Raw genomic sequence first — 72,089 nt, forward strand, 5'->3', positions numbered from 1 at the left:
AGTTCGATTTTGCAAAATAAAACATTGTTTCGACTTCAAACAACTTATAACTTGCAGCTCGCCATATTTATATGAGTCGAACAAATGTCACATGCATTGCGATTTTAATGTTTATATATATATATATATTTTTTTTTTTTACTGTAAACACAACATTGGAAGTATATTTGTAAATAGTTAAATTAAACGATAAATTTGGTTTATTGCCATAGACAGAATATGTCAGTTCTGTCGACGATGTCCCGGTGAGAATTTCGTTCAAATTATTACGAATGCCCACTGCTGGAATATACGACTAGATCAACATTTTGTGATAGATTATTTATTTTAGAAATGTAAAAGTCTGTATATTATATAGCATATATTTATGAAATCATAGATATGCGAGATCCAATGTAATTTTATTGTTTCATTAACTGCAGAAAAACGATCGACCCTAATAGAGAAGTGGTTTGGTAATCGAACTTCAACGCTGATTTTCAACGCTAATCTATTTATCTTTTTCTGGGCCGATGATTTACTTTATGTTAATGTGAGGTTACTTTTAATTCAGAAATATTCTAACTCACTCTCACCTTACACCCCTCATGTTCCAATGTATATTAAGCTAAAAATTATTTAGCGCGTAAAACAATTTTCTTAGTATTACATACTTAATAAGCTCGTTTTGTTGATTTATTTGCGATTTTTATTAGCTATAATTATTAAAATTGCGTTAATCTTTTTACTTGCATAATCTTGTTGTTGATTTTATCGTTAGTATTATGAGAGTAAAAACAAGATTATGAATTATAATTTTAATTCAATTGTAATGGATTAATGTTGATATGCGAATATTTTTTATGTTAAATTTAGAGTATTAAGGCACAGTTCATACTTCAAATTGGAGTATATGTGATAAGTTTACAAATCTAGAATTTAGGTTGGACAAAAATTTTATGCTATATATATATAAATATTAAATGCAGAAATAAATATTTAAATTATTTTAACAGTTATACAAATTATCCAACAAAATCTTTTTTTTTTGTTGTTGCAACAAACATTTGTAGATTCTATGTTGCTTTTTCGATACAAGGTTAAGCTAAATTAGTGTCATACAATTAGTGAAACAAATCATGAACACAAAAAGCCCAATTAATGTGCCTGGGAAAAATTAAGTATACAAACATTTTAGTTTGTATTAATGAAAGTGCCACACTTTATAATATGCCTTACGAAAATGCTATTTGCCTTATTCTTGAAATGGAAATGAAAATAAAAAAATTATATATTACATAATTAATTTAATATGAGAAAATTTAGGTTTTTTGGTTATGCAAAATTTGGAAATGAATTTTTAGTAATTTCCTTGGAATTAAATATAAAATTAAACATAAATGAATTAAAACCTTGAAATTAATCGTCTCGATCAATAATTTTAATTTTCTAAAATAATTGGCAAAATATATTATTATTTAAATTGAGTTTGTATTTTAGATATTTGGTGTTATGAAGTTGTTAAATATAATAACTATTTCAATAAGAAAAATTGTCAAAATGTCAATGAAAGGACTTTTTATTAAAAATGACATTTTTTTATTTTTTATTATTTTTTATTATTGAAATCGATTGTTTCATTTACATAAAAATAAATATTTTTTAAATCAACATGTTTTCGTAAATCATATAAATATGCTCTAATTCGGTAAAAGAATTTTGTAATCATTAACGTTAATAAAGAATTTTCTAAATTGATCGAAACGAATAATTTTACGCATTAGAAAGTAAAATACATATTTTGAGGCTTTTGATGTTACCTAGAAAAAAAGTTTCGTATAAATGTACAATACATGGTTTTTAGTATTCTACTATAATGAGGTAATTGATAAAAATAGTGTTTGACAATAAAACGTAAGAAGCTAATCGTAGCTGATATATATATATATATATATATATATATATAAATTTTCAGTTTTTTGAAAATTCAATGACGTTAATTTTTTGTATAACTAGTTGTAGTGACAAGCCAATGTCGATTAACAATTACTCAGTATCACAATTATCTTTAAGACTTGTATTGACATGTTAGAATTAATTTTAAAAGAAAGCGTGAATAAATTAGAAACGAGAATGTAAAGAGTCACTGTCCTCATAGTTTGTGTCAATTCCGCGGTGTTATTTGTATCTATGCCGCGACCTTCACAATGTATGCCCTTCAAATAATTCTATATTCGAATTTTTTGGAGTCGAGTAGTTCACTGTAAAAAGTCGTAATAGACTGCAGCGTCTATTTGATTCAGTATTTTTCTTGTTATAATGTATGGTATATTATGTACAAATATAAATTACCTTGATTTAAAAGTAATCACTGTAATTTAATTTAAGAAGTTTATAGCCTTTTTTCCCTATATATAATGTAATTTACTCCTTATGAACATTTATTAGATTTTCTGTTGTTACTCAAAAATTGTTTATACGTATTTCATTTTTTTTTCAAGATTTTTTCTGTACAAAAATCAAATAATTGATATTTTTTAAATTAGTATTCCTTTACATTTGCAATTTAATAAAAAATTATTAATGATTTTAAAAGATATTTCAAATTGATATTTTGTGCTTTTAAGATTTTGTTGATTTAAAAGTTTATTATTTAATTGAGAAATTTAAAAACTAGTTTATATTAAGTTTTGAATATATAAGATTATTGGAAATAATTCCATAATATATTAAAAATAATTATTAGAGAATGTAGATTTTTTGTCATAGACATGAGAGTTATAGACAGGAAGCCATTTTGCATTATTTGATTAAAAGGTTTGACATATTTGGCTCGACATGCTAAATACGTCAATCTCATATTAAAAAGGATAGATAGATTTTAAATAATATATATCGAGGTTTATTCTATAAAAGGCTATGATTTTTTACAATACACTTGATCTTAATATAATCATTTAAAGACAGCATGGGCCAACAATGATAATAAATATGACGTATAAAATTAATGGCTTTGTTAAAGTCACTAGCATATTATATATTGAAAATAGTAATGCATGCACATTGGCATAGCATAATAAAAGGCATAACTACATGGTTTTTAATGCTGACTTTAATAAATACTTATTTTATTTATACCTCGAATATGACAATATCATAGTACACTACGTTTATTGCACTAACATATGCTTTATACTGCATTATTAAAAAGTGAGGTGCACTTATTTTGAATACATTTTCAAATTCATTATTATTTCAAAACGGTCCTACGAATACCTTATTAATTCAATTCAACATTAAAGTTAATTTTTAAAACTTATAGTACTATTTTTTACAATTAAAAAAAAAAAAAATAAAAAAAAATTAAAAATTCGAGTTAAAAATCAAATTGGTTGTTTAACGCTTATTTAGATCTTGGATCGAAATAAATTAAAAATCAAAGACTTTTTTCATTTAACATGATATTTTTTTTGATTAATTGAAAAAAATATAAGAAAAATAAACATCAGTAAGTCTGATGACACATGTACGAAGAAATAAATTGAATGTCCGACTTGTTTTTACAATGAAAATTATCATACATGTTTGGCCATTGTTTCGATAGTCAAAATTTTTCATAGCAATAATAACTATGATAATTGATAAGTACTAATCACAATGGATTTAAAAATAATAATAGCTGTAGTGATTTTCAGCTAGTATTCGTAAAAATTTGCACTTCTCATTTCCATTCAACTCAATAATTTACTAATTTTACATTACACGCTATCATTAATATGCGACCAATTTCGTATAATCAGTCACTTCTCTTTTCTTGTTTAGGTTATTCGAGTAATTTATAATATTCGCATCTTTTCTATATAATTTATATACGCCTTACTGATATGTTAATACATCAGTTCAACGGCGGCAATCGAATTACCGCCGGTTGATTGCATAATCTAGTAACACTTTTGGAACGAAGATTTTACTAATAAATTTTTTGATATCAAATAATGCTCGATGTCGGTGCAAATCAGTATTATCAATAGAGCCTTTAAATGCATTTTAAATAAATATTTCTCTGTAAAGTACATCGCATTTGAATAGAAATAGGCTGATGTCTGAAAGATTCTAAATTCCATTAAGCGACTTTTTACTTCAATTAATTTTTTTCAATTTTAATTATAATAAAAAATGAATGTCCTTTGCGATATAATATTATAATATATAATTATATATAATATATAATAATATAAAATTATATTGTAACATTGAAAATGATCTCATTAGTTTATTTACAATGGTAAACATTTGTATTTTCACAATTTTTTCGTTTTATTAATATGTAATTTTGTGATAACATAAATTATTGCATGTTGCTCTACATAAGGATTAGAAAATTGAACTTTTTACAGAAAATAACGCCATTTAATAAACAATAAAATATCGTTATTTTGAAATATTGACTAGATAGATTACAATTTAATTTCTAGTTTCTACAGATGAAAAATTACTAAGTCATTTTGGTATTGAAAAGCAAAATACAATTATAAACGAAATATTTTAAAATACATTGTCTAATTGATGCCATATGTTAATAATGAATATTTTATTAAATCAGCATTGGAAAATATCTCTGTCAATTATTATTAAAATAAATCCACCTATAATATTCATTAATATACTAAATTTAATATTTTAAAAACAATCTTATTTGATTTTAATTCAATGTAATTTTTTAATATTGGTATTTTATTTTCTATTTAATACTTATACTAAAAGTGTCAACGTAAAAATCAGATATAATCATTATAAAAGGAGATACAATAAATTGTTAGAATGACCAACGAAAAATATTATCTTAACAATATTCAGAAATTATTACTATGCATTCTATCAATGGCACATAGTATAATTTTTGCAGTGATATGTTTGATTTTATAACTATGTAATTAAGAATGATGCCAATCAATGGAATTTTATTTCTTTAGTAATAATGTTTATTATTAATGTTTATTGGTAATGTTTTAAGCATGTCCGAAACAAAAATTAGAATTTAAGTAAAACGAATATTTGCTGATTTATCTGCTTAAATTATTTATTACTAAAATTTAACTGTATAAAAGTACATAAAAATCTTTTTTAACGAAAATCATATAAAATTATATCATAATTTTGCAATTTATTAAATTTAAACCATTATCAAATATTTTCAAATTTTATTTATTTTTTATAATTGATTTTAATAAGATACAAATATATTTTTAAATAGATACATAATCATTTTTCCTCCAAATGATTTGATATTTTATGGAATGATAAAAGAATAATAATTGTTTTGAAAAAGATTTCGTTAATTTTAATCTACTGAAATTTTGTATACGACACTTTGTATAGACAGGTAATTATTTTTATATGTCGATAAAAATAGACTGATTCTCCTTATATTAAATTATCGATTTCATTTTAATTTTTAACGAAAGATAAAAATTTCAAGAACCATATTAATTATTCTATCTATTTGCATAAAATTTCATAGATCTTTAAGTATAAATAAATAAATAAATAACTATATATATATATATATATATATATATATATATATATATATATGTATATCAATTATTTACTGCTTTTATGTTTTCGTACGACTAAATGTAATACGTATTTATGTATTTCAATTATACATACATATATATTTTGCCTGTATTATTTTGTGTACAATATTTTAATCTTATCTTTTAAAAAATTTTTTAGACACTGATTATATAATTATACAAAAATTAGATTATATAAAATACAATAGTTTCAAAATTTTTTAACAGAATCAGTTAAAAAATAAATTTTTTTAGGTATTATATATTATAGTATTTACAAGGCGCATTTATTTGTACAATTTCATTAGTGTTATTAAAATTAATTTGCATTAATTAAATCCTATATTTCGCTTACATGTTATAGATAATAATCTTAAAAGCTATAAAATTGCAAGAAATAGAATCCTGCTTATTTATATTTTTGTTAAACTTTTAATAAATGTGCTATGAACATAAATTCAATGAATATTATTTCTGATTAAAATGAAGTACTTATTCCGAAAGTTAACAGCAAATTGAATTCGCCAATCAGTAAAATATGTATCCGACATTTTCTTACATTCGTAATTTTAACAACATATACAATTTATTCGATTTTCTTTAGAATTAAAGGACGTATATTAATCAAGGGAAGAAGGATCTCGACGATTACATGAGTATATATATATATATTTGTTGTTTTCTTTTTTTAATATATTTATATATATTTAATGTATTTCTTAAAGAAAAGTAAAAATTCTGTTTGTATTTGTACCACCTCGTGAATACAGTCACTGCATAAGAAAATTTGTTTCGCTAATTATTTTAAATAGTTTTTGTATTATACATTTAATGTTTTCATCAATTGCGAAACTTTATAAATTAACATGTTACTTTCTATTCGCGTATTCAGCATGCAATTTCTAATAATATTTCCAAAATAATTACTTGAATTTTACATTGAATGGGTTTCAATATTTCATTTCTAAATACTAATATAATACTTCATTGGAAAACTGGATTAATTTTGATTTATTTAATGTTTATAATTAAAAGGAAGAGCTTGCAAACTTTTATACTTAGATATTAAAATAAATGTATATATATTAAACGATTTTAAGCACACACTGTCGAAAGTTATATCGTAATTTAAGTGTAAAATGAAAAACCTTGTCCAGTTCATTAATATTTATTAGCATAATAAATGTAAAGCTTTCTTCCGAATACAGCATTTGCAAAAATTTTCCTTCAAATGAAGTTGATTCAATCACAGCAATTAGATCATCTGTGAATGAATTATAATAAGGATTGTTGCTACATACTTACAAACTAATCAATTAACTGTTAAACTCATTTTCACTTTAGTGTTTCATTAAAGGAGTGAGAAAATAAAACGACGGATAAGTCTAATTTTCATCAATTCGACATTAAAATATATCGTATACAATGTTTTATACAAATAATACATCTTTTAATTGCGTTTAAATAAATTTGTTAAAATCGTTTAGTTGCGTTAGTATTTCCGAATAACGCGAACGAAATTGATAGAGGACGGCTATGTCATCCGATCCTTAACAAATCGTCAAAGGCACACATTTTATATAATATAATTTATCATTCGGAAGGATTTTCTTCTTTTCATATATTTAACGTGTAATATAGTTTTGATCCGTGCAACATTATCAATATTGACTCGCGCTCACTTGAAATTACAATATAAACATCAAAATTACTCAAAATTATCTATAACTGTACGAGCGATACTAGGATGTCGAGACGATTAAATGAAATTCTTTTTGACAAAAAATAAGTGAATATTGTTAATCAACCGCAGACATACAAGTCTGAATTCTAACTACAAATACATTATGTAAAATATATACAAATACGTTATTGATATTTACAACTTCTTTTCTTCATTATAATAATTATCGTAAAATCTTAACAGTATAGTATTAATCGCAAAAAGGTTTATTCCTTATTGTCGACGCTTAATGAGCTATAAATAGGTACATTCCAATGCTTCAAACAGCACTGTAAGTTTAACGCTTCGATTTTAAAAAATAATTGTATAAAATTGTTGTAAAAATTATTTTCGCGTGATTAACTCAATGCTCCAAGATTTTTTACTGTTTAAGCAATTATAAAAATATATATATTTCTCACCGTCAAAATTGGCATTTAAGCCTTTTGTCAAAGGAAACATTAAAAAAAATACGAGCGTCAAAAATAAAAATGCCCACAGATGTAAAAGGATCTCATTAATATAATACAGTTCATTGCATCTCAACACCTTCGATAATCAACGCATAAAAAGATGATAGTCAAAATTATTGTGCACGAAAAGCTTATTACTTACGCTACAATTACCACTTAACAAACTTTAATCACATAATTAAGCCTCTTTATTTCCTTTTATCATTCGATTTATGTAGAACACTAGACTTCGCACTGTTTTATGCCCCCTTACTTAAGGCAAATGTAATGGAAGTTTTAGAATGAAAAGCACGAGTGCTAATAACATTGATGGAAGTCCGATTTTATGGGGGGGGGGGGTTGCGCACACAAACATACGGTAGGATTTGCACTAACTGACTTAATAATTTATAAGCCAAAAGTTCTATTGTTTGAGGATTATTTCGTTGCATCTATAATTTATTATTACTGCAGTTTAAAAATATAATCGCAATACTATTTAATAAATTAGATTGGCTTAGTTTTGACAATGTTTTAATATGCAAACTTGGGGTTTTCATTTAAGATTTCAAATGTACAATGGAGCGCTGGTCAGTTTCAAGCAATCACTTACGTTTCGAACACTGATAATTATTCTGATATTTTACATTGCAAAACCTTCCAGCGTCGTTGACGATAGTGAACTTATATTGTGTTTTCAGGGCGTTTGGAAGGGCCTATCCGCTCAATTACTTAAACAAACATGTACAATTGTGCAAGCGTACCAGACGATGCTGCGGAATATTAATGCGCGAAAAATTAGTAGCGAGTTCTATGATGAAAGTACTTGAGTTAAAGAAATCTGTAAACATTGTCAAAAAGATATAGGCCACTTGGTTATTAGCGCTAAGCAATGAGAGAGCGAGTCGAGAGTATTAAAAATCGTCGGATCAATCGACGTAAGTTCTCGTGGTTATGTGGCTCGTTAAGGAAACTTTCGTGAGTTCGCGAGGAGCATTTGCATTGCTTCTTTCTTCGACCTGGGTGAATCATGCGCGAGGGTCCAGCCGCTTCATCAGGCCCTGCGGAGCTGAGGCACATGTCACGACCAGCGTGAAGTACGCGGGAGCTTGCATTCCTAGCTCAGGATCACTTTACATCAATTGCTATTCATGTCCTTGAGTTCGGTGTAGGCGAAGCGCTTCTGGTAAAACGTCGATGTCGTGTCGACACTGGGCTTGCGGATGCTGGTCATCTCCGTTGGTACCGGCACGTAGTAGTGGCGCCTCTTGTACATCACCATCCTGAAAGCGACAGAGGAACAGGGTTTGTTATTAATGACGAGGTGACGAGATTGTAAGTCTTATTTTTACACGTGTATTTGTCGATTAAATGGGCTTTTCTATTATTTATCGTTTGCATGAGTTTTCAGATCTTTTGCATAAGCATTATCGCTTCATATTTTGCATTTGTAATTCTGGAAATCATAATTATACATTACTTAGGAAAATTCGTGCTGAGATAAATTTTTACTTTGAAATTTTGAGATAATAATTTGAAGCTTTGAATTGAGAAACGGTAATTGTTTCTGTACACTCACTAACTTACCATTGAACTTTATTATACAATACTCGTAATTGCAATAAATATACATATACGTATGGTGACAATTAATAAACCTTAAAATATCACTATTTTCAGGCGTTTGTCGTTATAGTACGCACTATTACCAAGAATATTTTATAAATTTATATAAGAAACATTTAATATTTCCCTTCAATGTTTTTCAAATTTTTTTTATTAATAAAATTTTATTGTAATATTTATGCCTAAAAATACTTAGTGGTGCAGCAATTCGATTTAATTAAATTGTATTAAAAATTAAATAATATTCTTTTATTTTAATAAAATGATTAGATATTTAGAATTGTAATTATTATGCCGTAGTTTTAATATAATTTATGTTGCATTATTAATTATTAATTACACATATTTTGTTTTGAATATTACACCACTCTTAACGATAGGAGAAGAAACAATAAAATATCTCTGTTAAATTGCAAGATTACTAGCTCATGCTTTTATTTAAATAAGAGTAGATGGATTTATGTTTTATTGGTTTTCACATCACGCATATGGTTAAAGTTGAGGTAGTCGACATTAATACGTTTATACTTCCTCAGTTTATTCTAATAATAATTTTAAAGGAATAATTGCAACGAATTGTCTTAGGCATATTCAAGATTAACTTATAAAGAGTCATTGATGATTGTATGATTCTTTGCACGAAAAAGTCATAGCTTATATTATCATAAGTTTTCGTATGGCACTTAATTTGTAACAGTATTTTACTTTTAAAGTAATTTTTTTACATTGCTTTTTTACATTACAGTTAACTATTGAATGGCATTATTTGCAAAAGTCGTTTACCTATTATATACAAGAACACTTTTACTTGCTAATTACTATTTCTAATATTTAGTATAATATTTATTATTATTTGCTTTTAAGCAAGATTAATCATTAAAAGCAAAATCTGAGGTGGAATAAATTTAGTAAATGAAATTTGAGAAAACATCAATCGTTAAAATTATAAGTTAAAAAATAAAATCACGATTCTCTAGAAATTAATATCTTTTCTCTTGCTTTTATTAAATAAAGTTCTCAATTACCTAGATTTCATTTGTGTAAACGATGCCGTACTTAATAAATAAATTAACATATTTTTTTCTTATTTTTACAACAATACCATTCTTAATATACTAAGTAAGGAGATGCATAAAAAACCAGTTTTTATTACCGTTTTATTATCAAGAACATAGGATTTATGTTCAGGCAAGCTTAGAATAAAACCTTCAATTTAATCTTATGTAGAACAAAATTATTCGTAATTTTTTGTAGAGTAAGGTATCAGAGTGAATAAACAATGGCTTCTAAAATTCCACTTATTACGAAGTAATCTTTAAATTACATTGTTAGCCCCCTAGTTGAAGCTTATTAGCTTTTAGATTAAATTAAATCATAAATGACTCGGCAGCTATCATAAGTACCAATTATGGATCATCAAGAACTTATTAAGAAAATCGATTTAGGCTTCGTATTTACCGATAAATATTGAAATTAATGTTTTGTTAAGTAACGTATGAATTGAAGCGAAGCCATATGTCAGTGCAAAATCTGACAGAGAAAAAGTTCATGATTATCGCTTAGCCTCGGATTTTCGATTAAATTTGCCAGTATTGCATTACAGCATAGTATCATTGCTTCCTATGGAAAATGTCTTCCTTGTCTTTACGGGAGGGCAAACGAAACGAGCGATCGTAGTGTAAGACTCGTGGACGAATGGTTAGGAAGTGAATGCGCATACAGCCGAGGTGTGCGAAAACACAACTATTCGACTTGCAATCCCAAGTAACTGAAGTGGACGGACACGAGAATGACCTTCGAAACTTCCGCTGCTTCTCACGTGATACCTCCTCAATTCTACGTTCCCCTTAATTTTCAATACAATTTTGAGTAAGCACGCGTCCTTTTTAATTAGTTGGGCTTTCGATGCTAAAGTCCAGCCATGAAATCTACGCGATTGCCGGCTTTCACTCACGGATGACACGGTCGTCATTTCTAGAAAGCTCACATCGTCTTACGCGAAACTTAACCTCGACAATGCATCACGATGCCTTACAAAGCTCAAGCTGGACTTTAAAAACGCGTTAAAAGGTATACGTCGATTAAAGATTTGAAAGCGCCGATTAGGCGATTATGAATTAATTGATTAAAATTTACTTACAATTATGCATTAATTTAAGAAATTTGTTGTCGAAATGACGACTCATTTTCAGTCGGTAAAATAGTTAACTGTGACAATTGGAATACTTACGTCCGTCTTAATCAATTTCCCTTTTAAATTACTTAAGATACTTTTATTTAATCATTAGCAATTGATGTACTGTTTCCTTTGTCATCCACTTAATGGATGTATCATTATCGAAGGATATAATATTCTTTCTACATAGTAATACTGCAGTCTCGATGATACTAATTTGAAAAAATTTGTAGATCGGCCATAACGAAAAAGGAGGGGAAGCGCATCGAAAAATATAGATAATAAAAGTATTTTAAAAAAGTACCGAGTTTTTAAACAAATTTCTTTCATTGGATTATAAAAGATACTCATTTCGTATTATGTAGTCATAGTTTTAAGTGCTTTGACATTAATTCAAAACATGAAAAATCCTTGAAAGTAAAGTAAATATTTTTTCAAGCAAGATGCTATTTTCTTAAGATAAGTTAACATAAATTTCTTTTATGTTGTAATGGATTTTTATCTAAATGGAACATCTTATACGTAGATTAAAACTTTACGAGCGTAGGTTTTCCAATAAATGTAAATTTGTTTGTTAAGAGGTTAAAAAGACGTAAGATAATTGATTCGAGTTGAGAGAGAGAGAGAGAGAGAGAGAGAGAGAGAATTATTCAAAAGAAATGTAATGTAGAGAGATAAATAAAAGAAGATGTTAAAATTGGTGTCGCGTTAATCTTAAGATAAATATAATTTCTGTAAATACTTTTATATTCTTTCTTGAAGGAAAAATAAAAGAATACCTGTAGTTTTGTTAAACATACGAATTCACGAAATTACACGTCATCTTTGCAAAATTTAATTCAAGTTTTGTTTAAAAAGTCTGTCTTTCCATTTACTCGGTCTAATAGTTTGCAGTTTCATAGGAAATGTACACTTGTAGTAGACGAGAATCAATATACTTCGATGCGAACTTATATATCAATTAAATTAAACGAAGGTTGTATAAATAAGAGAATATAATTGGAGAATGTGAAAATGTTTGCCGAAACGTTGACACATCATCACCTTATTTAACATCGCCTTTTAAGTACCCATCTAAAACAGGAAAATAACATATGGGAATGATTTTTTACGGGAGTTAACTTTATTATTATTAATAATAATATTAATGTTTTCACTATCGCTAAACAACAGTAAAGAAAAAAGTTAAAAAAAAAAGTAGTAAACGTTCGTAATGGTTAAAGGCACACAGACACATTTTGAGTCGAGACGGTACCTATCTGTGGTAAAATAAAATACTTTCTGGCATGCTTGTCTTAATTGTTAAGCTAAATTACATCGGAGTAGCGCCTTGACCAAAGATGACAGTCACCGCTATGAGAACACTTGTGTTGTTATATGTGCTCCCGTGTGTACGTGCATCCCGAGCCTTGGATAGTGCTGAGGTATCACTGTCTCTCCACGCTTGCATGCACTTTGAAAGAAGCTGCTATGACTCTTTGTAGTGGGAAGGAGAGGGTGGGGTTATAGTGGGAGAATGGGATGTAAAGATGGGAAACCGGAAGTAAGAAAATCTGGAATACATCTTTGTAGAAATATCGCGGCAACGCGATGTTACCCTCAACTTCGCAGCGCCTTCGGACGCATATCACAACGTATATTCTGTACTCATAGTAATGAATATGTAAATCATATTTTTTCATCCTTTATATTCTATATTGTAATTTAATACACTTTGTTGATCGTTGGACACAGAAATAAATTATTATTCTATTCTGATCGTCGTTAATTTAACAACGAGATATATAGTCATATTTTACCTGCATGTTATAAAAATATAAGGTGTGCGCAACAACGGTACATTATAAATAAACTAGAATCACTGGTTTAATTTATATAACGTTATATCGTATCTATACATCGCATTTACTTATCGTTTATTAATATATAGCTAGTATTGTCAATGATTTCTTTTATTATTTTCCTTAGAGAATTACAGAGACCAACACTGTCGTATCAAATATTTGTTTAATTATTTACACCTTGCTGTTTAAGGTTCAATCATTGACTTTTTTTATACTATATCGGCGTCCGCATTCTTATCAACTCGGCACGGAAACTTAATACTTATCATTGATGTTTATTTTTTTACCAGTGTATGCAAGCCCTTTGGAATATCACAATGCATTTACTAAGAGCATCTATTCGAGCTCACAATCATCTCCTGGTCCCTAAACATTATTCTTTAATTGTTACGTAAAAAAAAAGAAGAAGAAAAAATAACGACGATAATAATAATACGAATGAAAATCCATGTTATCGGTAAATAGATCCACAAGCTGTAAAGATATTGCTGGCCTTGTGTCAATTTCTACACCTTTCGACACAACTTACAGACTAAAATTGCAAAAATGTATGTATATAAATTTAAGTTTCTATTGGATATCCTTCTATGTAATATAATTGTCTTCTGCGGTGAGTAACAATTTACTCCTACCGGTTAATCAAAAGTTCCGAGCTATACAAATAGTTTTCAAAAAACCAGATAACATGGGAAATAATACAAAATAGAAGCATATATAATGTGACGATGCAGTTTCTCACTTTTCCTCCCTCTCCAAACTCCCACTGAAGCATGGATTTGATTTTAAAAAAAACAAAAACAAAAAAAAAATCGCTCATTCGCAACTTAGTCTTACCGCCTCGAGTTCTCCTATTCTCTCGCCTCGGAGAGCGCTTCGACCAATCTTTGCTCGATCTCAGCGATGCGTTACACTTACACTAGGGATTTGGCAATTCACCGACGAGGGGGGCTAAATTAAATTAAGATAACAAAAAAAAAAAAAAAAAAAACGAAAAAACTATAATAAACAGCAACGATTCGTATCGCTCATCCATCTGACTAGATAAATCTACACATGTGATCTGTACATACTATATATATATATAACGCACAATGATGATTTTTTTATCTTTCTTTTTACACGATAAATAAATACGTGCATAAGTGTGTACATGTATTTGAATGTGTGCGCGCGCGTGTACGCGAACGTATGAGTGTATGTTTAAAAACTATGTACTTGATTATTGGTAACTTTGTATTATTGCTTATCGATCAATTCATCTCGTTTCTTTTCCGTGCCTGCGTCGCTCGGAGCATTCGCATAATAAGTAAACTCCCTTACCATAGAATTTCCTTCTTTTTCTATTTTATGATTACTCTAATAATACTACGTTACAATTGAGTTGCCATCTTGCTTCGCACGATCAGTTTCCTTCATTATTCTTTTCTAGTTTAGAAACATTACAAAAGCGTAATTAATTCGTAATATTTAGTTCGTGATTGTCACACGTATCGCTTAAAAATGATTTGTCGTACGCTCCGTTTCTTTTCTTTTCTCTTTTTTTCTTTCTCATTTTATAATAAACGTTAAGGAAATATATTGAAATATAGTAAACGTCGACCAGCGACGTTAATTAAGGCATTTCGTGTGATTTCATATTTCGTTTCAACCAAAAATACTTGAAAACTCATTGGTCCATTAAAAGTGTTCGCGACACTAAAAATACTTTGAATTTCTTCAATTTAGTCCAAACAACAATTATCTGCAACAGAAATATAAAAATAGATTCGATAAATATTTTCTAGTAGAATTAATTATGAATGTTAAAACAAAGTAGTCATAAATATAATGAAAATTTTCTCATTTAAATAAAGAAGAAAGACGGTCGATATTTCGTACATAAATCTTCATGTTATTTTGATTTCGTAAGCTATTATAAGGTTACATTGCAATTAAATCTTATTGTCTAATAATTTAGTAATATTTATAGCTTTAACATTTAATTATTTTGAATAAACTCGCGAAAGAAAATTGTTGCTATAAATTTTCATAACATTATAATTTATTAAGCAAACTTTATGAAGTCTTACTGTCTTGAAAAAAAGAATATTTTAATTTACAACTTCTTCTCCTTAAATACCACAATTATCTTTATCGATTGTAAATAATAACCTACTTATGCATAGACATTAATCGACTCTACTCCTACATTAATAAAATGTTATAAAACATTATCATTAGACAAATACAATAAATGACCGATGATCGATCTATAATAAAAATAAAAGCGCTTTGTCATTTTTCGAAAGAAATAAAACACACGCAGCACGCACGCGTGCACGCGCGCATAAACGTGTGTTCGACGTACTCACCTCACCCTATGAATCCTGCTGCTAATGATATGATAAGGGCGAGGATGCCGGTTATAACTTGACCAGATGTCGAGACGCCAGTCACTTGCGCCGCGGTATTGGGGGTTGACGTGTCCGACGGCACAAAGTGATTGTCGGCTGTTAAGCGGTCACCATACTTGTCCAGCAAGTCCAGGATAAGGCCATTGGACCAGCCAAAGCCCAGTTGCACCTCGTACTCGCCACCACCGCCGTAACCACCAGAGACCGTCGCGTCATACTGTAAACAAGTTGACAAATAGATCTCAACTTCCCTTTTTCGTCATTTCCAGTACGTATGACAATCGAATGTGTTTATGTCATTGACGTGATTATTCTAAAAGCAAATTTGCGCTTTGTGTTTATTTTATAAGGCTCGTGGGAAGAAAATTTGTCAAATTACTTAAAAGTTGAAAAACTGTTTGGGATATTGTAGGCATGTTTAATCAAACAAATATAAAAAATTCTCATGTTCGTAATTCGTTAGAATTAGAAAAATCAAGAATTCGTGATTTTAATACTGAATTCTTGTCTTATATCAGCTGGGAAACTAGTGTATATATATATATATATATATATATATATATATATATATATACAGTATATAATGTCATGTGTAATAATATTTAATGTATATGTATTAGAATGATTGATATACAAAAGCGGCAATGTGCTTTTACTAGAAATTTCAAAAATCTTGATTTAGGCAATGCTGGTGATATTTTTTTTTATTTGTTTCCAATTGCGTGGCTTAGAGATTTATGTAAATAATATTAACGTATATGGACGCATTATTTAGAATAAAGCTAAAATATTGTTTACGAGTAGCAATAATTATAGTGGATTGATGAGAGAAATGCAATATTAAGTTTTAAACGACGAAGGGACGGATGATCATTTTATAAAGTCCTTTAAATTAGAATAATAAAAATTGTTTGCTACGATTAAAATAGTGCTGATTAGTCAGTTAAAAACATAAACAAAAACAAAACAAAAAAATGTCACTAGATTACCGAAGATCGAGAAGGTAAGGCAGATGATTTTACTCATCAGTCATCGACTTAGAATTGGAGCGCACTTTACCATTCGTCGCAAGGAGTGCACATTAGCATGAACCCGGAAGAAATAAATAATCAGTATGCGACATGAATCGTTAAAAGCCTGTTTCGCGAACCTTCTCAAACATGCTGTTCGTCTCATTGAAGGCCTTGTAGTTGCTGCGCACCCATCGTTGGCTCATTTCGTAGGCCAGCCTCTGTGCCCAGGGATCATTGGTGTTGTCCAATGACATAATGACGAAGTATTGAAGGGGGGGCCAGGCGTTGGGATAGTCCCACTGCTCGCCAGAGTGCTCGAGGGTAGCCGGTATACCACCGAGGTTCATCATAATTTGGCTCTTCTCCAGGTACTTGAGAGCCTTGGAGACGTGCTCTTCGCGTCTCGTCGGCTCGTAACAACCAGTCCACAGGGGCAGGATGTTGGTTGGGTAGAAGTAGTCGCGCTTCAGGTCGTTGAGGATATCGTAGTCGAGCCAGGCGCCGACCTCGTCGTGCCACAGCACCGCCGTTACGGCTTTCTGCCACTCGCGTGCCCGGCGCTCGTAGAGCTCGGCATTGCTGATGTTACCAAAGCGCTGATTATATTGCCCCAGCAGCACCGCGTTCCGGTAGATGAGCGCGTTCAAGTCCACCGGGATTATCGAGCGCGTTTTGAGGTTGGTCAGGTTACCTGTGGGCATTCGCGAATTTTCACCTTTTTACTTTGCTTAACTTCCTCAGGCCGTTTCCCATTTCCCGTTTCCCGTTTCTCCTGGACCTAACGCTGCCTCGCCTCGGCCATCGTACCGCCTCGAGGCGCGCCATTATGCGCCCTCGGATTTTACTCGCCTACTCTTATGGATAATTGCAAATGGAGAGACCAACGACCTCTCGAATTCTCTTTAATTAGCTCGGAAGCATCGCGAAACAGAAAAATAGTCTTCCTTCGTCCGTGCAGTCTCATCCCATCGTCGTCAAAGACACTTGAACTAAAAGTTGCTTTTAAGACATGCCAATGGCAGATCTATATTGCGCCTATTAATCATAGAGAACATACGCGCTCGTTATCATTAATTCGATATTCGCAAGGGCAGTGAAATATATATTGCGAGAGGTGCGACGAATGTCTAACAATTGCAATTTAATAATTAAAGTCGAACGGACGCGCAAAACCATGCAATGATGCTTGTTTCTTTGAATATAGGGGCATTTATCAATTAATTTTACAAACCAAGTTCGTATCGGATACAAAGGATGTTTAAAAGTAAAGTAAAGTCATGGCATTCGTAACAATGCCAGGCTGTGAACATTAAAACAAAAATAAAATCATTGGTTCGTAACGCTTAGCGATTAAGAAATTGGATATTTTCAATGACCAAATTTGGCCCAATTTCCATCTGAAAAAACTTAACACTTTTTCATATGGCTGCATAGACGTAATCTTGTTAATACGCGGGAAAATTTCTCGCGCCAACATAATCGGAGAATCAAAGGAATGAGAAGGTGGAGGTGGAGATGGTAGGTGGTGGAGAAGCAACGGCAATAGCAGCCAACGGGTGTGAGAGCAAGCGCGACGAGTCGAATGACGTAGTCAAGATAGGAGGCGGTGCGGTTGGAGGGGGATAACTTTCACTTAGGAAACGAGCGATTAGGCTTAATCCTTGAGAAAAAAAGGAGCCATTTTCGCAGTGTGGTGTTTGTACAATCGTAATAATTGATCGACGTAGCAAATATAGCACTATTAAATATACATCGTGGCGGTGGCGGCGCGTGTACCTTTGTTCGTGCCGTCGAGGATGAACCAGCGACTAGAGAAGTCCCATCCCGTCTCCGCAGCAGTCTTTAGTTCCGCCCAGTAGTTGTCCCTCTCCTCGGCGGTCCGGAAGCTCTGGCTTGTCAAGTAGTCCTCCCTACGGAATATAACCCCAACGCAACACGCCAACACCATTAATTTCACCTTCACTTAGTTCTAGAATGCGCGATTTCTTCTACACATATTTACTAACGAACCTTTATCGATGCTATTCGAGAATACCTTTACAACCACGCGTCTACATTTATTTTAAAACGCCTTTGTTGATTTTAATCTTTTAATTAATATGCGCTTCTCGCATGCTTAATTATTATTCGCGTTGACTAAATAAGCGATATATTAAATCCTCACTTCAGGATCGAGTATTTACTTAAATTTACGCTTTCTGATCAAATGCTTTATACGAGCGTCTGCTTGCTTAAATTTTTACTGTAAAATTGGAGAATAAAAGTTGAATGACTATTTTGTAATTATTATTTTCCTCATACGACGGTTACGAAAAGGATCGTGTTCATTATAACGTTCGATTTCAGTTAATTAGTTCATTAATCGTATTATCATATGACCTTGAGCCTTTAAATATAACGAGAACAAAAAGTAACTTTACCATTAAATATAAAACGAAATAAAATAGCAATCAACTTTTATTTTGTTAATTAATATTTCATGTACTATTTAAAGAAATATTACCGTAACCTTTCTGTACCTTTAAAATACATTTTTAGCACAACAATATATACTCGATCGTTTAAAAAGCGCATTAAAATAGGGCATTACGATTGAATAGTTGACATTGAATTATCTAACTATCGTTATATTTTTTTTACATTTTTCAATTAAATTTACGTAGACCGTTCACTTACATAGTGATAATAAAAAAAATTTTTCTCCGTTTTTTCTTTTCTTTCTTATACGTAAGCAAAGTAAATCTACGAGAATAAATATAAAAGGTATACATTGATTTTCATAATACATTAGTAAAGCATTGACAGATGCACATATGTATGCTTTAGGTTTATCATTTTCGATATCAATGGATACGATTATTAATATGATCGATTGAATATTCATACGATCTAGTTATAAAAGGTAGATAACCAGGTAGCCGACACTCACTCACCTGTAAGATTCAGGTCGCGGCCCAGACGATTCTTCGTAGAACCTCGCTAGCGTATACGTCACACCGTCCTTCTCAACTTCCACCGTACGTTTGGTCATCCAAAATTCGAACTCCTTTTCTAGCAACCAGAGATTTTCCTCCAGCCACTCAAAATCATTAGTGTGCTTCAAATACTCATGGACCATGGGCAATAGCATTGGGGGCTGCGATCTCATGGTGTAATATATCCTCCCGCCATTCGGTATGAAACCATACCTATCCACAATGGATACAAAGTTACTGAGCATACCCCTCACTGTCGCGTACATCTCCGAATGTAGAAGCCCCTTAATTATCCAGTACGAGTCCCAGTAGTAAAATTCACGGAACCTGCCACCTGGTACAATAACTGGATTCTCGACGTAGATGATGGAGTACAGCTCGCTATTCGCTTTCACGTCGTTTTTCATTTTTCTGCCCAGCAGCTTCCATATATGATTGAGATCGTGGCCAAATTTGCGCAGATCAGGATCCTGAACATTTTTAAGGAATTTTGGATAAGGCACCCAATCTCGTGGATCGAAGTCCGTGAATTCAGAGCCAGCGGGTTCGAAAGTTTCGTTGACGAATTTCTCGATCTGTAATCGCGTGGGCGCGTTATTCGTTCTGTTCATGAAGTCACGGAAAAGCATCAATGTCTTTTCGGTTGGTTGGCGCATCTTCATGTCGACAAAAGTTTTAGAGTCCGGGTAGATCGAGGCCATCTGGATTGTATGCAGCAGTTCACCATGGCAGTACACTTCACTGCAATATCCCAAGAGCAATACAATTGTATCGTTTTCGTATTATAACTTCTTTTCATCCCGTTATATCTTTCTTTCTTTCTTTATCCTCCTATTCTTGATCGTAATCGTAACAGCAATCTTTAACTGGTTATTTCATTGGTAATTATTACGCTAACATTCTCCACATTAATATGCTCGTTTATAACTTTCTTTTAATGGCTCTAACTTTAACTTAATCTCTAATATTTATGTCAATTATCGATTGAATTGTTAATTGTATAACTATAATGATGTCGCTTAATATGATACAATATTAAATTGATGATACTAGATATTTTCTGTATGCATGATGCCAGCGACATGGACGGAATTTTATCTAAGAAATTTATGTTGGTTAGAAAAAGTTAAAATCATAGCACAAATTGATGAGATATAATCTTATGTTATTCTTAGGACGATTTAAGGGAATGCGTAATACACCGAGTTTGAGTACTCAAGGGATGATGATGAACCTGATAGGTCTAATTGAGTAAATGCGCGACTCGAATATTTGTGAGCACTGGTGTACGGCTATTTATAGCCCTCGATAAATGTAGAGCTTAATCATACTTTTGTGTGTATATTTGTATGCGATTCACACATACTCATGTTCTACCCCGTAAATTGAAAGTACTTGTAATAGCGCAGTCTCTAACAATGTCACGGTATATAACGATAGGCAGAATTGTAGTACTCTATTTACGAAGCTTCTACCTTGTATTTAAAATTGATTTATTGACATTATTCTTGAAATTTCTTCTCCTTCAAAATTTCATAACTTCTCAAGAAATTTAAATGTAAAGGCCCGTAAAGTTTAGAAGAAAAAAATGAAAAGCTTTTATGAATGTAATGAAGAATTTTACTTATTTTGACAAAAAAGGGAAAAAAACTTTGAAAAAATTAACGGATTAAATATTTAGCGGCTTTAAACTAATTTTAAAGTATTAATATTATGAGAACAATGTGATATATTTTTATAATTATGCAGTGTATTAATAACCTCAACTAAATGAGATATTTCATTGATTGGAATTAAGATAAGAATAGATGTATTATTATAAAATCATTTATTGGCAACTAAACTATCAATCTTCATTTTGACAGCTAATCTTTTCAATGCTAAAACCATCGAAATATAAAATATATCAGAATGAGATTCACTTCTTTCATTTCAATGTAATTCTATTAGCATAAAAGTGCAAATATGGGGTCTTTAATTTTTATAAAGATTTAAATCAAACTCAAAATCATATTAACTTAATTAACTATTTAAATGAGAAAAATTTTTACTACACGCGCTATTAACAACATATGTAATAAATCGTACTTGATACTACATATAAATATATAATACATATAAAACATAAATTCACGGGTAATCATCAATTGCATTTATTTATAAATAACACGTTAATAATTATGTTTATGGAACCAATAATTTTTTAATGTCTTATTTATTGCAATTAAGATTTAAAGAAATTTAAGGTGTAAATTTAATGATCGCGTTAATAGTTCATAAATATTTATAGACTGAATATGAATCGTTTAAATGGATTTTACACTTAAGGAAATTAGTGTCTTAGAAATATTACCAAATACATTTATGATTGAAACATTAAATTCTAATATAAACAATTTATTATTTTAATTTTAAGGCTATGCATTCTTACATGAATGAATAACATCTAGTTTTGTTACATCGTCATTCTCAGAAGAATGCGTATTTAACTATCATTAAATTTCTCATCGTTCTTTTCTTTTATTTCTCTCTCAGTGTTAAGGATATAATTATTATTATACTTGTGAAGCATATTAATTTAAGACTTTCATTTAAGTAATATCGTTCTCTGTTTTAGATTTACTGATAATGACACGAATTGCCTTTAATTATTATTTCGTTGCGATTTAATTTTTTTTTGAACATTAATTTTCTTTAAACTTTCCTTGTTTTAATTTATTCACGAATTTACTTACAATAACATTTAACAAGATTAAAAGAATATTAATTCAACCACGTGAAAGAGCGAATAAAACTTATATAAAAAATTATAAAGAGAGAGAGAGAGAGAGAGAGAAATGTTATAAATTAATGTAAAATATTATTATACATCCAAAATTTGTAAAATTTATGTTGAGAGTTTACAAATATCGTGAGTGGTATCAAACATTTTTGTATTCACTATTAAGTGGAAAAAGTTGTTACTGCACCGTAATGCTTTTATTTACTTAAACACATCTTTGTTAAAGTCATTTGCTTTGAATTTGAATGTTTATATGAAGATGATTGCTTAGTTATTATTTTATTTCAAATCCATTTATACTTACAACTCTCAACAGTTTGTAACAGATAGAATTTCTATTGTAAAATATAAAAAGTAGATAAAATATTATAAAAAGGCATTGATAGATCGTTATATAGATGATTATTGAATTTATAAGTAAATACGTATGATACCATTTTTCTTTCTTTCCTTATTTATTATTATTATTTCTTTAATTATTATTATAAAATCATATAATATCCAGAGCATACATCGTTTTTATAGGAGCTTTGAATTCTTTGAATCCTTTTGCGAAAATATTGCTACGTATTGCATAGCGAATCCCACTTAAAAACGTGCAATTTATTAAAGTGCGCAACCGATCACATACATTTCGCAAGAATAAGAGATGTAAAAGAAAGAAAGGTTTCGATGATATGCAAAGGTCGTTAGTGTCCAGTAGGTGAATCGTGTTGGCAAGGTCGTATAACCGCTGGCAATGCGTCCCTGTGTGTGCGCGCGCGTACGTCGCGCAACAGCTGAGTCGATGCGCAACTCAGGGTCAAGGTCGCAAATACGATAACAATGGTGAACTTAATGCAACGATTTAGATGTACGGATTTATATATAATCGATGGTGGTAAATGGATAGGGAGAAGCGGTTAGATTGATAGAAAGAGAGAGAGAGAGAGAGAGAAAAGATTATTAAGGAAAATTATTAATACATGTTTACAAATCAAATGACGATATTTCTATTTTTTTTACTATTTTTCTATTTCATAAGTTCATTGAATGATTTATTTTTATTTTTATCTTTAGTTTTTATTTTTTACTTATGTAGAAATGTGTGTATTACGATTGACTTAATGCTTATGCAGAAAACGTGATCAGCTCTTATCATCATAAAATACTGGAATGAAAATACGAAAAATCGAATAAATTTATAATAACACATTATATATCCTTCAATATACTTGCATAGGCTTTTAGTTAATTACTTTAATTTTGAATACTTTTATTAAAATTGTGTTATTGAATGCTTATTTATTTATTGTAATTAAATATTTTTAATTAATAGGTAAAATTTTTAACGATTCAAAGTAGCAAATATGAACATTAAAAGTGCCATATGTTTTAATAATTCATATGCATAAAAATATGAATATAATGGATCATAAATGTTTATATATATAATGTGTATTACAATGTTACTTATTTAGATTTTTATATTAGTAAAAATTTATTCATAATATAATACTTATATTAAAAAAAAAGAAAAAAAACCAATTTCATTACGAAAACAATGAAATTTTTGGTCTATTAAAAAAATGTTAAGATAGTAAATTATTGGATAATAGTATATATATATATATATATATATATATATATTGTAAATAATTATAAATTTTTATAAATTATTACTTTCGTTTCAATAAGATAATAAGCTTTTTAAGATAAATGTCCAAATCTTTTTTCTTATTAAAACAATATAATAAATGCAGATCTAATTAATAAAACAATATAAAAAATTTAAAAAAAGAATTAATACAAGATATATTACACAATATTGTATATCTTATACGAATGTTGATTATTTCAATTTTTTTAATTTTATTTTTAATTATAATTTTCAACTAAGTAATTAATGATAATAATGAACGTTGTTGTTTCTTTAATAAGTCAATTTTTTGACAAATACTGCAAATACTTAGTCAATAATAACTATTTGATTCGAAATCTTCGAAATGTCAGTAACGATCCAATGAAAACTGACGACAAGTTTTAGGGCAAATTTTCAAATGTAGAGCGCTTTTCCTATTCCTCGAAACAAATTTTAACAGAAGAGTAGTATCGTTTATTAAAATTATTTCTGCAATTTCTTTTTGACCTTGCCGGTCATTTTCCACCGTGTAAGAAACTCCTACGCAATGCCTGTTTCTTCTTGAATTGACCTATGCTGGTGAAGAGACAAACTAGCTGTAAAAAGACTGTCGACAACGAGGCTCAAACACATCGTAATTCAACAATCATACGAATCGGATATTCAAATCAAGTAGCCTCCACTAATAGTCTCTTAATATTATGCTTTACTTTTCTCTTTTATTTATTATTTTGCATTCTTTATCCATTATTGTAGAATTATTTTTTCAAATGTTAAATTATATTTATAAAGTTAGGGTTGACTTATAAATTAATTATTTGAAATATGATTATAAAAAATTTTCTTTACATCAAATAACAATATAAACATAAATATTAATTACTTACGTATTTGAATTCGAAAGTTCTATTTTTTTATGATATGTATTTGTATACAAACATTTGAAGTAATGTTTTCAGAAGGCAACTTTTGAAAAGAATTCCTCATACTAAATTAACTTTAAACTTAATATAATTAAGAATTTCGTATCAAGAGCTCGGATATATTTAAAAATTTTTTTCATTTCATATTATATGTACTATAATATTATATTATATTATTATGTTTCTTATCAATTAAAAAAAAAAAAAAAAAAAAAAAAAAAAAAAACAAAAATACACCAAAACTATAATTAAGGAGGTTTGAATGAAAGACCTTATGTATCTTTAATCTTTTCTCTCATTTCATCACACACGTATATTCCACTTATTTTTCATGATTTAACATGCGAAAACAACTTATTTATACATTATTAAATTCATAGCTTGCGTATTTAAGCGCCCGAGTTCGGCAGTGACTCAAGTAAATAAGAGAATATTACTTAATTAAGAAGAGAAAATAAACAAAAATAAGCTCCACTGCGGCTCATGGTTAAAATTTGTGATGATTGTTCATTGTTCACTTAGAACGTTAATCTTGAACAACTGCGTTAATAAATTCTTACAAAGAGGGGCGAAAGAGGCAAGCAAATAGATAGACAGCCACTAACTGAGAGAGAGGGAGAGAGAGAGAGAGAGAGAGAGAGAGAGTGTGTTTGAGGGAGAGGTGGCTCAGTTAGGCAGACGAAAACGCCGGCAGACCTTCGTTCGCGTTTATTAATCATCGCATCTTCGTTTTGGCGTCTCTGTCGACCAATATCTAACTTAAAGCATTTGTGACATCCCGTATTCTCGTCGACATTACTGACATTCAAATACCGAGGTAAAGGCACGTGGCTCGCGCTTTTTCCCACTTGTACGCACACAAATACTGGCCTCGTTTTTACTTTTCATTTTTTTTTCTCATTCGACTCTCCATCACCACGCCCCGCTTTTTACGTTTCTTTTATCTTTTATCCAGCGGGCAATGACTGTCGTGATTTTTATCCAAAGTCATTATAAAACGAATATTTTCATTTTAAGTGAATTATTATTCACGTATCGCTATCATTGGCTTTCGATACTAAAAAATCGAACTAGACTGTTACTAATTTCTCCCTCTTTGATAATTATATTCGGAAATAATTATAAAAAGCCAGATAAACACGTTTTCTTGCACGTCTCATTCAAGTATAAGGAATTAATCATTACATTTTTCATAACTATTTAAGATTTTGATTTTCAAGTTATTCATTTGTAATCTGTTAATGTTTTGTTTTCCGCTTAAAATACTTCTATATCGAAATTTTATTCGAATTAATGAAATTTGTGATCGTAATTTATAAATAAGAAGGGAATGCAAGACATGCAAAGTGAAAATTTCTAGTTATTAAACTTCTTAATGGTTAATAAAGAATACTTTAAGACTAAATTATAAAAGGCGACTACAAATTAAATTATTTTCTTAATATAATATAACCGTGCGATTATCAGTGAGCAGTGCATTAATGCAAAGAGTGTTTTTTTGATTTTTTTTTGTTTTGTAAATTATTAATAAATACGTAAGCTTTCAAATGTATTACATTTCTCAACAACTGCAATCTCCTAATCAACATATATGCACATCTGCATTCCTGTACAAACAATATATACAATTATATATATTATAGTTAAGAGAAATCATAAATATCCATATATTGAATGAAGGAAATTATTATTATCATATGAAGTGATGGCAAAAACAAAAACTTTGAGGTAGTATATTCATAAAGTTATTGTTAATTTACTTGCTAATCTTTACGGTTTTTCTAAAGTGTTTACTCGAAAATCAATTATATTTTTTCACTTCACGTACGTCGTTGAAAGAAAAATAGATTACCTTTTTTCACTGAAAGTATATATGCATACTTATTGCACTTTATTGATATTTTTTTATTGACATGAAGCCACCAGTAGCGTCTATCAGTATGCTTATTCTATTCTAGCTTCTGCTATTGGATAAAATAATCATTATATATGAGTATATTCAAAGTCTTATCGAAGTTACGTTTAAATTAAAGGATGTACTTTAAAAATATAGAAATAGCCGATGATAATTAAAGGGTTTTTTTTTTAGATAGGGATAGAAATTTTTTTTATAGGAATTTAATTAATACACTATTATTCATTGTCTGGAAGAGTGTCCTGAATAACAATCAGAACGTTTAAAATTTGATTAATCTTAAATAACGCTTTACGCACATTGCATTACTTCGACCTGCTTGCAAAATAAATAAATAAAAAAGCACCTTAAAGCATTCCGAATATATTGGATATTGGAAATTTCTTATTTACTTATAAACATCTTTCTTGAATTACTAAGCAGATGAATATGCTAACATAATATGCAAATAGCATAGATATTTGACGGATATAGTTCGCGTGCAAGAGAAAGAGAAAGAAGGATGGCCACAGTAAGATGGGAGAATACGTGCGTTTTGTTGAAGAAATTTATAAAACAAACGAGTAAAAAGGAATAATAAATTAATTAATCAGATAAAGTTTACATAAGATTAATTAGTCGTAATATTGCATTTATAATTCATCGTTAAATTTTTTAATGATATTATATTTAATCACTATTTTTTTTTGTTAAAAATTCTTATCGACAGGATTAATTTCTTAAATCCCTTTCGTTATTGGATTACATTCTTTAGTATCGCGTATAAATGTATGATGAATTTGAGAAACAATTTTGTTGGACGATTGTTGGATACGTCAATTAGAAATGGAGGTAGGAGTTGCTTCAATGATAAATATCTTGAAATCGACGAGTAATGGATGAAATTTTCGTACATAACTAAATCAAATAATGGATCATTTAGCATTCAAAATCTGTCAGAATAAAGATTGGATATTTTCTTTAAGATTGCTGGTATCGTGCATTTAATCACTAGCGAGTACGCGTGCGCTTAGCTGCTATCGAAAGATAATCTTAACAGCCAGGCTGAAAAAGATGAAAAAAAAAAGAAGGAGATATCGATCGATAAGGAAGGCCAAAAGAAAAGGATTGCGTCACCGCGACGTGTATAAAGGCACTTTTCAATGTCGCACTTCCGCTGGATCGTCGCGTTGGCGTAGCGTCGTGACCGTCGCAAATACTTCTATTATTTCTCGAGTTAGTTGTATCACAACCTTCGCGCCAAGCGAATCCACTCGCTTGCAATTATAAATGTGCACGCACACGCGTTCGAATACTAGGTATTACCAAGAATCCCGGTACCTACAGATCTGCTTCTTCTATTTGCCTGCTGCTCAGCATTTCTTCGATCGCGTTACTATATTGTCACCAGTTGCGGTTACGTAGCCGGGAGCCGCCGTTTTTTAGGTTCACGAAATTGAAGCGAAGAAATAATAGGCCGAAATATATTTTACTTGCATCCCACATTTTTATGATAATGTAAGGTCAATTTAGCTATGTTTGGCAATGTGTTTTTTGATTATTAATTATTATTTGGCGGAATAGTTCGGTGGTACGAAACGAACACGTGCGAATAATAATTATTCAAATAATTTGTAATAATTTGTAAATGAATATTACATAGTATAATGTTTAATTACTTTCGGCAAAAGCAGTACTTTTAATTTCTTCTTCAAGAGGGTTTTGAACCTTGTTGTTTATTAATGGAAATATATCCCTAATGGTACAAAATACAATTGCTTTATCATTAACTCGTTATGTACACTCATTTTATTGCAATTTTGAACAATAGCAGTGATTAGATTACTAGATTGAAGAATCGAAGTTATTTTAAAGCCTGCTTTGATAATGTGTTGTATCATTTCAAATTGAATTCAATTACTTATGCTACATTTCGTACCCTTTGGTCCATTATAATTATAGGAATATACTTGTAATTTAGACTTCGTAATGAATAACACACGAGATTTTTAAACATTCATGTTCCATCCGAAGGCTTCGTCGAAGTGAGTGAAATGGTGACATTTCATTTTAAGTAAGGAAATTAGGCGATGCCGACACCCAGGAGAACTATGTAATAGAGTTTCGTACAGTCAAATTCACACTAAGAACTAATAATTCTCATACATCGGACAGTCACGCATTTACACAAAGGAATCGAAGTAGAGTAATTATTAATTCAATTACAGCGTTGAGTCGCTCTTATGAAGCTAATGCTTCGGATATGTAGCTGTGAGCAACAAAAAATGACGACAATACCGCATACTGTTAGTTCTGATATCAGGACTTACCTCGGGCATGGAGGAGGCTTCTGGGGGGTTTCAGCGTCATGATTCGCATCGGCTGGAACGAGGCCGTCGATGATCCACCCAAGGAGTAGTAGCAGTAATAATGATGACATCGGCGCCATTTTTCTCCTAACCTTTTTTTTCGCCTACGTAGGACGAGAGAGAAGCGCTATATGCCCCGAGCTTAGGAGAATTAGATTTGCTTCCTTTTCTCTTTGACTGCGTACAAAATACCTATATATGTATATACATGTATATTTCGATGCGACACTATTTTGCTGTTTTACTTGGTGCATTTATTTATTTTTCTTTTTTTGCTATTTGCACACATTGGGTTTGAAGCCCGTCGTCCTTCTTTCTCTCTCACTTTATCGGTTCGAGTGCGACTCTCGTTAGCTTAACGCTTACTTTTTCTCTCTCGTTATCGTTATTATTTATTCGTTTTGTGGTATTTTGGTATTTGGTTCTTTTGGAAAATTTGCAAATGTCAATGGCTAAATGTGTATTTCGGTCGGGATAAATGGATGCGATGACGAGAGAGAAGGAGGATGTTGCGATAAGATCCTTACTTGTTGGTAAGAGGTTTCGGATGTGGGCCCTGGGTCATGCGAAGCCTACGCGACGCTTTCAGCTCCAACAGCGAGGCCACATCTTCACTGTAAAACAAAGGAGTTACATTATTATTAATACGTTCAATGAACGATTATCCAAATGCAAATACTATTAATTGCTGATATTCAGTGTAGAAATGTCGCTTTCAATCGAAGATAATTCAATAAAATTGAGCTCAAAACTATATTGTTCTGGTTCGACAATTGAACAAAAAATTGGATGTTTTACTAACTTGTTTTACTAACCAATAAATACAATTTAAAAAATTTTTCGATTCTACTTTATTAAAAGATGAGCTATAATTTATTCCCTTTTGACAAAGAATGAGTTTGCAAACACGTTATGTAGTTTTGAAAACGAATATTGGCTTAAATTTATTGTATTTCCTGTTTCATAAGAGTAAACTAAAAAAAATAAAACAATGACACACACAGACACACAGAGAGAGAGAGAGAGAGAGAGAGAGAGAGAGAGAGAGAGAGAGAGAGAGAAAGCACAAGAAACAAATACGCTACATAAATTTTAAATTAAAATATCAGAGGGATTGAATTAATTACATATGTATCAATGTTTATTAATTCACGAGGTATTATGAAAAATTATATCTTGATTTACATTATTAAAAAAACATTTATGAGTTTATTTCTAATCCATCAAGACTTCATAATAATGATTGAAAATTAATTTTGTGTAAACTTAAATTACTATGTAACAAATGACAATGTAGTTATTTATTAGTATTATTTTATAAATAATGTTCGCTAAGTTCAGTATGAAATAAAAAAGTTGTCAGATATTAATACTTGCTGTTTATATAATTATTTTGTAAATTTATTCAAATCTATACTGATAATATAAACAATGTAAACTTAAATATATATGACTATTAGATATGGAATTTCATTATTTTTTTTAAATCCGAAAGTTTGATGTGTTTTATAGTAATAATATAGATATAATGAGAATCATATTATATTGTTTATTGAATAGAGAAAAGAAATTAAGAAAAGTGTCATATAAATATCGACAATAAAATATTAAGTTTGACAAAAATAGACAACTAAATCGATTAAGAATAAAAAACCAATTTAAGTGTAATCCGATAGAATTTAACAAAAATATTATTTATTAAAAATTATAATGAATTTTTTGGGAACGCAATAAATAAAGATTTATATAAACAACGTTTAATATTTTTCTGTAATAATTTAAAACGAAAATTAATTTTTTTAATTTTATTGATGTAGTTGTTAATTCTATTGACATACATTTTTTATATTTATATTATGTGTGTGTGTGTGTGTGTGTGTGTGTATGTATGTATGTGTATTACATAAATATAAAATACATAGTAAAATTAAATTTTGTAATAATAAAAGTTTTTTTACTAATGATACATTTCTATAGTCTCATATTCATTATTTATTTACATTTAAAAGTTGTGCAATTGTTTATCAATGAAAACGAATATTTAAAAAATTTGATCCAGATATCAATTTATTATAAATTTCAATTTTTTTCATTCAACTCTCAATTTTAATAAAATTTAAAATAAAATTGAAATCTCTTGATTACAGAAATGTGTTATAATTTTATTAAATAACATGTTTTAATAAATATTACTTTCATAGTAAATAATGCATCTTCTGTAATGCATTTAATTCTCATGATAATTTTTATTTAATAATTTTTCATTAAAATGAAAATGTTTGTTTCTGTTAAAAAATAAAGAAATTATTATCAAAGATAATTTCCTTATAAATAATCTGCCGTAAAAGCTATCGTAATATTGAATATGTAAAGGAATTATTGAGAAATTTATAAAAGTTCAAATTATAGTCTATTATTGTATGAATTTCCAATATTATATTTTTAATGATTTATTATTGAATTATATATTATTATATCTAATTTATACTATTAGAAATTGTATGAATGATATATTCATTATTTTAAAAAATGCGGTAAACATATTTTACAAAACAATTGATGCTTGTAAAACGAATTTTAGAATTATTTATACATAATCATTAGTAACAGTATCTAAAAACTTATAAATCTTAATGTACAGATACATAAAAAAATTACATTGTAAAAGTAATAAATCTGTATGTATATTCAAGATATCATTCAAAATTAATGTTTTCTTATCATAGTTATAAATATATTTTAAAGAAAAATATGGTAACTATTCTACTATCGGAATGTGATTAGAATTGACAAAATGAGCAATAAAAGAATGGCTAAAAATATAATAATCGTAATCTGAGATATGAAAAATATAATCAGTTGCTCAGAGTAGTGAAATTCAAATGATTATTTGATTACGATCGAAGAGTGTACAAACCCTATTTGTATTTTCCATGTGGTAAATTATAATTTGAAATTCTATCAGAAAAAAATAATCATCACTTTAGAGTATTTTTTTCTAATACTAAATAATTACAGCTGAAGGGATTCGTTTTATTTCACTTTCGAATCTATTAGTGAGCAGCTTCCAAGAAAAGGTAATTTAAAAATTTTATCATATTTTTTTTAGAAAAAAAGTTTTTCGAACTAATTTGCTATTATATTACGTTAATTAATTTATTAAGTATATGAAACGATCGGTATAGATAATATCTTTTCATAAAATTTTTGATAAATTATAGAATATTGAACTAGATGTAAATAATGTATGTAGTGTATCAAAATTTAGTCAAATTAATTTATGCGAATTCCTATAAATGATAGAATTGCATAATTTATTAATCCAAATTTGCAATTATTTAATTTAATAGATGAATTATTTTTTAAAGGTAACTAAGTTGATGCTTACGCGTAGTTGTATCTTTTTTAAACCTTTCTAAATATTTATCAGCAAAGATATGGTTTTCGGCACAACACGAAAATTCGTATAATAAATCATTTGTAATTAAAAAATTAAAGTGGCTCTATGTTTAATATTAGAGCATACACCATTTTATGTATATTAATTTTTACAAATTCGAAAACTTTTTCATTCGTACAATTTTAATTTCTGTTGATATATTTAAAAGCAGTAATTATATTAAATTACAAATACTTCTAGGCTAATGGGAATCTATATAATCTTGTTAATATCACAAACTACTTAAATGGAATGTCAATTTTTAGTTCTTTAAACTTTTTTAGTTCGTTAAAAAAAACATCTAATACAAAATAATTATTGAAGTACGTTTAATGAACAAAAAATATATTTTGTAGATGAAAATGTATGATAATCAAATGAATTAATGCTTACATTATAATTCTATTAATCAATTAAAACGTCAAAACTTTCGATAATAATTCATATAATATTTATGTTAATATATATAATAATTTGAGTGGCGATTCGGTAAAAGATAATTTGAAGCCATTGATTGAATCAACAAAATAGATTTCTATTTCACTTCATTACTAGCGTCAATGAACATTTAGAGTACTAAAAGTTAATAAGGCAAAAATTATTAGAGCCTTATTTATGATAAAAAGTGAATAATTTTTTGTCTCATAAATATAATATAAAATTTTTATTAGTATGAAAATAATAATATAAAATATGTGTTTTCTGTATTGAGATTAATAATTAGAAAAACATTTTTCAGTTGAAATTATTATAAGTAACTTTACCGCACAGTTTTTCTGTTTGATTCAAACAATTATTTAACAAAATAATACATGTCATTTGAAATGATATCGAGGATTTTCAAGACAATGTATTATTCATATTTCTTAGATGGATTGATAAAACCGAGTAGGTTTTTACCGAAAATAATGCTTTGTTGTGTAGAATATTGTTCAACTTAACCGAATATTAGAAAAAAATCTTTTGTTCATTGTTAATCATTAAGAAAATACTATATTAAAATTTTTAGCTATTAGATACTAAAAATATTTTTAATTGAAGTTCATTCTTAGGTTATGCTATTTAAATAAATTTATACCATTAAAATTCTTTGTATGATAATATTTGTATGATAAAAATTTTCCTTATTTATTATGCTTATCGCATCTAAAGTATGAAGGGATTTCATTTTTAACTATTTTTTCTATAGAAAATTCTATAGAATTTTAGAATGTAGTTCATATGATTATATCAAATTTATAATAAAAGTAATTTTCTGTTCAGTTAATTTAATTACAAATAAAATATTGTGTAAATTAAAAGCTTAAAATATTAAATATTTTAAATATAAATACTGTGTAATACTTAGAGAAAACTTATTTTAAAACCTCAGGGTTATTACATATTATTTTTAACATGGATTTTTATTTATTTTGATTATATAAGAAGTATGCATAAATAATACGGACTTTTAATTATGTCCTTAAAAATACTTGATTATTTTTTCACACTTCATATAAAACAATTATAAAAAGAAACAACTAAAAAAGAACGTAAAAATATTTCGATTTTAAAATAAACTTGAAATAACCATCTAAGAGATGGGCTTTTAATCTACATTTAGTTTAAACTATTATATTTTTAAATTATATATATTTTTTAAATATATATATTATGTAGGGCGTTAAATAACATAAGAGATTTGAAATCGATGACGAATTTTTTAAGAGTTATATTTTTAAAATTTTTATTTTGTTAAAAATATTTAAAATTCTTATATCTCATTGAAAATGATGTTTATAAATATAAATCAATTGAATATTTTTTAGTAGTATTACATTATGCATTTAAGCAATTCATTCACAAGTTTAGATAAATTTGGAATATTTATATATTTATATATTTAATATTTATAAGAAATAGATTTTTATTCATAAAATTTAAAGATATAGATTCAATAATAATAATAAAAACAATAACGACAATAGTAATGATGATGAGTATTAGTATAATATTTTAGTATGGTCTTGTATTCGACAAAAATCGGATATAAGAAATCTAATTTTCCATAAAAGTGGTTTTTCGATGATATCTTCATCCAATAAAACTGATTTTTAATGATAATACTTGATCATTTAGTTAAATATAGTGTAACATTATAAATGTATTTCCGTACACTCAAGTTTTTAAGTAGCGGATTGATTGTTACATACATCTTTCAATGTGAAAATTAAAATTTTCATTTTGAACTTTGCTCATGATGATTTTTGCGTTTCAACGTTGAAAATTTGTGAATCGTCATCGCCGTTGTTGGGCCGGAAAAGGAGCGGCTAATTACGTTCAGAGTCAATTAATTAAATCGTTTCTTTGATACGAGTGTACGCACATTTCTGATATTCTATATATGTAGTCGCATTTGATAAATTACTTTTTGGATATACTGGGTATGATTACCAATGTGAAATAATTTATTTGATAAAAATAGTAAATGTCATCAAATCGGTAATACTTTTTAACTGTTACAACAGTTAAAATAATATAAATTCATGCTTTATATAGATACTTTTTTTATTTGGAACATATAAATTTGGAATAAAATAAAATGACTTGTTTTCATAATTCATTTGAATAGAGTGAAAATTCTACAAAGAATCACGGTAATCAAAGTTAGAGAGTATAATATATATGGTATAAAGCAATCTAAATAAGTCATATAGAAATATATCATTTATTATTATTGAATATTCTTATGTTATTTATAATTGTTTTCAATGATTTTTAACATATTGCTTCAAGCTTACTATAAATGACTCGTTAAATATATAAGAAATGAATTCTTGAATTAATAACAGTGAAGTCAATAATTAATTAAAAAATATAGTATTTGATAAGAAAGAAACTCTAGTCGTTCAAAAGGTTTTAGAAATTTTATTTGTTATTGCAAATAGGATAACAATAATTGAATTGGTTGAAATACAAAGTAACGAAATGTAAAAATTAACTGAGTGCAGTGTAAAGAGAATGAATTATGTTATATTAAGAATACACCTATCAGATAATACAGACTACTTACGAACTCTTGTTACGATACGTTTGAATAATTTGTAATGAAATCAATGATGTAGATAGAAATTTTTGCTTTTCTATAATCTACCTATACTTAGAGACTCCGTACAACGCGAATGAGATAATTTTTTAATACAACATTTTAACGTACTATTAATAAAAGTATTATTTTATTTTAAATTAGCATTTACATTAATATTTAATAGTAAGATGATTAATGTTAATAATTGTTTCATATTTATATTTTTTTTTTATAAGCATTATATGCCTCTATTTCTGGAAATTTCAATATCTGCTAATATAATTGTAGACAGTATTACAATTCAACTTCCATTATATTATAGAATATTGATCATCTATTATTGAAAATTGTAACTTCTGAAAAAGATAATAAAAAATAATACAAATTGATCTTATTTATAAAAAGAAACATTAATAAGCTGAGTCACAAAATGTTGTAAATTGTGTCGATAAAAGTTGCTTTATATCAATTTAAGAATAATTGTCTTAAATAAATGTTTTTAACTTTTGATTAAATTTGAATAGTTACGTAAGTATATATAAGATATGAAATAATACGTAAGAAAATTTGTGATAAAGGAGTATTATTTTATATACTTAGTCGTAAGATCTCTATTTGTAAATATTATTGTAAAAATTGTAAAAATTTAATCTTTTTAAAAATTGTTAATCTGTATACCAAGTCATATTTAGAGTAAAATTTTATTGAAAGTTTCAAATTAATTTTTTTCAATATTTTATATAATTTATAAAAGTAGTTGTTAATTAAACTTATACAAAGTGAAATTTTTTTTTAAAACTAATTTAATGTGAAATCAATAAAGTAAACTACCGAAAAATGCATATGCAAGATTAATATATCGTTTCGGTTAATTACGAAATAAACATTCGTGATTTTGATTATCATTCGATAGTTAACCATTTTGCATAATGAATATTTTCACGTTCTTTTAATTTTTCGCTGCAATAAAGATAATTATAATAGTAAAAGTATTAATATATACATTAGGTTATTTTATGCTCAACATGAAATAAATAGTTTAATATGATGTTTTACAATTTTCTATAAACTACAGTAGCGTAGAGAAATTTTGATTTTAAATGTTTATAAACTGGTTTTTTTTATTTTATTTATTAGTTGAATGATCATTACATCGGAATATATTTAATTCTAATGTCTATAAAGTCTAATAAAATTAGTTTAAATGTTAAAAGTGATTAACAAGCTGTAGATATTGATAATATTATTTGAAAAGAAACAGATAACAAATAAAATAACCGATGGATAGATTTTTATATACTATCGTTGTTCTATTAACCTTTTTTTTAAATTTAATAGTCCTTCGTAAGAAATACGGGTTATATTATTTTTAATAAAAAACTAACTTTTTACACTTGAGCTATAAATTCTTTTACATATTTTAAATATCTTAAATACAAAAATGCATACGTAATAAATGAGTATAAAAATTAAATAATTGTTCAAATAATTTTGGCTTATATAACACCTTTAAATACGATATAATGTAAATATTTTCTGTCAGATGATTATTTGAAAATTTTTAGTACTAAGGGGATTTTTAATACTAGTTTTTAACTTTAGGATATTTATAAAAATATAGGGTATTACATTTTTTTTATATTTCATATGAAGCTTATTATGATTGTAATAGATTTTTTAGAGATTGAAAAAAAAGAAAAAATTATTTTAAGAATAGTTAAATTTAAATGTTGATTACTAAAGATATATTTAAGACGAATGTTGAAGAAAATATTTCTAAGAGAACATAATTAAAATTTTTAATAAGTATTTAAATGCATAAGTATAGTGATTTGTACGTCAGCAATCTATTACATGCGAATATTCAACTTAAATAGAAAATTTGAACTATAAATTAAATAAGAAAATTGAATTTTCTTTAGCAAAAAATTCTAATTGTCACATTCTTAAATGTTATTAAATGCGATAAAAATTGCTTAAATAGCTCATGTGTTTGAAACATATGACTATTAGAATAAAGTATGATATACGGGTACCTTATTGCATCATTTCGTATTATAAAATCTGCTTCAAGTCTTATCAAAATCTCTCACTTCGAGGTGTGACATCTTCTTGTACGGCAATTATTATTTTTCTTTTATTTTGAATTATCATTCGTATTCCTTGATTTTTTAAAAATGATTTTATGAACGTCGTATTATTTTTTACTCGCATATTACCATTAAATGATATAAATTTATTAATTTATATTAACTTGTTTTTAACAATAAATTTTATATGGAAAGTAGAATGTTATACGTATTTAATAGTTAGTTGTTAAAATTGCTTTGACTCTTTCACTTTTCTAATTGACTTTATCTATCAATATCGATCGACTGTTAAAAATAATACAAATGAATGTGTTCGTATTGGATTCTAATATTACTTTAAGTCTCAACTTTATAAAGTATACTATGGAATATTATTATAAAATTTGATAATAATATTAGATCACATTGATTTGAAACGCATTATAAAATTACGTCTTTTCTTAGTTTTGCATCGACATTTTATCCGATAAAATCGATTGAACAACATTATTAGGACACTACGAAATTTTTAGACTTGTACACATACGTTTTAGTAAAAGTGATATTTACATTATATTTTTATTTTAATAATAATTTACGTAATATTTACGTAGACATTTTCAAGAAGTTTTTAGACATAATTAACTATGATGATTAACAATACTCCATCACTTTTTTAGCACTAAAGTATGGAAAGGAATTAGAATTATCAATGCATTAAAACGATCCGAAAATTTCTACGAATGATAAATGTCACTTAATACCGTGTAAAACGATTGTAATAAAAATAATTACAATTTCAACAGACATCGAAGTTTTCTTTTTAAAACAAGCACAATTCAATACTAATCGACCAATAAATTTCGTATTATATATATAAGAGTGATAAATACGTCAAGATAAACTGTCCTTTTACCATGTCATCAGAACTGCCAAGTATTTGCAAATTTTTTTTTTTAATTTTTCTTTTAAAGTCTATTAGCGTAGGATAAAAAAAGGAGAGAAAAAAGAAGAAAAAAAAATGTAATTGCTCGTTATATTTTCTTTTCGTGTAAAAAGTCGCTATACATCAAGTGACAAACGCATTTCAAGCGAAACGACAAATCAGGCGCGCGCCAGACAATTCTGCTTAAAAATCGGTATCTTCTTGGCACCCGAAGCCGAAGCGAGTTTAATGCTGGAGTCGAAAGGTTGTGAAAAGATTGCCGTATTGCTAGGGTGAGGGGAGTCGCGTCAACGTCAGTTCGATCGGTGGCACGAGTAACGTGAAAGGGCCGTGTCTAGGGAGAGGAGAAGCGCCGACGAGTGAATCGGTGTACCAATACTTAGACGTTTCAAGAAAGTAGGGCAGGAGTCGTCGATATCTATGTGCGAAGCTTATCGGGTAAGAGATCCCGACGATGAGTGGTGACGAGTTGTGGCGGCACACCGGGAACCGCCGAAATTCCGGTCGAGAGGTCGACCTCGCGCGCACACTTCCGGCCGCTTAGTAAGGCCTAACGAGCTTACTTGGCTCTCCTGACTGTCGAGCCTACCTGCGAGACTCCCGCGACCGAACTGACTGTCGGGGACAGCGCGAGCCTCCACCTCGGCGGTGCTTGGCTGTTGGGTGGGGGCCGTCGTGGGAGGAGGCAGACCGGAGCCGGGGAGGCCGCAGCCGAGTGTCTGACCCTGAAAGGATACTCGCGCCATCCGGAAGAAAGGACTCCTCGTTGCCATTCATAGTATTCTAGCCCCAAGGACTCAATCGCGCGCCCTTCCTGCTGTTGCCATCATCGTAATCGTCTTCGTCGTAGCCGTCGTAGCCGTCGTCGTAGTCATAGTCATTGTCTCGTCGGTAGCCGGTCTTTTCCGCTTTCTTTCCTTCTTTCCTAGCGCTTCGGCTTACTACGTGACGAGGATCCGGAGTGAATCCTTCGATTTTTTATTGCACCCTCGACGTGTCGTCTACTTAGACGTGACGCTTGCCTAGTCGCCGTGTTTGATACATTCGTTAGTGTTACCTGTTTCTCTTACCATCGGTCTGCGATTTAAAATTTCGCGCATACTCTTGTCCTCGGTAAGACTCAGCCTCGTGATAAAATTTATTCCGCTGTAGGCGGACCTCCTCCTCTTTTCCAAAACACTCGAGATTCTCTATGTTTACAAACACTGAAAACTAAAATTTACTATGAATAAAATACTTGGCAGGCTGATTAGGTATTGTATGTATTTCCATTTCCAGCTTTTTTCACGAATATGGACAGTTTCTATTGTATAAATTATTTCGTAATTGCACTGATTTCTATCGGGCACTATTGTACCTTGGAGATATTTCACCTCCGACTATTCAATGAATTAGAGACTTGCAAAGCGATTGAATAACCAATCATAATTTTATCAGACTCCCGTATTGTGACTTCAATTCAAAACTTAAGAACGCAATATTAATTGTGACAAATATTAAAATTAATATTCGTAAAGTTAAGTTTGTTTTACACTCATGTGTAATTAGAAAGTAATCCTTACAGTTTCCTACATAGACTTGTCTATTATTTAAATTAAATTATGGGAAAAACGCATTTTCAATTCAATTTTGATTAAATAAAGAAATAAATAAATATATATATATATATATATATATATATATATAATTTTATAATTAACGTATATTTAATTTGAATTGAAAATATGATTGAACGCACTTTAAAGATGTTAATGTATATATATATATATATATATAGACTGCGCTGTAACATTATAATTACAATAAAAGCGTTATTTAGTTATTTTTCCATTGAGTAGCTGCTTAGTTAATATTTAAGAAAAAGGTATTTTCCACCTATAACGTCTAATTTGTAATTCTAATGAAAATAATTGCTAATCATTTTATCATATAATGTAAAGACTAAATATTGACATATTAAAATAATTGCAGACACTTTCCGTTTACGTAACGAAAAACATTTTTTTTCATAAATAGTATTCTAGATATTATAATTAGAATTATTTAAAAAAAAGTGTTCAACAAAACATCAGAAGAAGATTCTTTAACTTTATAACTTTATAAAACTATAAAACAATTTAACATATTCACAGGCTTAATTTATCGTAAAAAATTTAAATAAATGACATTAATAATATACCATGTTCCTAAATTCATCATTAATAATGTATATATATATATATATATATATATATATATATCATTTATAGTCAGCTTCATAGTTGCAAAAAATTATTAATATTTATTTTGTCCTTAGAAGTATTAAAGAAATATTGTTTTTTTTTTCTTAAAGTTTAAAATTAAATTCATGTATATAGTAGAGGGACGTCAAAATCTGCTTTTTCATTTTTATATTCTTTTGTACATAAATTCATTCTTATTGAAAGTATAGAGAAATTTAATTGATTAATGCTACGTAAAATAATAAATGAAAACCTTTGTATAAGGTATATACAATTTTGTTTTTTAATAATGCAAAATTCAAATACTCTTTCATAGCACTATTTAAAAGACACTATTTAATCAGAAACGTATGTTTAGTTATTATTTTAATGATATATCTTATTCTTATTAACACAATATTTGGATAATCAGTAAGGTATAAAAATCTGTTTTGCTATGTTTGTCAATATATGTGATATTTATAATTTAATATGATTATATTACACATAACAATTGTAAACATTTGTAATAAATGTAAATAAAATTTTTTTAGGTAATAATTTTAATTTAGTAGTAGTTTAATGTACTGTAATTTTATCGTAAAATCAAATTTGATTATATTTCTTTTCAAAAATTTTCAAATCACTTTATCACGATATAAATGCTATAATTTACTTTTATATTATGTTATGTTAAACGAAATCAATTATAAATTTGTTTGTTACGAATATATTTGTTAATAATTTATATACTTGTTGCCTAAAGAATTATCATAAAATTCAAATTACTGTATATATGTCATTAATCACAAGTTAAAAATTTTGATTTACCGATGAATTTTTTAGTTAAAATAGTTTTAAAGCAATTAATAGTAAACATTATGAAGGTGACTTAATGTAAATAGTATGTAAGAATATTTTCAATGTAATTACTTGTTATTGAAGCATATTAGTTTTCAAGAAAATCGTTTCAATATTTGAATTTATAATTTTATCAAATGTGAGAAAGTTATTGTAATAATTAACTGCTAAAATTATGCATACTACATGCAAGTAAAAGCAGCTTGTGATAGTACTTTATTAAATACAATAAAAGTATTTTTATGGAGATCAATGTTATTCATTAGAGAAAATAAAACTTTTTATTTTATTTATTTATTTATAATTGAGTATAAAAGTGATATAATAAAATGTATTTAAAATTCTCATTTAAAATGAAAGAAACTAACGTTATGCAAATAATGTTGGTTATTTTCTTATTTTAAAAATTTCAAAATTTAGTTAAAAAACTCGAGTAAAATATTTTTGCATTTTCTTGTATTTTTTATTATTCTATATTTTTTATTCGGATAAAAAATCTAAATTTTTTATCTATATTATTTGCATTTCATTATTATGCAAATAATAGTAACTTGAAAATTTAAAATTTCTTAAATTCTTTCTTAAGATAGCATGAAAATTGTTTGTTTTAGATGATTGTTTTATTAATCTTAAAAATTACTGGAATAACATTATTAATTGCCGTTATTAGCTAAACAAAATCGCTGACTAAATATATAAAGTTTTAAGTAAATTTTATTTTAGAATTCATTTATTTATCATTTCTTTCATATTTGAATGAAAAATAAAAAAAAAACCTATACGATCTAAATTAACACTATTTTACGAATAATGTATTTGTGTCACCCTCGTTGTATCATTTATGCGAATAAAATTAATCGCAGCTGAATTTTTTTCGTTCAATTCCAATTTTCAATTTATAATGAACTTTATACTTTGTAGTTTAGATTATACCAGGGTTCAACGAAAACAACGTAACTGTATTGTAAATAGGTTGTTACACATCTAATTAATCACTGAATATATCATATATAATATTTTTTGCGGTCACTCGATAAACGTATAATCCATGCATTCGAAAATTCATCATAGAGACGCGGTGAAAAGCACGTGTCTTAATTACAAAAGCGAATCGCCATCCACTATTAACACGAACAACAAACAATATCGTCTGATAGATAAACTGTTATAAACTTACGCCAAAAAATAGGTCAACAGGTAAGGTGCACTAGGTGAGGTTCATCTCCCGGTCGTGTCTACTGTTTAGCCAAGAGGCACCGGTTATTTTACCTGTTGGCGCTTGCCGACGAAGATGATGCGCGCCAATCGTGAACTGACGCCGCGCGGAGAGGGAAAGTTCGTCTTATAGTGGAAACCCGATTACGTCAGCCTCAGTGCGAGCATCTCGATTGGCGGGCCGAGCCCCCAGTAAGTCGGCGCCATTGGCCCGGCGCCCAGACACACCCGCGCATAGCTTCAGCGATACTGCGACTTTTCTCCTCTCGATTAAGCACCCTGAGAATTAAGCTTTCGGCACTTAGCTGTACGCGAGAATACCGGCGATGAAATATTTTCCATTTTGTATTTCTATTTGTATATGGTGGTAGATGAAATTTTTTATTTATAAAATTAAATCGCATTTGCGATTATTTCGTGGACGATTGTACGGCTGTGTGTCGATAATTATTTCAAGCTCGCGCTCAAGAAACATTTCTTTGCAATTTTTTGGAAAGGCTTATTCTTTGATAGATACGATCTTTGAAAAGTAGCCAATGCGCTATAGAAATAAGTATTTTCCAAATTTTTCCTTTGGTCTTAAATTTAGTAGTAACTAGATAAAGGGAAATTGGACTTGCATATAACATTTACATTTAGAAAAAAGTTAGTTCATTATTAGAAAAACTTGCAGAACAATTGCTTATAAAGGTTATGATAAGGTATAAAAATTTGAAGATATATACACTAACTGACTTATATTATTAATGATGATAATAATAAATTGTTATACAAAAAAATCGTATTTTGTCTAAATCATTAAAAAAAAAATCATATTAAATAAATTATTTAAATATTTAGCCTTTTAGAATTTCACATGTCTTTTGTAAATAACATAAAAGGTATTTTCAATCAAATCGTTATGAAAGTAAAAATAATTTCTACGTGATTGAATTCAGCAATTTTTAAGTTTTGCTATGTTTTATATAGATTGAATTATTCTCGATATATTCTTCTCAATAATTATCTTTAAAAATGAAATTTTCTTTCGCATTAAAGGTTTTTTTTTTTATAATCTGATGTACACAAAAACTTCAATAATAATTAGTGTTAAATATATTGAATATTTTATTAGTTATCGATCGATCGATAATATTATATATTACAAAGTAATTTAATATATCAAAATTTTCAATTTTCAATTTTTCAATACCGATCAAAGTCTATAATTATACGTTAATTTATTCAAAATAAGATTGCTAATGAAAAAATATATAATTTTTAAATAAATCATAATTAATTAAATCAGAAAATGAAAATAGAAGAGTATAATCATAATTGTTCACGAAATAAGATTCAGTTAACTAATTTGAAGTAATGTATTATGCAAAAGTGACAGAAAATGTAAATAAATTATAATATTACATAATAAATTAAATTTCATGCATAGTATGCGTATTGGATCAGAAAAATTCTTTTAGAATATAGTAAAGTTTTTGTGACAATAATAATAAGAATTAAGGTTATTCCTCATAAAAAATATCGGGAAACTACGAATTATATAACTTTTAAATGCATATAGATTTCCTGTAATCTAATTTGTTAATTAATTTTGAAAATTTCTTTGTGCTCTATATTTTCCAGAAAATTAACTATATATATCACCAAGTAATTTAATATAATAAATCTTAAATACACGGCCAGTCTATAATGTTCCGGTAATTTAATTCTTAATGGTTTAAAATTATTTCGATGTTTAAAATTTATTACTTTAAAAATTAAAATTATTTCAAGACTTATACATATACGTAATATTTTTTAATCATTCTTTTAACAAATAATTTACACCTCAAAAATAAACATTTGGAAAACTAATTCAGTAATTATTTTTATAATACGCTATTATTTGTTCAAAATGTTCATAGAATAATTTATAGCTAATAAAAACAAAAGCCACGACAAAAAATGAATAATATTAGTTAGGCTTACTTTGTTAGGCAACTTTATTCATAATTATTGGTTCAAATACAATACAATAATCGCTGCCTTTCTAAAAATGATATATCCTATTCGTTAATGCCACGTTAGTAAATGATATATAAATGTACAGACTACGATCGTAAGTTTTTTGCATTTTAATCTTTTTATCGATTGTTTTTCACTCTAATGAATTTTACGTACATTATCATAAATTCATATAAACATAACCGAAATAATTAATTTATTTTGATACATATAATTTAAGTATAAAACTTTTACTTTAAATTTGTCCATGAGTATGAATATCATTAAATTTTGAATGATAAATATAAAATTAAAATATAAGTAATCTTATTAATTAATTATTACAATTTGTAAGATCAATAAAACTAGCAATGTCACCGTAATTTCCTGATACAAAACATTTTTAATTTAATGTTCGCGCAATGATTTTTAATGCATATTTAATTATGGCTATAATTAACTAAATTAATTTTTTTTGTAATAAAGTTAATAATAAAGTTTTATTTGAATTAATTAAAAAAATTTTCTTTATCAGATTTGCCTTACTTTTTTACAGCAATTAAAGTAATTTTTTAATATAATTTTTTTAATTAATATAAGTAGAACAAATTTTTTATTAAAGATTTATTTTTCAAATTAGCCAATAAGTAAAGGATTATAAAAATACATAACACTATATATTTTATGATAAAAATCATATGTAATATTCATAATAATATCAATCTAAAACATAAACTTCTTTAACAAAATATGCTATTATTGTTCTACTTATATCGAATATAAAATGCTTACCAATTTTTATAATTTTTTATATTTTATTCTCGATGAATTTAATATGAGTACTGCTTGATGATTTTATTGCAAAAGGGTAGAAATTCTTCAATTAATAAGACTTTTGAAAAATATCATGCTTCGTGAATCATAAGATTGTAAATTTTGGGTTGCCAAGTTCTGATTATCCATAACTACCATGATTAGATAAAGATAACAAAGTAGAGAATAGTTATTCATGCAATTTTGTTTATGCAAGAAATTAATTATTATTATATAATGATAATACTGACATGTGGTATTAAATACAATAATCTTAACATTAAAAAATGCTATTACATATTCTTATGAATGTTTGATTTTATATAAAATCAACAAATTTAATATCAATAGAAGATATCAATAGAATAAATAGAAGTTTTTATATATAATTTGATGACAGTGTAAAAATACTTCTTAAAAAATTATTTTATTTTCCGAATCAGCCAGGTACGAATTACGATCTCGTAGTCATGCTATTTCAATTATTTCTTTTCAAAGTTTCGATTATAAGTTATAAGATTTAAAATTTTCGAAAAAGCATGTGATCTGTTACTTTGTCTGCTACTTTAAAAAAACAAATAAATAGTATCAATGAAGTTCATATAAAACATTTTAATTTTCTGTTATGCTGGAAGTATTTCAGCATAAACAAACATAAATGACTAGTAGTCATCGTTATATCTTATTTTATTATAAAATTAATAATATAATGTATTATACATAAATATTATTTATTTTAATGATCTTTCATTTACTTATGTGATTTTCTTTAAAGCGTATATTTATTTAATTTTATAACGCTTCAAAATATTTAAATCCAAAACCATTCAAAACACGGATATGTTCAATCAGTCACACTTCCATATTAATGGCATTCTTATTTAATAACGTCGTTATAAAACATGAGTGTGTATAATTATTCAACAGAATGATACTTTATACTATAAACATTTGTATCATGATTAATAAATAGTCTAAGTCAAAAGTCGACGATCGGTTTGATTAATTAATTGAATTATTAAAGTTTTAATTCTTGAACTGTCTACTACACTGTAAATTAAAATTTTTTTTTAATTTATATTTTTTCTATATTACATTAGACATTTAATTGATTTTGTTATAAAAGCAAATTATAAAATCAAACCAATGTTATATAGTTGTAATATACTTTTCACAATAATCATATAATTATTTAAAAAATAATTTCTCAATTTCAATATTATTATGAGACAAATAGGACAAAATAAAAAATACAATGTAGACTAACATCAAAATATAAATTAAGAATGTTTTTAAATATTTATAAATCTCCATGAAGTACATAATGGTTATAGGCAACTATTTCAAATGATTTTTAGAAGAGTGAATGTCGATACAAGAAAGTGAAAAATTAATATTTTCATTATCTTTCTATATTCAATATAGCAACTAATGCTAGTGGCTTAAAGTATAATGAATCATCACGATACTTTTTAGCAAAATTAATATCCGACAAAATAATTGCACTATAATATTTAAAAAGATATTTAAAATTTTGGTCAAAACATAAAATTATAAATCAAAATATTATATTAGCAAGTATTTATAATTTTTTTTTTAATCCACAGTTAACACACATAAGATTAAAATGTTTATTTACAAATACTAATTTATTTTAATTGCCTATGTTAGAAAATGGATGCTTAAATTTTGCAAAATATTTTGGAAACTTGGACGGAATAAAGATGACACTACGAGATTGATTATTTGTCAATAAAAATAACTTTTCAATGCTTCTTAAACTTGGGAACCCGCATTTTCGATACTACATGTAAACTTATTAGTCATAACTTTATATATTATTGTATTCCTATAAATATAACGGTATTACTATGTAATTATATGCAAATAAAATTATTCTTTTAAGGTTAAATTTATAACGCAGATTTGTTGCTAAAAGATCTGAGTTATAAGTTAATGGTCGCATTTCTAATATTAAACAATGAAAACTTATGAATTAAAAGTCCGAAATTTATGGATGCAAACTTAAATTTTATATTTTAACTTTGGATTATTATATTAAGTGCTTTAGTAATCAATTTAAATCTAGTATAAACGGCAGTGTGATGGATTTTGTTTTGATTTAAAAACATATTTCAACATGCTTATTATATTTTGAATGCTAAATTATGAAGAAATATATGACATGTAAACGAACGGCTAAATAAGACACCATTGTCAATTATAAATGACTAAATTTTCTAATTATGTCGTGTTTACAATATTCTTATTAAATATTAACTTTATTTACACTTAGCTTGCAGATATAAATACATCAATATATTTTTGGCGATCAATGGAAGTTTGAGTTAATGATTCATTAAACCCATCAATGTTACATGAAAACATTATACGGATTCGTCAGTCTTATAGCAAGTTCCTGATTACTGCAGAATAATAAGAAAGTATCTCCTTACAGATTAGACTGTGATTTTGGCGAAAATAACTCGCGGACTATTAATAAGTAGCGAATAACAGAAGAAAAATTGTTTCTTCGCGAGTACATTAAAATACAAAGGTGGCAGGTATCCTGAGCAGCGATTAATAAAAAACAAGATATCGCCATTCATTAATAGAAATTGGGATCAACCGGTTGCTCGGACACCAGTTAAGCCAGCGATAATGCAAGCACTAGAGAAAGGACACATGCAATTGTTTTCGCAAAAAGACGAATATGTGACTTGAGTCGGTGATTCGAGTGTCGAGAGACGCCTTTTAGTCGGAGCAACGATCGTCCAGTGATGCATCGCGCACGAAGATATTGCGTGACTGGAGAAGTACTACGACGGATCGACGCGTCGCCGGCACCTACTACAATTATTCTATTGGCTATTTTTAGCCGGAAATAGGTCGTGTAGAGCAAGGGATCGCAACAATAAGGGATCATCCTGAATCGCAATCGCCGTGTCATTTGCCGAGATATATAACGCCACGCGTTTATTTTTAGATGTTATGCCTTTCGATGATGCTTCCTTCCTGCGTCAGTCGTTTTTCTTCTTTTTTTAATCACTTGTACCCTCGCCATGATTTACATATGAATCACCATTGGCTTTCTCATCTTGGTCTCTTATCCAAAAGAATATGCGATGCGAAGAAAATCTGCTAATTCTCTTCTATGCAACGACGGCGCGATATTGACAGTTGTCCACATAAGCGATAGGCATTAATAAAGATAATTTTTTATAAGCAACTGTATCATAAACTTTAAGGACATTAATTATTCAATTAATTTTCGATTTAAAAAAATAACTACTGCTGATTAATAGAAGTTGAGATAATTCATATCAATTATTTTCACAGAATTTTCTTATTCGTTGTTATACCTAATACATTAAATCAACGATCCACCGTTTTTTTTCTGTCGAAACATTATTGCTTCTCAAGAATCAAATATATTTTTATTATAAAATTTTTATATTTGAAATTACTTTCTAAACTAATTTGTAATTCTCAAATTTAAGACGTTACAGCATTTATTATAACACTTTCCAATATCAAGAAATATCAATATTAATCAATATTAATAAATTTTAATAAAACTTAATTTAAACAAATTGAAAAAAAATATATTTTTAATATTGTTAAAACATAAATAGTCATTATTTAAACAAATGTAAAAACATTCATTTATATAACATATTATTGTTTTTAGTAATATCGCATGTTTTGAAATAATTATAATAATTCTCCATAGATTTTATCGAATTAATTGCTTTTCATATTATTGGATCGCTTAAAAATTAAATTGCATTCTTCATATGTAATACGCTTGAAAATTTATTTATGAAAATGTATAAATTACTTTTTAAATTCATCAAAATTAATATATTTTGAGTTCTATTTTACAAACTTAATTATTGTTTTTGAAACTTATTGATTGTAAGATAGTTTTAAATTAATGATTTTAATAATTGAAATAATTGAAAAAATAATTGAAATAAAGAATTTAAATATTTTATCTTATTTCACAAATCTTTTCTCGCGATTTAATCAATATTTCATACATATTATTCAATTAATAAATTCTATTATAAAATAGTTTCGTTTTAATTTTTCTACCTAACCAATAATTTGCGACATAATAGAATACCATTATAAATCAAAATATAGTATAAATCTGAATTTTTTAATAAAAATTGTTTCAGTTAATTAATTGAATAATATATCAGAGTATCAACTCATCAAAGTACAACTTGGACTTTGATAAAGTAGAATACACTCTGACCAAGTCATAAAGACATTATTCTTAGACTAGGAATTGCACGCAATATAGTTATTATTTATCTTAGCAATGTTTTCAAATAATTTATTAAGTACATAGAGTATATAATGAATGAGTTGATAAATGTTTATGAAAATATTTTATGAATTACAAAAAAAAAAATCTTAATAGTTCCTATAATAATTTCAATTCTTATACATTCTTCATTCAAGTTATTTTCCACGCAGCAAAAGTAATTTGTTTGTCAATCTATATATTGTAAGTCATATTGTATTATGAAAAATATTCTTTTTAAAGAAAGTAATTAACAAATGTAATATATATATATATATATATATATATATATATATATATATATCTATACACACAACAATTGATCGATATGTTATTTGACCATAATAGATATTAAAACATATTTATAAAAAATAACATTCTGATCAAATAATTGATAATATTATTTATAAACTTATTTCAATTTCTATAAAATACAATAAATACTTAATTATAATTAGGCTGAATATTTGAAGTGTAGTTGTTGCATAATTTTTTATTTTAAAATAAAAATTAATTTTCTTTTGAATAAATATCGTTTTTGGGAAATGATTTAAAAAAGTGGATATAGCTACTACAAGATTATGAAATATTGCATCTAATTTTTAATTATTTTTAAATAAAAAAAAAAGAAAGAAGGTTTAGTCAAAGGACAAGTTTGTCGCATAGTTATTTTGAAAACTATATTAATTGAACTAAACTGAAAATGTTGTATTTTATTAAAATAATAATATTTTTTTACTTCCTAATCGTATTTAAAACGAAATGCAATATTGAATGTATTTAATATTTTGCGTTTGCTTTTATTTAAAATTTTTGTTTTACACAATTTGGTAAATATAGTAAGATAATAATGTACAGTTGACAAATTTCAAACATTCACACTTAGTACATTTATATTCGATAAATCCTAAATTTTATTATTATCACAATTGTCTTAACAAAACATTCAAATGCAAAACCCGTATTTATGAATAAACAGATTCAATAAATCTAACGTTCGTGTGAACACGCTCAACGAAATAATTGACGTTATACTTAACAGGCATTACGAAGCTACGCAGTAATATTTTCCAATACGTTGATGACAAAAACAACAGAGTTAAATTTGTATTTTTATTAATCGAGCACCAAGGACATAAGAGGAGGGTCATTAGTTTATTCGTTCAATGAACTTGCCAAATTGTCTGCGTACATTTTAGATGAATGGTATATCTTGTACAATGGGCCGTATAAATATTCTCCATAGAAGAACTAATGAAGATTCCAAATATGTTACACACAAGCCTTTGTATCAAGGAAATGGAATTCACTAAAATAAAAACATAAATTTTGTCAAGTTTCCAGGATGAGTAAATATATCGCCTTTAACTAGTTGTAAGACGCAATTGACAAAAAATGTATTAGTTGCTTAAGTAAAATATATTTTATATTGCTGTCATACAAAAATTTTTTTAATTACCGCTTAAGCATAAAAGTTAATATTTATTAACAGCCATTTGCAAAATAATTTATTTAAAAAATTTATCTTAAAATAAATTGACTCTACGTTTACGTGTTATGTGTTACGTTACTTTATCATCTGATAACATTTTAATTTCTTACACATTTACTGTTTTTCTGTTGTATAAAGTAATATAAACAAGACTTTTTTTGTTCATGTAGGTTGAAATTACATAAATTGTTAAAGTAATCATATAGTCAATTTATAATATTTATTATAAATCTAACTATTTGATTTTTTTTATATTTTTAACAAAACGAAAAGTATATTATATATAAAGGTTTTTTTTATATAATAAAAATTCAATTTTGATTATTTATATATAGATATACGTTTTGATGAGCACTGTAACTGAGATTATGAATAATTAATAAAATGTGAAGTATAATGCCGATAATATTTTAATACAGTAATACACACTGATAATCATATTTATATTATAATGCTTTATATGTGTATTTTTCTGATAGAAAAATTAATGACAAAAATTTTTTAAATTGAAAATTTACTTCAAATTAATTTCTGATATGGTATTCTTTTATTATTTTTACTGTATCAACGATTAATTCATGTATCAGATTAGTTTATAAAAAACAAGTGAAAAAAATTAAAAATATTCCATTACTTCAACAACCAAATAATCAAAATTTTAGCATAGAAAATATATTTTAATTTTGTTAGCAATTTCATGTTTTATACAAATATCCATTACTATTTTGTGAAACTACATTTTATTTAATCTTTATATAGTAACAAATTTTACTTTTTATTTGAAAAAAGAAAATAGATAAATGAAATAATTTATAATCTGATCAAATAATTACAATAATATATATGGACGCACACCTAAATGTAACGTATATAAATATAATGTGTATAAAATAGTATATACATTTGATTAATTTAAAACTATTAATTTTATGTATTTACAGGCATTTCATATTTTTTTTACTTATTTTTTCACATTTTAATTATGTTCATAAAATAACCCAAACTTATTATTTAACAAAATATTTAGTCTAATAATTTATATATTTAATTTTACTCTAAAAAAATTATTAATAAGTATTTTAAAAAAAATCACATAAGTCTTCTTTTCTACGTGGTCGTTTTATTTGCTTATGCATTCCTTTAAATAGTATCCTTATTAAGGCGCTTATCAAAAAATATCTTACGTACCGGATACGGACAAATACATAAAAATGTATCCACAAACTGTTTTTGTCAACAAAATAATTGCATACGCAACACGATTCACGAACTGACACACACACACACACACACACAAAGAAATAAATTTCTTATATATAAAGGATAATTTAATTCTGATAATTTATTTATGTGTGTGTTATTAATATAATGACATTAATACGTAACGTTAAGTACAAAAAAAAAAAATTATAAACTGAAATAATTAAAAAAAACTCTGGTATTAGTTTAATCTGTAAATTATCACGCTTATTTTTCACGTTATACGTAATATTTCAATCCATTCATTTTTAAAACATATATATTATACCATAGTTAGGCTTACTTTTAACCAAAATACATACATTAAATGCTATGCTAAAGAGATTCCGATTATATGTACTTAATATGTTTAATCAGTCATATTTTATGTGATTTCAAATTGGATATTAATATTGACAAAACATTCACTGATAGATTATGATATGTTTTAATATGATATACATTTAAAAAGACTTTGAATAAATAACAAAATAAATTAGAAAAACAAATTAAATAAAATATTTATTTATTTAAAAAAATAATTTACATTGACGAAAATTTAATTAATGATAATATAAAATTGAAATTGTGATTTTTTAGTAATGTGTGCATATACATTTTTAATTAAACATTTATTTTCTTATAATTTTGACATTTATTTAAATTTTGAGATTTGATTTAAATTACAACTTCCATATAATAAAATGATATATATGTATATAATTTATTTTAGAAGAATATTAAAATAATTTTTAAATCATCGATTTTTGAAGTATTATTTTCTTACATGTATATCAAAACATATACAAGTAACTATATATTATCAATTTAAGTGAGAATTAAAAGCATTAATTTAAATTTAAAAAACTAAGAAATTTGAAAGATTTATTCGTTCGTATTTATATATAAGAAATACCAATATAAACTTTTATAATAGTTTTTAAAACTTTAATTTAATTACTTGAATTAGTTAATATATATATATATATTTGTTTAAATAACAGCTAATATGCGTATATTTTTTGTAAATTATCTTACATATATATATATATATATATATATCTTCAAAATTAGAGGTTAAATGAGAAATATTTTTCCTTTCTATTATCTTTAATTTAAAAGTGTATGAACGAATCATGTTTGTTTTGTCTGAATATTTTTCCTACAATTTTCCAAATTAGATATGCATGCAGTTAGTTACAGAAAATATAATTATTGCAATTACAATTTTTAATGAAACGAAAGATGTTTGCCTAAATGCTAGCTATTATTTAATAACGACTATAATTGAATATGCAATAAAATCAATTTTTTCAGCATTCTACATTTTATGATTATAATTGTGAAAATTGTGAAAACCTCATTGTGAACTATCGATTTAATGCAAAAATTCAATGTATAAATATATTAAAATTTATATAGATTGCTATATTTTTTTTGAGAGTAAAAACACGTATAATTTTATCATTAAGAATTCGCAATATAAGATAAAATTTACAATACAAAATTAATTACTTATAGTATCTGAAAAAATATTATTTCTTATATTTAATTTTAAAAAATAATTTAACAGTATTAAGATAATTGCAAAATTAATTATAGATAAAATTTTTTTTATATTTAGTATTCTTTTTTAAAAATAATTTCTCTACTCCCTTAATTATATGGTAAAATAAAATTTTTTTTATCTAAATTCAGTATACCATATTTTTCATTATATTTAATTTTAAAATTAAACATATAAAAATAAGAGATAAAAACTAATCATATAGTTTAAATGAGTTATTATAAATAATTTTAAGAAAATATAGTCTATTTTATCTTCTTCGTGAAAAGAATTGTTTATATTTATTTTCCAAGTAATACTAATAATTAAATTATTCTTCAAAAATATGCAAAATTTAGTAATTTATGAATTAAATAGTCCATGTAAATGTTGAAGCACAATATTCAAGAGTACATGAATGTTTGGGTTTCTTGAGACATTTTTTAACTTTTAAGTTGATAGAATGAAACAATGTCCTTTATTACATAGAATTTTTTTTTAATTGTATAATGTTAAGTTATATTAAAAACTATAAATTAAATCTAATTCATACTTTTTTAACGAAGCGCAGAGAAGCCTGATTAGCAATTGAATGAAATACGAATATTGGATGAGATACGAACCCAGAAAAAAAAAGAACTAAAGCATAGATAAAGTACAAACATTACGAGAATATGTTTAATAAATTATAGAATAATATATAGAACCAGAAATATTCTTGTTTAATGTAATATTAACATAATACAATAATAATAAAACAATCTTTTATCGAATACTGATTGATTTAAGTTATTTAATAAAATATATAAATACGAAAATTAATTTAATTAAAATTAAATATCGATATATGTATATTTGAAAAAGGACTTAATAAGATATACAACTTGAACAAATGCAAAAGCTTCATATGCGTTAAGTTTATCTTTGCCGTCCTATAATATTTATGCAGTTTGTCAAGGTAAGCTTGAAGAAGTGCATAAGTACAGATATAAGTGGAAACTTACTAAATCATAATAATTGTTGCATAACTATGCATCACTGAAAGCACGTGGTTTATGCATTAATTTTAATAGTACCTTTTATCGTGTATTCTATAAATTTGTTCATTACTTCGAAAATATCATCTATTATTATTGTACATTTCATAATAACCAAAACGGAATGCAAGTATGGAAAAAAGAATTAAGTATTTATAAATAATACTGTCGGTGATGCAAAGGCATGTAGTTAGACATACTACATTGCGGTAGAAGTATGTATATCGAAAAGACTAGACGAGCCTACTAGACACGTCAAGGCTCCAGATGAAAGGCCAGTTTGGTCGACTTGGACGATTGTTCGTTCATGAATGAATGGCGTGAACAGATGTTGCTGTTGTTAAACAAAAATTGATCGACCTTGGAAACGGATGGATTCGATAGCATATTATAAAAATATACCTCAAATGGATTATTTAACAGATCTTTTAAAGAATTTCACTAACGAAAGTTCAGAATAAATTGAATTTTTTCTCCTAAAAGATATTTAGAAACGTGAATTATTTTTGCTTTCGTAATTCTTAAAAACATAGTAAGAAAATTTATGTTGTTATTAATTATTAGATATTTCGTCATTTAAGTTTAGGAATTTAGTATTCTATTTTGAAATCCAAGAAAGTCTATTGGATTTTTTTAAATTTTTTTCTACACAAAAGTAAAAAATTCATTGCTCGTTATTCAATATGTTTTTTTAATTTTTTTAATCTTTAAATTTAAAGATACTATTACCACAAGTAGAGTGAAACCGATAAATAGTTTTAACAATAAATGTGTATGAACTAACATAATTTCGAGCTGTCTTAAAGAATCATTACAATGGCAATTTGAGTTATTTACTATCGGATACTGAGCGATTATTTTACAATTTTACCAATCATATACATATTTTTATTAAGATTCATTTATTATTGGATTTACGTAAGTATTATTTTTACATATTGAATGTAATTATAATTATATTCTTCGCACAATATTATTATTTAATAAGCAGAAAATTTAATTATATTATTATTTTTTATTCTTTATAAAAAATTATTTCAGATAATTTAGAGTTTTTGCATTAAGAAAAAATTAAACACACTTTCATTACAGTATTACAGTATTACTTTATGCTGTGAACGGCTTGAATTGGCAAGTTGATGCCATTTGAAAGTAGATCAAATATTAGTATTATTTAACATAATTAAATATTATTTGCATGCTAGAAGTAGTGTAACATCAATAATAATTCGGGAAGTCGGTGCGTAATGTTTTAACAAAATCGTAACGAAATCTTTTCTTCGCAGATTCAATAAAGTTTTAACTCCTTATTAAAACGAATAAAAGTATTAAGTTGTATTTAAAAATAAAATAGAGGTTACTTGACATAAATACATTTTTTTATTTCGATTATTAAAATTTAATTATCAAGGATTATTGTAATATATTGCAATTAAATATGTACAATTCTCTGTAAGAGTATATCTTGAGAATTTTAAAATTAGTTTTCATTAAAATTTAATATATTTACAATGAATTAATTAAATACGATGTTTTTCAATTTCTATAAACGTAAAATTAAACATTTATAAAATTCGAATCTAGAATTAGCGCATGGAGCGTTGCTTGCAATTTTAAACATTTAAGTCAACTTAATATATATAAATATTTTCATAAATTATAAAAGTTTATAAAACTCGACTAAATTACTGATCATTGTTTTGTTTTTTTTTTGTCGCTTTTATAAACTGAAAATTTATTTACCTTTGACATTAATTAGCTTATAATATAACGCTAAAGGACGAGATCTATAGGATATATATTAACAAATATATTATCTGCTGACATCTGTTATGATGCATTTATAACCTATGTATTCGACATGCGAACCCGTAGCTTAGAAATATATACAATTGACAAAAAGTAGACATTGCCTGCATTATCGACTAACAACAGGCAAAGAGGGTATTTGTCAGTACATATCGGTACTATCGGTTTCTTTAAACCACTCAAAATCACTTTAAATCTAGAATTTATAAAAGAATGAAATATTTAATGCTTAATAATTAAGTGCTGATTCAATTCTTTTTAATATTAGCATTAAATGTTTTTAAAATATTAAACATTGATGAAATTTTACCACAAATAATATTAATTATCACAACATAAAATCTTTATAGTCAGACAACAGTAACTTCAGATTAACCATAAAACATAATTTTAAATGTAACGAAGCATATTAGATGCATTTATGTGTTATGTAAAATCATATCAAATATCTAATAACAAAGATTTTTTTTTGTAAATAGAAATATATAATTCTAAAATATTATAACTTATTTGTATATATTAATACAAAAATCATTTATGTATTGTATAATAAAATAATCAATGTGAAGTTATAGATTTGTACGTACTGTAATTGCAATAAATTAAGTAAAAAAATAACGCGTGAGAAAAAATATTGTATTCACTTTTTGTAGCACTATTTTATATCACGATTTATTATCACTTTTTTTAAAAATGAATTCTTGTAACAAAAAATCTCCCTATATTCATTTGTTCTTCAATGAAAAGAATAAAAATATATAGTTGCACTAGAAATCATATTAACAACTTGAAATATATATATACACTTGCAATAATTTTCATATTTATAAAATAATAAATGTCTAGAAACTCTAGGACATCTAAGCAATAAATTGTTTTTATTTATTTCAGAGCATCTTGAGGTTGTTATAAAGTTAATCATTATTTAATTACTTACAATGTGAAGAATATCCTGTAACTTATTTCGATATACTGTAACTTTTAAATCAATTTTTCTGCTATAATATATATAAATAAATAAATTGTTTTTTTTTTCAATCAGTCCATTCATATTAATCATTTTAAAATATACAATTCAGAATTTACATGACAGTAAAATGATATACTACTGTGCAAGAAATTTTACAAATGTATTTCTTTTCGTCCTTCAATGTGAAAAATAAAAAAATGATAAATATAACTCATAATCACAAGTATAAATATTATATTATCTATAATTACCGTAATTTAAATAAAATAATCAACTGTATTTTTTTTTAAGTGTCTATGCAGAACATTTTCATCAATACAAAATATCACATGAAATTTCCTTAGTACGAATTATATATTGTAAAACTTACAAAATTATAAAAACTCTTATTTAATAACACTGTTTTTAAAAAATCATTTTGTAAATTCTATAGTTTTAATAAATATAAATTTACATTTTTTCAAAAAATAAGAAATGCTATTGACATGGCATTATATAAGAAAATATCTGTTGTGTAAGTGTGCAACCTGTCATGACTTTTTAAAATATAGTAAAAGGAAAGGGTAAATATTGTTATCTAATAAAGGAAATAATAAAAGAGAAAAATTTTGGCGCTCAAGTTCAATAATGAGATAATCATATGTAGTAGATATCATATTTACGGAAAGAAAATTGTCTACAATGTCAATCTAGTATCATTAATTGATAACATCGGTAATGAAAAAACTGAAAAAGAAAAATTATATAAATATAATTATATAAATGTAAAATGCTATTCTAAAGACACATAGCGTTTAATTATTTTTAAAAGAAAAGAAAATTTCTGTTTTGGAAGACAAACATTTGTTAATTTAGATAACTTATACTTAAATACACAACTCATATCAATTGAGTTATAATTCCTATCATTATATTACAGGACATATAAATTAACTCTTTATTTTCAAGAATTAATCATTAAAAGTTAAATTTTTTAGATAACATATTTAATTATTTTTTATAATTATTAATTATAATAAAATCAATTGAATAGTCATATGAAATATAAATATTCTATTTATTACTAGATAACTAATAAAATTTCGTAAAAATAAATCATGTTAAATTTGGGATCATGAAGGATACAGCAAACAACGAGAGTGTTATTACAAATGTACATGTTGATAATCTTATCTCTCATAACAGATTATCGATGTACGACTTTAGTCGGTTGTGTTTGTTTATACGTATAAGATCCGAAGTATTCGAAATGGCGTATAATTAAAATAATTTTATCATTTCAATCCGTTTGCATTTAATAATTAAATAAAGAAAGAAAAATCAATTTTAACAGATTAGTTCATAAAGAAAGTTATTCACGATATTGTATAAATATAAGATAAGTAGTATAAGAATTATTTTTCTAGTATATCAATAAATTCATTAAAATTTTACTTAATATTTCCTTGATAAAGTAATTTTATAATTGTTTAATCATACAGGTAATTGAATATGTAAATTTTAATGTAATCTTTGTTAGTATATAAAAATTCTCGTATGTATCCTTTAAATGTGAAATTAAGCACTATTGGTTTTTATTTCATATTAATTAATAAATTAATGTTATATTAAAAATAAATTAGCATCTATTTAATTATGAATTATACATAATATTTTTTTTAATTAAATAATCAATTTCACACTTTAGTACATCATTAAATGCATTTCGATAGAATAAAAATTACGTCTTCATTTTTTTCTAAAACGGTAAATATTTAATTAATGTATATAAAGTATTACGAAGTATTGATTAACAAGTACTATGTCGATAATATAATTATAAATTTTTATATCTAGTCCATATAATACATATTGTTTTAATTATGCGATTATGTATTTAGTGTACTTTAAATAAATGTTTTATAATTCAAATTCTCTCTCTTTCTCTCTGTCTTTATTTTTGTTTCTAATTATAAATAAAACTATTTAAATGTTGCTTACCATGTATTAAATTATAAAGTATAATACATAAGCTTATTTTTCACTCATCTACTATTTAATATATTGAGATAAAATTTAAAATAAATCGTAAAATTGAAATGATTATTTAACATATAGAAAAGCTATATAGAAATGATTTTTATTGAATAGTTAAGAATATAGGATATAAGATTAAAATCATTTAACATAAATTAATTTTAGAAGGTAGAACGTACGATTTAGTGCAATATACAAAGAAAATTTGTACAATGTAATAGTTATTTAAATTTAAAATTTAATTAATATATTTAATATTTGATAAAAAAAAAAAAAAAAAACAAAAAAAAATTTAATTGAAATTTAAAATCACCATACACATTAAAGTTCCTTATAATAACAATAAAGCGATAAAAAGCAAAATAATGTTTGATCTGTTCTTCGAGAACTAAATACTCTTGGAGTAGCCGCGGAGAGTACAGACGTATTTCAGTTAAGTTACAAAGGCAACCAAAACTTATATTAATATTCAAAGCAGATAAGCATTGAGCCTTTTGGCTCCGCGGTGCAACAGGAGCCAATAGCCAAAGATTGAATATCCGCGGGCGTTCAGTTATTAGTCTTTTTTGGCTAATATTCGCTTTCGACAGCCAACATAATATCTCGAAAGAAGTATAATTGTGTTGCGGCCTTGAAACGTGGAATTTACGTTTAGACGACTTTTTTCCTTTCGACTCCGTTCATTCGTTGCCTAACGTTCCAGCACATAATTTTCATTGTAATTTTCACGCCACTAACCGGAGAAATACAAGAGTTAATCTTTATTTTTCTCCGCTATTAGTTAACGTTCTTAAGATGAGTTTAAAAAATTAAACAATTGCAGACAATACTTAATTGTAACTTGTGTAAAATCAAGCGATGCTTTCAAATGCAATGATAGGCAATTATCTTCATCTTTCTTCAATACTTGCATGTAGACTGCAAAGGTTTTTAGAATTTGAAAGTAATGTTATATTCAATGTGATAATGTGAGGCAAAATATACAAACAGTAATTTGATAATTATTTATTCAGATATTTATAAATAATAAAAGTTCATTAATAATATTTATTGTGAAGTATTTATACTTATTTAATGTTTTATAAAATTACTTCAAAGACCGATTTTTATATGAACCGTTTAGCCGTATAGCCTTTTACATGTAATGTTTATCCGCTGCTTTTGATTAGGCTTTTCGGCTCCGATATAATTCAAAGAGTTACTTCACAAAGTCCTTCAATAATGTAATTCCGAAGTATAAAAGTAAAGGTACAATTGGAACTTTAATTTTCTCACATTACCGATTAAAATAGATATTTTACATTTCCACTAAGTACTATTTGTCTTTCAACTAAAGCAGTTTCAACTAAAACATCATATCATTTTTAAATGAGTTCTATAATAAAACTGGATTTGATATAAAGCTAAAAATTAATTTATCGTAAATATTAATGCATTATAAAAGAAATAAAAAATTGTATGTACAATATTTTTTTTATAAATAGATTGTATAATTTTTGTTAAAACGTGCAGTCATTATATCGTTATATATTGACGTTATTTATAATAAAAAGGCTACAAAATAATGATTAAATCTTTATATTATTAAAAAAATTTAAAAAGTTTTTAAAAATGTTATACTATATTTATCACATTAATTATTTTCAACTGGCCATTGCTAATTGGTTTGTATAGTATTTATTGCAATCAAATATTTTCTTATATATTATAATCTTTATGATAATCCTATTTTTAATGCAAATAATTACATGAAATAATGAAAATTAGAATTATGTTGAAAATACTTAACTACTAATGACAATTAGTATCAATAAACTAATTTGTAGAACTTAGATTTAACAATACTATAAAGTTAGATGTTATCTAACCTATCAATTATTTTTATAGGCGAGATAACAATTATGAGATTTATTTATTTATGATAGATTGTAATTGTAAGTGGTATTGTAATCTTCTTTAACGTAAAAAAAATGTTATATATTGCACCATTAATCGATAATTTTAGGAAAAATATATCTATTATACCACAGATCATTCTCACATTAATGACAAGAATTTGAATGTCTAATGAATATTATAATGATAATTGTATTTTGATCTATAAAATTTAATGTTAAATAATAAAAATTTTACCTATTTAAAAATTTTGAAATTTGAAAGAATTTACAATAAAAACATGAAATACTTCTAAGAATGAATACGTACTTAAAAATACAGAATACATTTTTAAATCTATAATTTTTCATCGTATACTTATTTCATTATGAGCAGTTTATTAGTTTGTTTATTAGTTTGTTCATAACTTAAATACTGTAAAATATATTAATTATCTAACTTATTGAACATTCTAAAAAACATGAAAAATCTCAATAAAATAACTTATGAACATTCCAATGTAATTATTTGTTAATTAATATTAATTAATTAATGTGGCTGCGAGAAAAATATAAAGAACGGTCTTTACAATCTATGTATAGACTAAATTCTTCAAATTATAACGCCAAACATAAATTTTAAAGTTTCCAATGTGAGATTCCAAAAAATGTTAAAAACTTTATAATCAAAGTACGTGGCAGATTAAACTAAATACAATATAAATTATTACATATTTAATTGTAATTATTTATAATACTTTAATTTTTAATAATCAAATAAATTCACAAAGTTCTATATAATTAACCAAAACAATATAAATTATTTTGCATATATTTAATTCTTAAAAACCAAAGTTTATATTATTAGTTTGTAATGAAAAATATATTTTAAAATATGTTTAATAATTTTATAAGAAATAACTATCAAAGATTTATTTACAGTAACTTTTTATATATGTGAAACCATAAAAATACTATTCAATACAAATTCTGCCATGTATAATGAAAAATATTTAATTGCACATGAACTGTATTGCATAAAAAATGAATATATACATTTATACATAAATAAACTTTATAGAATCATTTAAACAGTAAACATTAAAGAATTCAGGAATCACATCATATCGAATATTTTTACGAGTTTAACCACTGTTAGCACCTTGACTTCACAACATTAGTGCACAAAACAAACATTAAGCAACATTAACAAACGTCAGCTGATGATCATCAATAAAAAAGAAATTACTAATATTTTGTAAATTACAATGAAAAATTGCAGTATAATAAAAATACTAAAATATTAATTATTAACATTATGGCTTTTTATACATGGGTATATTTTTTTTAATGCGAAAAATACTACTTTGAATCATCATTTATAATTTTTTTTAACTTAATCATTTTAAGTTTATTTAATATTTAATATTTATATTTCTATATATTGAATGTTATTTTTTGTAATATTTAAAATTATTCATTGGAATTATCATTGGTTTTAATTCTGTAATGCATAAAATATTTCATTAATTTAAAACGTAATGATATTATTTATGTTAGCATTATTTTAATTCATTGATGAAATAATATTTCCATCTATTTATGTAGAATATACATTAATTAATATAAGCAGAAAAAGTATATAATATATACTTTTGAATTTGCATTTTAAATGATAATATTTAAATAAAAGAAAATAAGTATTAAAAGCTTTTAATAATTTCGCAAAAATGATCAAAGTATTGAATTGGAAAATGATTTATAATAGGCTTTAATAAATTATATTTCATATTTTTAAGCTATTAAATTAGTTCTTATCTTTATTTCAATGTCTGAAGAGTTAATAGTATTAAATAAAGTATACTCTAATAATTTTGTTTTTCTTGTATAGCAAAAAAAAAAAAAAAACGTATAAAAATGAATTAATTTGTATATTTTTATATTCTGCTAGATTTTATGAAATTTTACATTAAAATTATTTATAAATAATTTCCATTACAAATAAACGCATTAATTTATGAATTCTACAGACTACAGTTTCGCATTTGGACAATTGTTAACTTTTCTCCTATAAATTATTTTCGAATTGTTGGCTTGTATTGGACGATTTGGCCAAGAATAAAAAATAGCAGTGAACGAGAGGTTTTGCAAATGTGTAAGAAAGGAAAATCGATCGGCCGCATTACCATCGTTACATCCGCACGTGCGTCTACTCAGCTTTCAGGCCCTCGCAGTCGTTCTCATGTCAGGATTATGATTCTTGTCAACACTCTTACTCCTTATCGCTTTATATATTACAATATTATTGCAATAAATATATGTATAATGCAAACCAAGAATAAAGATTCACAGTCCATTTCGGCAAATTCTCACTTCGTTTACATTCCGAAGGTTTGCTCTCTTCCGTACTTTTATGAGCATTGCGCGCATTGTTACAAGTTTCTTATTTCTTATTTTTTCTTACAAGTGTCTTTGAATCTATTGAATTGCGTAAATATAAGTCAGTTATGTGGACAGATATTTGTGCCCCGCAGTTTCCGAGTTTCATTATCTTCTGCATCGTCAGCTTGATCTTTCATTATTACATGTTCACTTTTTTGGATAAGTAAACTAGTGTGGATAATATATTACTAAGCCTTTTTGATATTTTGACGGATAAATTGTATTTTATAAAGATAATATTCAATGTGCAAGAATTTTTATTAGCTTTACATTTACTTAGATCCTTTGGCATTACTAATTATTATTCCTTGCTGTGCTATCTTATATACATTAATTTATTATATTTACGTTTAATTAACTATATCCGCTAATTCATTGATAATGATACCTTTAGTTTTATTTGCGCAAAATATTTATCCAAGTTACGAGACGCTCTACTCCATGTACATAATATTTTTCATTTATATATTGTGAAAGGAGAAATATTGCTGTAATTTATAGTATACACCATTTTTAGTTTTTTTTTTTTTATACATAAATACATTCATGTGCATAATTGCGTGCAAGTATATGCATATAAAAACCCGAAGTGAAAGATTTACTGGTCTATTATTGAACTTCAATTTTTTTTAATTAGACGCGTTGCAGTTACTTTACAATAAAAAATATAAAAAATAGATAGGAAATATAAGCAAATCAAAGATTTTACTGCTGGTAAATGCTCGAAGTGATTATCGAAACTATTCTTTTCTCAACTTTTAAGATATTTTCAGTAATTTTGTAACCGTAGTAACAATAGTAGATATTTTATTCATTTTATAAAATGATAGTGTGCGAATATTTACATAAGTTGATGATAAGAACAAATAAAATACAAAAAATAATATGATTTATATTTTTTTTGTAATTTTATCGAAATATTTGTAATCATAAATACCAATAATTCTTCATAACTAAGAATTGTTTATGACTCTGAAAACATGACTCTGCGTGGTAGATAACGCATACATTGAATAAAGTTATAATTGTTTAAATTAATAAAAACATTCATTCTTATGTTTCAGTAGTAAATTTTTTTATGATTTATTAAAAATTTCAATTGAAATCAACAAAATTATTAGAATTTCAGGAATATTTAGTTTTCTTATATTTAAAATAGTCGAGTTATCATATTAAAAAAGTTCATTTCTTCTATAAATCATAATATTATAATAATATATCAAATAAATTTTTAATAGAATTTTGATTAAACCTATATTTAATTGCACAATAATTCCATTATGTAATTGAAAATTTTCCGAACTTACTTTTGATTTGTTCGGTTATAAAGTATTTAATAGATATCAATCGTTTTTCTAGAAATAATAGTTTGAAAATGGTATTTTCTAAACAAATATGTAAAATTATTTAATATATTTTTTTTTTTTGTAATAAAATCATTATTTATCTTAATATTATTTAAAAATATTATCGTTTTCTTCAATATTCATTGTATTATTAAAAATTAATATTCGAATATTATTTTATTAATGCGTGGATTTTTTGGCGTTTTACTATATCTTGTAGTTCAAAAGTGAGTAGAGTAATTTACTATGAATATTATCTTTAAATAATAAAGATTATTTTACTATTGTTTAATGGTATTACTTTTGTTGACGTTATTAAATAGTTTTTGATCAAATTAATTTGTTAATAATCTTTAATAGCTAATTTGTATTGCTTCATTCTAAACGCAACTCTGTATAAATACATAAATTTTATTTATAAAGATTTACTATCATATATATATGTATATACATTTGCACAAAATATATTATCTTATGAATATTAATTATTTACATTGTAAAGGATAATCAAAATAAAGCAAATTTTAAATTCATTCTCAAGAATTGCAAATATTTTTTGTGAAGGTATAATAAGATAAAAACAAAAAAAAAACAGAAAAAACAAGGAGATAATGTAATTCAATGTATTATTAATGTTATTTTTAAAATGTAATGAAATTTAATAGAGCACATAAATATGGTCACTAGTTTTAATTTATTTTTCATTGCAAAATTATTTATAGTAGTATTAAAATACTTGAATTAAATAACTATAATTCAAAATTTTCGGATATTCAGGTTTGAATAATTTTTTAATTTACTCCTTATTTGAAATATAAAATTATTTGTAAATCCAAATAAAATTGTACAGTAATAGACTTTATAGATATGTTCGATAAATGAATCTTGGTTGCATTAATTATGTGCTAATTTATAAATTAAGATCAAAACAAGATAATCCAAAAGTAAAATAAAAAAAAATAGAAAGTACATACTACTGTACATTAAGTTTATCTTTATAAGATTGTTGTCATATACGTATTATAATCTAATCGGAAAAATACCGAGTCGAGTGTTTACATCTATTGGCTTTCAAGTGCCTACAGTCGCTTAAAGGAGTCGAGAAAGACGGATTTCTATGTAAATTATATATAAAATTATTATCCATAAAATCGTTTTCCAATTTTGTACGGGTTAATTTAAATGACATGATTGCTTTACGTCTAAACTTTATACTTGGGTGATCTATTGAAAATCTTCAATTCTATTTATTTATTTTTCTACAATCAAGTAATTTATTTGCTTTTTTTGTCTTTGCTATTTTGTACTGAAATTTTATGTCACGCATAAAACATTTACTCATTAAGCTATTCTAATGCTCAGAAATCACAATAAATAGTACCATTTCTTTAAAATAACAGATTGATAAATTATCTAATCTGAGCCAATAATAAATTTATTTATTTTTATAAATAACGATAATATATACTTATGGGGAAAATAATGTATTGCTCAGATAAAAAATTATTTTGAACATCAGAAGTGGGATTGATCATAAAATAGATTGCTCGAGAAATATCCGATAGGAAGAATTATTTGAAAAATTCACCGAATTAAAAATAGATTTTAAATAAAGGAGGTGGGTAATTGTGACAAATTTCGTCGAAATAGAATGAAGTAATCATATTGATCCAAAAATAAATAGTTACACAATTATCTTATAGTAATCTATATGAATTCTTAGTTTCCTTTTTTTTTAATTTTTAATCAAATAAAGTTTTTTTTAACTCAAAAATAATTCATTATATTCCCATAAAAATGAAATTAAAAATAAGTCGTTTTGTCTTTGTGTTATTCTATGTTATTAATAATTTTGAATTCATTAAAATATCGTGGATCTATGTTAATACAACTGAAATACAACGTTCGAATGGTACTTCATTCTTAAAAATAATGAAATATGGGGAAGGTGTAATCATATTTAAAAGAGTAATTTAATAGATTTAAATTACTAGAACTTATTTTGATGATTTTACGCTTCGTTAAGCGCAAATAGTAACAGCGTAATTTGTAATTATTTTTCAATCAATAATTTTCACCGTTTTAGTACATGATTTTTTACCTACGAGTAACTGATATCCAAAGTGGTCTCGTAGAGCGTCGAAGATGATCAATGAGATTCTCTGGTAAACTGGGGATAAGAACACATTCTTTGCCATCCAAGCTCGCAAGCTAGCACAACCTCCAGTTTATGTAAAGTATAGCTTTTGAGGCTTGCGCAAACGAAACTCCTTGCCTCCCCAGAAATCCGCCGAACTTCACTTCGACACTGAGATCGGTAAGTATAAGGCGAGATTGGCCAGTGCTGGGGATTCGTGGAAACGAATGTCTTGGTTTTCAACGATCAGAACGAGCTTACGATCGAGCAAACTATACGGCCGCGATCGCTCACCTCGTTGGGCCGTTGACTTGTTCTAATCGGACAGTGGGAGCCGTAGGAAGGGATGGAGATAGGAGTCATAGGTCAGGAGACACTGTATCGGCACAGGACCGGAAGCTGTGCACGCGTCGGCACTCGTGCGTTCACTGCTCGACCACCTATTGCCGTAGCTATTGTCGACTGCGAACGTCGTGTAATTGGTCGACCGATCAGGTAATTGTGCCGCGTCGTTGGTTCCCCTTGCCAATATCTCCAGTTGTCTTCGATGCTTCCGTGCACATCCTTAGCCACTTACTTAGTCACACACATATGCGTTCGCTAATTATGAACATCTCATTCGCATTCTTCGTGATTCTGGAATTTTCAGCTCTTTCTTTCTTTAGATGACTATATGATTTTATTTATAAACGTAAGTAACGAATTTTCGTTAACACGGAAAATTGCTTATGACAATGACCGCTTTCTCATTTATTATAATAAAAATATGTTTTACATTAAGGAGGCAGAAATTCCAACAAAATATACATGAGACAAATTTATGAGGTATACAATAACTAATAATCGAGGAGAAATTGGCGAAAATCTTTCATTACTGAAACTCGACTTTGATACATTTCATATGTATAAAAAGTATATGATACAATTATTTTGTTAATTATAAAAATTATAAATATATTTTGCTATTAATTATTATTTTTTATTTTAGCGTAATTAGATTCAATAGCAAATATTGAATTAACGTTTGTTATTATTTGACTGTATCCCACCTATTTTTAATAAATCGATTATTTTCAAGGAAATAAATTCAGTTTTCAATTTATCAATTACTTACTATTTTATCATGTTTTTAAATTTAATTTATGGTTTTATCATATCTTACAGTATCATATTCATCAACAAAGAAGTTTACAGTAATATAATAAATATATTTTAAAAATTACAATTATTGAATAAATAGTTATTATGCGCTAAAATAAAAGTCTGTTAAAAAATATAACAAATTCTTTCATATGTAATATAATTATGAGCCAATTAACAATCTACTGTATTTAATCATTAAATCATTGAAATGTTTAAGTTTGATTACCAGTAAAAATTTGACAAATAATCATAAATAATTTTCATCAATAGTTATTTAATAAAAGATAGATAATGTATTTAGGTAAATAGTTATAAAATAATAAACAATATGAATGCAATTCACTATTGATTGATAGATTGCATTTAAAAAATCTCGGTTTTTGATGAAGAATTACTTTTATTTGTTTTAGTACAATTTAAATATGCTGATTAAATTAGATTAAATAATTTATTTATTATACAAACATTATTAATTTTAAAGGTACTATTTTCTATATGAGAGCGTATGTGTATTAATATATTTATGTATATGCTCTGGACTACGTAATTTTACTATTCATTTGCTAGCATTAAAATCATTTCAATCTTAATGATTTTTTAATTATTTAAAATTTAATAATAATCAGTTGTATCTCGTGAAATTTAAGCTTTCAAAGAAAATCTCATTTTCTTTATAAGATAATAAATTTTGTTTTAAAAGTTTTACTCTTGAATAAGCTTATTTTCATAAAAAAGATTTCTAATTTTTCTAGATCTAGATTACTAATTTCAGCTAATACAAACATATTTCATGAGAAGAATGTTTCGACAATTATATACCTATTTATTGCGTATATATCATAAATGTTTTCAAAGAAAAAATAATTATATTTTATTTATATTTTTTGTATAAAAATAAGATTACTATAATATTTGTTTTGTATCAACAAGAAGTTATATTGTTATAAATTAAAAGATTTTATTGTTACCAAAATAATACTGACACAAGACTATGTAATTATAAAACAACATATATGTGTATATAGATATAACAATATAAAATAACATATAATTTCAGGAATGTGCATTTTTATTTGTATAAATCATCCTTATAAATTTCAAATTAGCCAAAATTTATAATAAAGAAGATTACGAGCTTTCATAATTTGTCATGAAAAAAAAGAGTGAGAAAATGTGAAAAACAATAATTCGATACTTATGAGTAATGTCAAATACATTAAGCATTTTCTGTAGTAGCAACTGTTCTCTTCTGTTAATAATATAATCTATGGAAAAAACGAATATATGGTAAAGTATTTATATTATTTGTATGTATACCCATCGAATACAACTTTTTCAGTGGAGTTACAAAATAATACAAAATAAGCCCTAAGCAAGAAAATTTAATAATTAATTAATAAATATAATAATTCTGAATTGTTCATATAAATTGAATTATTTAGTATACTAAGAATGAATGTTGCGAGTTTTATCAAGTTTAAGAATTCATTTACGTTGCAAAATTTTTTATATTGAACATTTATAACACACATCGTATATGATTAAGACATTTTTTATGCTTTTTATATCTAAAATATTTGTTAAATGATGTCATATATTTGAAATGACGTCTTTATATTGAATTGTAATTCGTATGTTATTCTGTTTTAAGCTAATAATAAACATATAAACACAGACAAACATAGAGAGAGAGAGAGAGAGAGAGAGAGAGAGAGAGAGAGAGCGCGAGAGAGAGGGAAACACACATCTGCATCGTTGCACGAAATCATGATGAGTTTATCCGGTTATTTAACTAGTCTAAGTTTAACATTTAATAAATTTAGAAAAAAACAATATATATATATATATGTGTGTGTGTGTGTGTGTGTGTCTGTGTGTGTACATATAATATCATTGTGGTAAAATTAATAAAATGATTGAGTTTTTAATTTATCACATGTTTTATAAGAGTAAATTAAATAATTCTCCAAGTAAAATAAATCTAGTAATACTAAAATTATTGTTTAACGTTAGTTTTATCAATATATATCAATATTATAATATTATAACCGAAATATTTCGTATTATTAATTTTTTTTCAGACATAATTATATATATATATATAAAAAATTGAAAATTAGATGAAATATTAATGAAATACACGAATTAATTAAAAAAATGATTTTTTTCAACCTTAAATATATTATTGGTATTTACAGTTTTTTTTACAAATTTGTGAATAAAATGATTACATAAAATAACAAATGACAAATATTACTTATATATAAAGTTCACTATAAAATATATCTGTTATATTATATTTATATTTGCATAAGTAATATCATGCTATATTTTAAAAATTAATGTAATTTATTCAATTAAATTACAATGAAATAGAGAGCGTTTCATTTTTAGCATCTAATTTTTCCAAGTTGGGATTAAAAAAAATTATTAAAGTAATATGCTTACCTTAAAAAATTATAATTATGAAGTAATTATCTGGAACTGTTACATATAATGGTGAAATAGAATGAAGGATATTTTCATATAAAAATATCTTTAAAAATTTTTGCATTACTATATAAAAGGAACATATTGTAAGTTCTAAATTTGTATTTTTAAGATATTAGTTCAAAGGTCTTGCCAAGTGAATTATTATCCAAAATATACTTTGTAATTTATACAAAGAAAAATAGATAATTTATAAATTTAACATTATTTTTCAATTTTTAATAAAAATTCCATCTTTACGTTCTCACTAAAATGTAACTACTACTATTTGTAAAATGTAATCTAGATAA

At 26.2% G+C, this 72,089-nt stretch overlaps 1 protein-coding gene across 1 annotated transcript; it reads right to left on the reverse strand.

Annotated features, from left to right (window-relative positions):
- Positions 1–14,549: 14,549 nt before the first annotated feature.
- On the reverse strand, positions 14,550–29,379 carry LOC105365648 (trehalase). Its single transcript, XM_011503865.1, has 6 exons — positions 29,311–29,379; positions 19,719–20,501; positions 18,562–18,695; positions 16,923–17,476; positions 15,731–15,989; positions 14,550–15,120 (listed from the first exon to the last, which is right to left on the reverse strand). Exons 2-5 carry the CDS (start codon positions 20,459–20,461, stop codon positions 15,732–15,734), a joined length of 1,689 nt encoding a protein of 562 aa, XP_011502167.1. The 5' UTR covers positions 20,462–20,501; positions 29,311–29,379; the 3' UTR covers positions 14,550–15,120; position 15,731.
- Between the last annotated feature and the right edge of the window lie 42,710 nt (positions 29,380–72,089).

Source organism: Ceratosolen solmsi, unplaced genomic scaffold (genome assembly GCF_000503995.2).
Source record: "Ceratosolen solmsi marchali unplaced genomic scaffold, CerSol_1.0 scaffold53, whole genome shotgun sequence".
NCBI lineage: Eukaryota > Metazoa > Arthropoda > Insecta > Hymenoptera > Agaonidae > Ceratosolen > Ceratosolen solmsi.

Excerpts from the sequence above, each read along its gene's own strand:
- LOC105365648 (XM_011503865.1), bottom strand. The coding sequence starts at position 20,461 with ATGGCCTCGATCTACCCGGACTCTAAAACTTTTGTCGACATGAAGATG. Across the intron at positions 18,696-19,718 it reads CCGCGACCTGAATCTTACAG|GGAGGACTACTTGACAAGCC; the intron begins GTGAGTGAGTGT and ends TATATTCCGTAG. Across the intron at positions 15,990-16,922 it reads CGAACAGCATGTTTGAGAAG|TATGACGCGACGGTCTCTGG; the intron begins GTTCGCGAAACA and ends ACTTGTTTACAG.